We start from the raw sequence: 72089 nt of genomic DNA, 5'->3' as shown, positions 1-72089 counted from the left end.
CTAGGCACAAACACATTACTAGTGGGCCCGAGACCTCATCTCGGGGGCCCAAAACAATAAAAGAGTTCCAGCATTGAATTGCTCCTGCTGCAGGCAAGAGGAGGACAACAAAGGCAGAACTTTTCCCACCACAGGAGCAGAAAGGGAGCTGTTTCTGCCACAGCGGGAGCCAAATGGAAAGTGTGCCTCCTGCGCAGCATGGGAGCTGAAAGCAAAGAGCCAGTTTTGTCACGGGGCCTTGGGGATTGCCCCACGGCTCTCAGTGAATATTGGAGGCTATGGGTGTCCAGGGTGAGACTGGCGCATCCTAAATAAAAGTAAAGAATGTGTTGTGGGGCCTCAAAAAACAGCTCATTCACAGTCCTATTGAGGAGCGCCCCATAATGGCCTGCAAAGGTTTTGAATTGCACATTTCGTTTCTCTTGTGGTACCCCAAGAAGGGGCATGTGGTGTTTCTTCATCATATTTCAGTGCACATGTTTTATATACAAATGTTGGCATGTTACTTTGTGCATGTCAATGTATTCCATGTATTACTTAATCTAGAATGTTTGAATTGAAGATTCCTTGTCTACGTCTACTTTACTGGAAAGAGAACACTTCAGGGCAGTGGCACAGCAACAATTTTAAAAGAGTTTTGAGGGCTATAGGAGGTGCAGCAGCCCCTCCTTTATCTTCTACAAATTAACCATATGCCCCCCAGGTCAGAGGATACATGGCTTGGCCACATGTTGAGACAGGATTTAAGTATTTCTGTTGCTGGTGCTTGATGCTCTATATCTTGGAAGTATTGGGACGCCCAACACTTGGCCCTCTGGATGCATTATATGGCCTGAAGTGGCAAAAACAAGACTCTAACACATTTTGTGTAGTTTTGAATGCAAATGGTCTATTGACAACTTTGTTGATGAACAATGTAATGCTTATTTATAGTAAATATATTTAAACATGAGTACTGAATCCATTGGTTTCAATTGTGAATCCTATTATGTGATTATGGCGTTACATACATATATATATAGGCTTGCCTTACAGTTTAATATGGTGACCCCTAGGCAAAGCCAAAAGGCTTGCTTTAGATATTGAGGTGGTGAACCCATAACAAAGCCAATAACCCTGCTTTATTTAAAAATTCACCCCCCCAATTTATGGGAGTCATGACCAATTAGGGATCAAATGTGATTTCAGAATGTCACAAAAGGTATCGCTATCTCCCTTATGTTTATATTTGAGAATTAATGTGTAGGGTGTGTAATTAAAGTACTACTCCTTTTTTAAAGAAGAAAATCACTGGCTGGATAATGATTTATCAAGTGTTTTTGTTTGTGCCAGAGGATGGAGATTACTAACCCACTCACCTCCCTGAGTAAGCCTTAAACTGCTATGCTTTGCTACCCGGAGAGAGTCAAGTGCCCCAATGGGGTACTTGGTTTCCAGTAAAGACACAATAGTGGACCTTTTACTTCCACAGGACTCACATCCTGCAAAACTAATAATCCAGGGCCTCATTTATGAGGTTTTGCCCTAGGGCAGTGCAGCAGGCCTTCCTGCTGCTCTTTTCTACGACAAAAGAAAAGGGCAGAATGCAGCACACATAAAAAAAGGAAAAACAAGGAAAAATAAAGAAATTTCTCCTCATTGCGCTTCCCTTACGCTTCCCCTAGGAGGCGTTAGCTTTTGGCACTGCCTCAGATTTACGATTTCTCGCAGGCCCCCAATTTCTTACAGTGCCCTTTCAATTTCTACTATATTTCCCCACATCATTTAGAAAGATCTTGATAGTATAACATATTATTATGGTACATTTCTGTAACTGAATGAAGTGTATTTTCTGCAGAGACAAAAGTTGTAATTTCGCATCTGAGCAGTATGGGAAAAGTCAAGAAAAAATGCACATTGATGTTGTCTGGTAATGTGACACTGTACTGTCTGTAACATCACTCCCGGAAAATTATGGGGCATATTTATAAGCCCCTAACACCACCACAACTTCTCCTTTAGTGAAGTTGTGGTGGCGATGGGGGCTTCACCTTATTTACAAGGCAGCAGTAAACCACTTAACGTGGCTTAATGCTGCCTTGTAAATAAGGCACCCTTTCATGCTGTACTTAGCGTGAAAGGGAAGTGCAATGGGTGTTGCGGTGAGCATTCCGCCGCAACTCCCATTGATTTTGATGCTGGCCCCTATTTACAAGGGTGGCCTAAATAGGAGGCAGTCTCAAAATGAAAACCAGGGAAAACCTGATCTTAAACAGGCGAAAGGAGGAGAAATGCTCTATTTCTCCTAATTTTTGCAGTTTCCATATGTGCTGCATTGTGCAGCACACACAGAAACAGCAAATTGCCATTGATTGCTTATGTGCAGGAAGGTGACCCTTCCTGCACATAAACAGTAACAAATAAAAATGACATTTTGCAACTTCTATGTGTGCTGCATTAAGCAGCACACATAAAAGTTACAAAACACCATTTAAAGAATGTTTAAGTGTAGGAAGCCATACCTTCCTGCATTTAAACAATCTTCCCCTCAACACTGACATCCATGCACTATGGTGCATGGGTGCCTGTGCTAGTGCTAGGCCGCTAAGTTTAGCGCCAGCGCAGGGAGAAGCACAGGGCTGCACCCTACTTTTGTAAATATGGTGCAATCCTGCGTTTCTGATGTGGCGGAGCCAAGGAGACTAAAGCCGCGCTCCGCCACTTCTTTGTAAATATGCCCCTACGTCTGATAGTGACGTCACTTTAAGAGACAGACATTGTACTATGAAATCACACCAGAAAGTAGACACAGGGCTGTCTTATTGATAGTGAAAGCAGAAGTTAAAATACAATTTCATCTAGTAACCTGACATCGAACTCCTACTCACTTAAAAAGGTCTGGGCTCTCAGGGTAGTTTACCAGATTCATGCACATGCTGAAATGTATTTTGATCTTTTAAAAAGGTGTTTTCATTATGTACCTAAGGACCTTGGCAGGAGTAGAAACTGAGTTGACTTTAGCTACTATTTAAATCTAGAACCTCAGATTGCACATGGTCCTTGGAGGCAGAGAGCGAGGCTGTTTTTTTACAGGATGTGTGTTAAAGTATAAGGAATTACTGCCATGGTGGTCCTTCAGGAAACACCTGGGACTGATACTAAAATTCCTTCATATGCATTGTACATGCTGCCCCATTCACACCTCTAAACAATCAGGTATTGTTATCTTTGCTGCTGACGTTGTACAGTGCTCCATTCCCTTTGGTTAGGTTTGCGCTATACACACTCCCATAGACGCATAATGTCCAGAAAGCACAATGCTACTGAACACCTCCTGAGTCACCTGTATAGGGAGTTTTCTCTGAGTCTGGTTCTATTATCTAGATTCTGATAGTAAATGCATTCAGTTAAAAAAGACAACTGATCAAGTCAGGCAGTACATTTTAATTGTGAATGCAAATTACAAGTATCCCTCTGTTCTGTAGGCCGCCTCCCACATAGAACTGAACAACAGGAAGATCCTTCCGCTAACAAAAAGCCAAATGTATGTGTACATGCCAGCTGTCCAAAGCTGCCTCCGCATTGTAATGCCAGGAAAGAAACTACAGTGCAGCAGAAATATTTCAATATCTTTGCCAGAAGTGACTAACACTGAGCCTGCTGGTGGAGAGCGAGTGAAAACATAAGTGTAAATGAGGGGGCACGCTAGGGTGCTTCTGAATATTGATTGCAAAATAAAACCTTCCAGAAAGTACATGAGTGCGGGGATGTTATGGTACAATCTCCAGACCCTTTTCATAGGAAGTCTCTCTAAACTCCAGAAAAACCGCAGTGGGTTAAATCTACCAATGATAGCAACCTATGAGTAACCTTATTGTTTAAAGTTCCCAATCCTCATTTGAAGGCTTCAGCCTTTCATTCGTCTTTATTATTATTTGAATTTATTAGGCGCAAACAAATCATCCTCACAGGGATCTCTTGGCGCCACAATATCGGATTGGTGAAGACAAGGCCACTGATTAATGACTGAACAGCCACGTTTTGAGACGTTTTTTGAACAGCCCCACATTAGAACTATCACGGATGTCATCAGGGAGATGCTTTTCACGTGTTGCTCCATGGAGAGTTTACCATCCACCATTATACTTAGATTTTTCGCCCACTTTTTCGGGGTCGGAAGGTCTCCGAGCTCACAAGGCCGCCAGTCTGCAGACCAGAGCTCCTCTGCTTTTCCAAACAACAGAATCTCCGTTTTGGCTGTGTTCAGCTGTATGAAATTAGCAGTCATCCAAGCCGCCGTCATTAGCATGCACCTTTTGAATCCAGCAGGGTCTTCAGTAATGGTAACGATAAACTGAGTATCATCCACATATGAAACAGTGTCAAACCCACAAGATCTAATAGTGGGAGCCAGAGAAGATACAGAAATGTTGAATAGTGTGAGGCTTAGAATGGAGCCCTGTGGTACCCCTTAGTCCACAACCACAGTTGAGAGGTGAACGACTCAAGTTGGACTGCTGTGATCTGTTGGCAAGAAAGCTTTCAAACCATCGAAGTGCCATTCCTCTGACTCCAAATTCTAGTAGTCTATCCCCAGGATTCGATGAGAGATGGTGTTGAATGCGCCAGACTGATCCAAAAGGATCAGCATAGTCAGAATGCCCTTATCCAGGGTTAGCTTGATCGTACCAGTGACTTCTGTTAGTACTGTGCGAGGCCCGAAAGGCTGACTGAGAAGAGTCAAGCAGATTATTCACTTCTAGGGACTGAGCTAGCTGCTTATTTACTGCAGCTTCCATGACTTTTGAAAACAGAGGGAGAAGAGAAATCGGACTGTTATTTTGAAGATCCAATGGATCGGCCACAGAATTTTTAAATATAGGTCTTATTTGTGCCTGCTTCCATTTCTGCGGGAAGGTGGCTGTAATTAAAGAATGATTACACATTTCAGCAATAGGGGCCGCAGGAGCCGAGGCCAGAGTTGTGATAATGAAAGGGGGAGCCACATCAAGCGAGAAACCAGAGTTTTTGATGAGCCAATAACGAGCGGACATTGTCCACCATGATGGCCTCAAATCTTTGGTATGAAGAGCTAAAGGACAGGACTATTTGCTGAAGCTGTCCCAGTCTTCCATTTTTTATGTTCAAACAGTTTCAATTAGCGAAATTTATTTACAGAAGCAAAGAAAAACAAAGGCAAGCATCAACAAATATGATGCTTATGCGGTTTGGTGTAGTCCCAGCAATAAATGTAGGTAGACAAGTGGAGTGTGGTAAAAAAGTAACCTACATCTGCAAATTAACAGCAATCAATCATTTATTCCATGAAATATTAATATCCAAAATATGCACTTGTTTGGTAGTAGTGATGGAGCAGGTTTTCTTTAACTGAATCTTCAGGTGTAATAATTAAATAAACCTCAACACTGGTCATATCGACCTTTGTTCATTGACTAGGAGAAAGAAAAAGGAGCAAACATCTACATAAATCCAATGACATGTTAAATCAGTAATGGATTTTAGTACAGTCAATAAAGTGAATTTGTATGAGTTAAAGGGTTATGTTTTCAATTCTTTTAGTATGTAATCAATTATTCAGTAAGAAATATTCTTTTAAGCATCAACATTAAAAGTGAACATATCCAAAAATTAATATTTCAATGTATGGTAATGTAGAATATTTGTCAAGAGTATAGTAAATATTGTAATAATACAACAATTCCCTAAACTAAATATTTTGGAATAACGTAAAATAAGGTGTCAGTTCGAGAACTTAATAAAGAGTTATAAATGAGAGAGTTAATGCATAAGCATAAATCCTTTGCATGTCAAGCTGGGAAGTATTCTCGGCTATAAATCAGCAGATGTTAAAGAAATAATCTAAGCCACCTTTCATAAAGAGAGATATAAGAAACTCACAGATGAATCCCTAGCCAGAGCGAGTGAGAGAAGCGCAAAGGAAAATCACTCCTGAGAGGAAAGCTCAAAAGAAAGTCCTGCCTTGCTCTTGGAACAAACACTAATATAAACACACAATATTCTAGGTGGCAACATTATTTCCTTTCATCTCCTGCCTCCTCCAGTTGGGTTTCTGTAAACTCCTGGGAAAAAGCAAACTCCCCTTTTCCTCATAGTCGTAAAATGGTCCAAAGATGTTGAAAGATACATTGTTCGCATTCTGCGGTCCAGACTGTTCTTCTTATTAATCATTCCTCCATTTTGCCTCATCTCCAGCTTGTGGGAAACTCACTATCAGTTGTCTAATACAAAACAAATGTCTATTCGCTAACTACCAGAAGGCTTCTGGCCAGTTACAACATCTGCACAAAAGAGAAAAACGTCTTGTGGAAAGTAACATGTTCAACATAGAAAAACATGCCTTTTGAATGTTAATGCCTTATTTTTTGTTAACATGGCATTGACAATTAGCCTAACTTAAATCACTACTTATTTACTTCACTTGAAGCCTCATATCACTAAGTATGATTACTTACTACAACATTTACATTTAGTATATGTGCTATTTAAATATAGGATATTGCAATTTTTTTTATAAACAATTGTTTTTATTTTCAAATGAAATTCGCTCTTCGAGTTCCCGCCTCTAACGTATGAATAACCATCACAATTTCTTCTTCAAAAATGAATTTAATAGTGTACCTTTTTTCTTTGCTGAACTCAACTTGTTATATTCCCTAATCTTTCTCTCTTACATTTCTATTTATTCTCTAATTTGTTTTTCTCCTTCTTTATTCTTCTTCCTTGTTAAATAGCATCTAAATCCCTTATATAAAGCATACAATCTTATCAAACAGATGCCAATGATTAATACAGGTTTTATTATGACTCTAAAAAGTTCTCTTCTTACTGTTGCAAACCAATTGCTCATAACAGAAGCTCCTTTTCTTAAAGTCCCTAATACACTAGTGGCTTCTACATGTTCTAATTCATTTTTCAGGTCAGACATGTTCTTTGTAACAATTTTGTACCCTTGTCTGGAATATAAGAACAGCAATGTTGAGACTTCAACATCTTACAGATTCTGCCTTTCTCTGCTAACATAATGTCTAAAGCTAGTCCGTCTTGCAAAACCATTGATCTAATAGCCACTAATTCTGTGTTAACTGCAAAGCACCAGATCTACTAGCAGCTAGTTTTTCTACTGCTGAAAATAACTTTATAATTTTTTCATTGTTTACAACTATTCCTACTGGTGTTATGATTGCTCCAAAAATTGCTCCCACTAATTGTGTCCTATCATTAGTACTATGGGGTTGTGTCATGGTTAAAGCATCTATGCTTTACATGTGATACATTTTAGGAAACAATACAGCTAAATAGACTTCGGTAATAGCTTCTTCTTCCCCTGCTAAAATTTGAACAAACCCTCCCAAAAGTTCAAATATGTATTCACAACTTTACTTATCCCAATGTGTCTCTTTCTAAACGGATTTCTTCCTTTGTAAACACATAATTTCCTTTTTTGTTGACTAATCTTAATATAGGCAATATCATTTTCTTCTTGTACTCTACTTCCTCTTTCTTGAAAACATTCCTTAAAACATCTACTTCTATAATTGCCTCATGGAAAATGTGAGCTCTTCTTTCCTCTAATGTTAAGATGAAATTCTTTTCTGAGGGTCTCATTATACAGTTTACATTCTTTTCATGTGCCTTGATAGGGTCTAAAACCATAGGGGATATAAAGAAACATCATGCAATGTCCATGTATTTTGCTTGTGGATGGGAATTAATTATTTTTTGAAGGGGAACCTTAGAAAGGAATATCATAAATGGAAAAATATTATTCAAAACATTCCTGTAAAATAAACTAAGTAAAATAGTACATGTTATTGCATATGAAAGTGGGATGTGGTGATACATCACGTCTTCTGCAGGTGAAGAAGGCGAGTGTGAGCAAACATAGCAATTCTTAGTGTCTAAAGCTTGAGTGTATTCCTAAACTAATCTAGAAAAAACCTTAGTCGAGAACTCTTCCTTTGAGACATCTATGAATGAAGCTTTTAATTTAATCTAAACTATTGTTTGTGCAGGCATTGTAGGTGCAGGTGTAGATTTAAGTGTTTCTCTAGAGTTAAACTCATTCCAACTAAAATGAACATAAATGCTAGCACAACAAGTATTCGTGTAGCAATAATCACTATTCTATACTTGGGTCCAGATGTAAGACCATTTCATTTTGCAAGTCTCTAATTGTGATTCTTTGCGACTCACAATTAGAGACTCGCAAAATGAAATTTACTAATGTGTTGCAGACACATTATCAATTCCCAATGGTATCTCAATTGACCTGCCTTATCAATAAGCATGAGGCAGGTTGCAATTTGCAACCCAATGGGAATGGGCAATTACAGAGGGATAGTGGCCTGCTGGGAATACCAGACCACCATGTCTGTGTTTGCTTTTAAAGAAAGCAATATTTTTTTTAATGCAGGCTGTTTTCCTTAAAGGAAAATGGGATGCATTTCAAAAAGGAAAATGAAACATTTCTGTTTCATTTTTTAAAGGTAGGCTTTTTAAAGGTAAGGTTTGTACATAGAAAAATACATTTTACCGGTCGCAAGACTGCTACAATGCGTTGTACATCTGGCCCTTAGCCTTAGTACGGCTACACATGCTTGACTCCTGTCAGACCTTTAGTAGAATATTGCAGCAGGTAGACTCAATATTCTGTGTTGACTTCTACTTGGGCAAATGAAGACAACGTTTGATGATTAACTTGCAGTTATTTCATTCAGCTTACATACAAACATCTTCATGAGACATCCCTAGACATCCTCCATCTTCTTTGAAATGGGTTATCCCTTCACTTCTACCACAACTTTTTTTTTTAACTTCATTTATCATTTTGCATCATATGGCATCAAATGATAAAACATGAACCTCACTGTCACAATTTGTCAGCTTGAAGATATTAGCATATACATTCATCACAACAAAGTATCGAACCCCAACCCAGAGGCTACTTGCAGCCATCTCCACATGTCCCCAATCTATACAACGGTTTGAGGCATATCAAACATGAGACCAGTGCATAGATGTGCAGATCCATTCCTAGAGATTCCAAAAAAATATCCCATCAAGCCCAGCAGTGTTGTTAACCCACCCGAGCAGGGACTCTGCCCTCCTCTATCGGTGTGGAAGGATGGAGTTGCTCCATGGCCCCAAAGTTCTTGAGTGGGCCCCAAATGTCTTTAGGTTGCAAGGAGCGTGGCAAAGTACTGGCATATAAATCGCTATTTGTGTTGCAGTATGCTAAGCTGTTCAGCCAATTCTTAAATGTAGGAGCAGCTCTACACCCCAGTGTATGGCGATTTCCCTTTTCGCCAGCAATAAACTGAGGGCGACAAATTTCCAGACTGTTTTTGGAAAGTCGGCCACATAACCCAATAGCGCCACCTCCGGTGTGGGAGCCACGTCTAGATCTACCATGTCCCAGAGTGCCTTATATACTTCTTCCCAATAAGCCGTATCTTTGTACATGTCCAAGTCAGGTGAACAAAGTGTGCCTGCAAGGCCCAACACTTTAAGCAGGTGTGTGGTCTGGTTGGATCTAATCTGTGAGTTGTTGCTGGGGTCACATATAATCTGCGTAAAAATTTAAAATGGGTTCGCTTACGGCGGCTGTTTAAGGGGATGCATTGCCATTTTTCTATCTGCATCTCCAAATTATAAACCGCTTTTCCGTAATTGTGCCTAAGCATTTGCGCAATGTCTGGATGAATATGAACACCCAAATATTTAGTCGAGTCCGTGCACCAATCCAGCTGGAACTCACAATTCCACTGTACTGTGCTGGATGATAGGGGGAATATTACCGATTTGTGCCAGTTTATACCCAGACCCGAGAATTGACCGAAACGTATAATTTTCCATGTCAATGGATCTAGATTCTCCTGAGGTTTACGCACATAAAGAATGACATTGTCCGCATATAGAGAAACCAGCAATGATCCAGTGTTAAACTGCAGACCCCTGTGTAGATGCTTATCTCGAAAATGGTGGACTAACGGGTCCATTGCAAGTATAAATAAAAGCGGCGACAGGGGGCAGCCCTGTCGGGTGCCGCGTGACAATGGGAAGGGGCGGGACAAAAAACCTTTTAGTCTCAATTTCACTGTGGGGCCACTGTACAGCATCACCGTGTTGGTTACAAATCCCTCGGACATACCCATTCTTCGCATTACGGACACAAAAAAGGGCCACTCCAAGGAATCAAAAGCTTTCTCCGTGTCTAATAGAATGGCCACCGCGGGGAACTCAGGGCTTATTCTATGCAGGACCGCAAACAGGGTACGGAGATTATGCGAAGTAGACCTTTGCGTAAAAAATCCCGATTTTGCTGGGGAAATGATCTTGTCCATCAAAAGGGCGAGGCGGAGGGCAATCATTTTTGCAAGGATCTTATAATCCAAATGTAATAGGGGTAGTGGCCGGTATGAGGCACATTGTAGGGGATCTTTGCCCGGTTTAGGGAGAAGTATAATGACTGCTTCTCTGAGTGTGGGGGGTAGCATGTTCCACTCAAGTGATTCGGCATATACTTCGATCAACTTAGGGGCCAGTATGTCTTATAAAAATTGCCGCTAAAGTCATCCAAGCCAGAAGCTGTAGAGACATTCAAAGCCTCTATTGCGCTAATGACTTCCTCTTTCGAGAAGGGTTCCGCTGGGAAGTTCTGCAAATATTTCCCCAAATACACCAGGGCTATCTCAGACAGATAGGCCTCTTGTGCAGTAGGATCCTGAGCAGGTTTGGACCAGTACAGAGTAGCGTAATAGTCTAAAAATACATTGCGGATCTCAGTAGTGATATTGAGGAGCTGCCCCAAGTTAGACCTCAGGGCAGTAATGTAGGCTTTATTGTATGGGGGCCGGAGCATGTGCACCAGCGTACGGCCAGGTCACACCCCTCCCCCACATCAACTGGAATTCACATATTTACTCAAAAACTGGGATTCTCGCTCTGCAGAGTCCCTGAATTCAATTAATAATGTGACCCATTGTTTTGTCTTCTCTGGGCTATTGTGGGTCAAGCATTCCCTGTCTACTTCTGTCATCTGCTGCTCAATATGGGACAGTGTGGCCGTATTTACCCTAATACTCCGGCATGCTTTGCAATACAGACCCCCTGATGTATGCTTTAAAGGCCTCCCATAGTACGGCCTATGTGTCCACCGAGCCAGTATTAATGGTGAAATAATCTTCTATGGCTTCCCCATCTCGGTGAGAAATAAGTCATCTTGCAAAGCCTGGCTTGGGAATTGCCATTGACGCTCATAACCATCAGGCCTGGGAATCCAAAGCTGGAGCAGCACGGGGGAGTGATCAGAATAGGTCCTGGGAAGTGTGGTCATGGATTTGTACCACTGGCACAAACCTGGTGTAAGCAACCAATAGTCAATCCTGGTCCACGTGTCGTATTGGTGCCGCCATATATCGATTAGAGTCAGGGATTCACAGACTTCGAGTAGCGCCTGTTGTGCGCATGGTTTAGTGACAGTGGAGGCGGAAGAGCAACCCAATGCATGGTTCAAGACCAAATTAAAATCTCCGCCAATTATCAAATTACCTGCGCCTAGTCGGACAAGCTGCGAATGCAGCTCATGAAAAAAGTCAGGGCAGTCTGTGTTGGGTGCGTATATGCACAGTAAAGTGAGATTATGTCACATCAATTTTCCGGTAGCTATAGTGTAGCAGCCTTTCCTGTTACACAGTACGGAGGATAAATGAGAGAGCACCCTTTTATGTATGAGGAGTGCCGTTCCCCTCACGTAGGTACTGAAGTTCGAAAAGTAGTGGTGCTGCCCCCAGCCTACAGCAAATCGTGTGGTCTCTGCCTTTGGTAAGTGCGTTTCTTGGAGAAATGCAATGTCTATATTGTGTCGCTGCATGTAGTGTAGGACATGTTTCCACTTCCTGTTGTCATTGAGCCCCCTGATATTCCATGACATTAGGGTCAGGTCTGAGGGGCCCACAATAGAGCCTAACTTAGCTTAGCCATTTGGTTGGTTTAAGTGTCGAATGACAGTGAGCATAGTAATAACTGAGCAATAACAATTATGTCCCCAACACAGCCCCCCCTCCCGCAACCCAGCCTCGCATCCCCCATCGCGAGGAGCAACACCCATCAAACAACGATACCAAAATCTCCCAGGAACATTCAAATTGATGTAGTAAATGGAAGCAACGGTTCATTAGTTACAAAACTGACATTCCCGTGGGCTACACCATGGGGGTAGGCAACGCCCTGACGATTACCCAGCACATTGAAACTATGCATGTCGTAGGTATAATATTATCCCAATAAACAAATATCCCAAACAAGGGGCAATTTTAGTTGTTGTCTGCCTATGTCCGATCAGTCAGTGGAGGAGAGTTCCAAGCTAGCGCTCGAGCCTCGTCACGGAAGAGAGGACCCCGCCCCGTCAACCTTCTGCTGGCCACCCTTATTTATTGGCTTGCCGTTAATGTCCACTCTCAGGGGCACTGGATAAAGCATGCCATATTTGAGACCTAAGTTCCGTAGGGTGGCTTTGACACTATTGTGATTATGTCTAGCCTCCTGTACCATGACACTTTTCTCATTCCCTTCTCATTGAAATGACCCAAATATAGGACTTCTTTTTGACCAGATTGTAATTTGCTTGGATACACCTGTGTCCGATTCAGAAGAGCAAATGAGTCGTGCTTACAAGCTTCTTGTGTACTTGATGCCACAGGCTAGTCATCAATGTAATGCACAAGAAGTAAATTACATGGCATCTGCAGAGTCTCAAGATTCCCTTTCAAGATCTGATTAAAGATCAAAGAACTCTCTGTATTCCCCTGTGGGACTTGGCATCATGCCAAAACTCACTCTAAATAAAAATGAGAACAACAATTGACTGTCCTCAAGCAATGGGATAGAGAAAAAAGCCTGGCTGAGATCCACCACAGTAAACCATTCTGCAGTGCAAGGAATCTGAAATAGTATTGTTGCTGGATTTGGTTCCACAGGACAACGTGGGACAATTATATTGTTAATTTTTCAAAGATCGAGTAGAATTTGATACTTTTCATTAGGCTTCTGTGAACTTATAATAGGAGAATTGCAAGGACTTCCAACAATTTCTTTCAAAATCCCATATTTTGCATGTTTTCAATGACAGGAGATATTCCAGGGACTGTCTCAGGTATTAAATTATATGGGGATGTTCTCAATGAAACTGCATATGACTTTATTGTGATTCAGACTGGTACTACACCTTTGATTAGTCCAATGTCTTTCCCTGAAAAATCCCATACTTCTGATTTTACAGTATCTAATAAATCAAGAGGTGAATGCTCTACCGTTCTTACAGGATACAATTCTACAGCTGCTTCTTGTTGGGCCATTTTAAATTCAACATCTTTATCATGCATTTAAAATCCAACACCATTCGATATGCAGTAAATGGTGCAATTCAACTTGAGCAAATGATCCCTTTCGAACAGATTAGCAGGACTTGAATCACATATCACTAATTAGTGACCCTCCTCAAAGGAACCTATTTTAGGAGGCACTTTCTTTGAAACAGGATTAGTTATTTATTTATTTATTTGTGACACCTACAACTTGGATTCTCTTTCCCAAGAAGGGTAGGTCTGAGACTTCCGTTGTTCTAACAGTGGAACGAGTAGCACCTATGTCAATGAGAAATTACACTTTGTGGCCATTAACCTTCCTTCTAGAAATGGTCCACTTTGGTCTACCGCTAAGACTGTGCAAAGTACACAATCTTCCTTCCCCCCCAGGCACCATCATTGGGAATTGTCAGAATCAAAGCTCTTGTTCTCCAACATGGGGGTCTGCTGAAATAGCTTCTAAATTTGGAATTGATTTGAATTTGCTTTTAGTACTTGATTCATATTGAATCTGGGATTACCCTAAATCTGAGGGCCATGGGAGCTTGTGGGACCTGCATCATAGGAACTTGTGATTGCGTTGGTATCTGCATTCGTAGGACTGGAACTTGAACTGGAACATTTTGCATTTGAGTTTGATTTACCCCATACATTTGTCCATCACCACTCATTTGATTTGAATTTTTTCTACACTTTCTCTTCCACTGCCCGAGCCTGTTACTGTAGTGACAAGGAGTCCATTTCTTCAGCATTGCAATGTCTACTCGAGAATCTGTATCAACCGGACTATCTCAATCTCGACCCTGTGGAACACCAACTTGTTCAATTTGACCTCCAACCTGAAAACCAACATCTTCATTCCATGCAATTGATTCTGGAATCCCTTTTGAGCCCACTTAGTCTGAGTCAGCATACAATTTTCTGTAAGTCTCTTCTGGTGCACTTCTTGCTCATCCCTGCAGTATTTGCATACTTCAGAATCTCATCTAAAGGTTTAGTCTGCCAACAAATCACATTCTGCTGTATGTGCATGATCTCTGGTCGCAAACTTAGAGCGAACTGTGATACAAAACTCCTCATATCACCCTTTTCAGGTTTTTCTTGTCCTCTGTGTTGTTTAAACACCTGCAACAATTGTTCATAATTACTATTTACTGATTCTTTAGCTTCATTAGAAGTTCTATTGATCTTTAACCAATCAATATCCCTCGCTGGAACTTTCCTTTTAGAAAATTAATCATCTCATCATGCTTCTTCATCACCAAAGGTGAAGTAGCACGAGCACACCATCTCTTGGCGGCTCAGTATGTGGCCACTGCACAGCTATCTTACATTTAGCCCATAGATCACTCAGTACCACAATATCAAAGAAAGTATTCAAGTATGCCAACAAAAACGTTGCAATTTTTTCAAATCTGTCAACTTGAGTATACCACTGAGTGGGATTTTCTCTTAATTTCGGAAAGTTGCTCATGAATGTTGCAAGATCATTTCTACTCCATAGTACAAACACTTGGTATCTCCCTCATAGGGATAGTTAAAGCCTCATCTTCATCTGGGGTACTGGTGGTGGCTTTTCATTGATAAGATATGATATGACCAAACTCTATAAAAACACAGACAAATGTACTTGGGCATCTAGGCACTGGGTAGTTTGCTATACTGCTCAGTAAGAAGCTGATGTGAGATTATCCCAGTGATACTCTAACAGCCTTATTCATCAACGGGCCGTTTTGCGAGCCCCTAATAGCGATTCATAGCGAATCGCTATTAAAGACTCGCAAAACGGTATTCATGTAGGAATTGCTGAATAAATAGCGATTCCTACACATTCCTTATTTGCGAGTAGCAAATTGCTAATCGCAAATAAGGAATAACTCCCCATTCATTCCTATGGGCCAAAAGGATTTTTGCATTCCTTATTTGCGATTAGCAATTAGTTAATCGCAAATAAGATAGCGATTTAAAGGGTGCCAGGGGTGTCCAAAGGACACCCTGTAGCACCCCTTAAATGCAAATTGAAACAGGTGTTGCGCACACACATGTCCAAAGGACATGTGTGTGTGCAACATGCAACTTAGAAAAATGCTTTTAAAAGCATTTTTCTAAGTTTTTGCTATTTACAGAGAGGTCTGACCTCTCTGTAAATAGCGGCCTGAAATTGCGAATTAGCAATTTAAAAATGGTTGATGAATTGCATTTAAGGAATCTCAAATAGAGATTCCTTAAATATAATTCCTCGCAATTTAGCGAATTAGCATTTACCGATTTTTGCATGTGGGATGATGAATCCAAAATGCAAAAATTGCGCTCGCAAAGGGCCAGATTCTCAGATTCTGGCCCTTTGCGAGCACAATTCGGCTTGATGAATAAGGCTGTAACTCCCTATAGAGTAAACACCCAGGTATATAAGGCAGTCTGAGAGGAGAGTGCAGCTTCAGACACGTAAGGTACAGTCGCGCTGCTCCCGTGATCCAGGAGTGGGGGAAGGGGTGGCGGAGGAGGGGAAGGGGGTTTAAAAATAATATTTTAAAACTATCACTTTCCTGCTGGCCTGCTGGCTGGTCACCCCCTCTCTACTATCCTCTCCGTCCTCTTCCTGGCTTCTGTTGGAACAGGAAGTACCCAGGCTCCCCTAAGCCAATCACAACGCTGCAATGCAGCGTTGTGATTGGTCTGAGCACAGTGGTTCGGCACTCAGATGGGGAATGGGAGCCTGGGCATGTTCTCCATCCAGGCTGTAATGCAGCTGTAATGCAGCCTGGGTGGAAAACATGCTATGTGTGCATGAATGTTGGCTATCCCCAGTGGGCCTACAAAACATTCATGCAAACTTAGGAGGGTGCAACCACTCCTCCCCCCTGCTGCACAGCCTAGTCCCGCCCCACAAAACTGCCTCAGCACAGAAAAATAAAATGATAACATTGTGATTTTATCATTTTGTTTGTCCTTTTTTGCCATGCTGAAAGACAATGGGGTAATGCTCCTCTACTGTAGCGGAGGAGCCACCCCTGGTAAGGTGATGGGGTAGAGCATTCTAAAGCCTTGCCGCTGCGACTGATAAAGCTTTGCCTCCCCATCTCTTCTTCCGATTTCTCAGATCCATCAGCCAGTTATGATGTACTGATTGGAGATTCCTTGTAGGAACATAGCACTGGAACATTGCTTTAATTCCAACTGGACCATGTAGAGTAGAGAGCCTTATGTACAATGCAGAGTGCCTTGAACATAATGTGCTTCCTTACCAGAAGCCAGTGCATATTGAGTGGTCTTTTAGACACTGACTGCCACTTAAGAATGCCCATGGTAAACCTTGCAATTGTGTTCTGCAGTAGTTGCAATTTTGCTTGGGTCGTCTTGTTGGTCTCAAGGTAGAGGACATTGCAGTAGTCTATCCTTGAAGAGACCAGTGCAAGAGCTACATATTTACATGCTGGGAGGGCTATGAAGATTTTCCTCCACATTCTAATAATCCAAAAGGAAGTTGTCAATGTACGATTGACTTGACGGTCCCGTGACAACTCACTATCCAGAATGTCAACTAGATTCTTTGCTGTGTCTATTGGAGTAGGTAAAGTTCCCAACATATCTGGCCACCTGTTGCTGTTACAGATAGTGGGTTGACATCTAAAGAACAGCACCTCTGTCTTGCCTCTGTTTAGCTTCAAATAGTTCGTGCCCATCCATACAGCCAATGCCTTCACACAGTGAGTGAAGTTGGCTGTGAGGCCCTTGATATCTGTAGAAATAGACACAATTATCTGAGTGTCATCAGCATATGCCACAGCCTTCAGCTGAAAGGAGTGTATGAGCTTGCCAAGAGGGGAGACATAGACATTAAACATCGTTGAGCTCAAGGATGAACCCTGTGGCGCACCACATAGCCCAGAAATAGGACCTGATTGAAACTGATTAATAGTCACCCTCTGAGATTTGTCCATAAGAAAAGAGGTCACTAGTTTCAGAGCTCTATCTTTAATTCCCAGTTCCTTCCAGCGATCGGTCAGCAAAGGGGAAATAGTGTCAAAGGCCGCAGAAAGATCCAAAAGGATCAAAGCCACGTCATCTAACAAATCTTTAAAAACTGTCTTATAGAAAGACCTCTCCTCCTCCCCATAGATTTTCCTCCAGGTGTGTTTATGATGGCATTAATACACACAAAACCCTGTCTCATTAGGCAGACTAGGCATTTCTGTCCCAAAGCGGAGAATGTCTTGCATCAAATTCTCCCGCTACACAACCCTTTTTATATCTAAACTTGAGGGTTTGAACAATTGTCGCCCTTAATTTAAAACCTCTCTCAATTCTCAACTGGCAGTAAAAGGAAGAAGAATATAAACATATTTCCTAATATCCACGTGTCAAATCACTAGTATATAGAAAAATGTGTGCAAGATGAAATGACACCTCACGGGCGCACCACCAACGGGGTAACTGGTAGGTACTCACCAGGTTAGGCCCCTTTTCTCATCATCGGCTGTCATTTCGTCCCATTCAATGCTGCATGTTACAACATATAACAATGTCCTCCTCGCACTATCTATCCTGTATTTATCCCCTTTACTGTGTCGATCCCTTCTGTTCTATCGTACGATCTTGACACAGAGGGACTGTGCAGTGCCAAACGTGACAAAAAAGAAGAAACCCCCCCGCTCCTCACCCGTTGAGGCCTCACGGAGCGCTCAGTCTCCTTCCGTGTTTGTGGTGTCCCCCAGCCGTGAGTTTATTGCCAGTCGGGTGGTCCTGCTACGTCACGTGATCACCATCACGTGACGTCAGTGTAGGCAAAACAGCAGCCGCCATTTTGAATTGGGACAGAAAGCCTTCGTTATGGTACAACACCTTGCTAAAGACCAACCAAATATAAAAAACTGAATTATTAACAAATGTTCAGTCTGAAAACATTGTTTTTTTCTTTTTTTCTTCCTTCCAAATATAATTTCATGTAAGGCAACCCTGCATAGTTGAGATTACCCTGAAAAAACTCATTCAGCTGGTTATACTTAATCACTGACAGGTCATAACGTTTGCCATTCTTTCCAAACCATCTAAACTAGTGCAGATCCCTGCTAAAAACACTAAAAACCGTCCATCAATGGTGGTAATGAGTGTGTATTCCCGGAACAAAAGCCGAAGGAGATTCTCCTGTGTCTTTTTGTAAAGCTTTATCTTGATACAGCCTTTGTGAGCCACAACCAACCAAATAAAGGACTATCTCGAGCTCACTTCCTGATGGTTCAACGGAAAGAAAACAGACAGGACAGACGTAGCACACACCAAGGAGCATCCGAATGACATGGGAAGGGGAGATCTATTTAACCCTGTTCCATTCGATAACTTCGTTCAATCCCACCTGATCACTTCTCTCCTGATAAATCCATCTAGCTTCCTTAGACAGTAAAATCTGTTCAATATTCTGTGTAGCCAAGACCCTTTCAAGCACTACCCATGTAAAACTGTGTTTTTCATTGAAACAATGTTGTACCAACTTGGTGGTTAACTTCCCCGCTCTGATGGTACTAAGGTGCTCTTGTACCCTGATTTTGATCTTGCGGGATGTTAACCCAATATACTGAAGACCACATTCACAGCATTTTTTCTACATACTAGTGATTTGACACGTGGATATTAGGAAGTATGTTTATATTCTTCTTCCTTTTTATTGCCAGTTGAGAATTGCCGTAGTTTTCCCCCTGGGCTCCTTGCTGAAATATGTGTTTATGATGGCGACAAGCCTGTCTGAGGAGACTTAGTCACTCTGTAGCCAAGAGGCATGTTGTATAGTGTTTTAGGACCCTAGTGTAATTTTCCCGATTCATGCCCTTATATAGGTATAAAGTGCTGCATCCTTATATGCATAGAAATCATTACCATATTAAGACATAGCTCAAGTAGTCCTAATACGGCTTGGCTACTTCCACTAGTTCCGAAAATCTACAATGATTTCTTGGAAAAACCCGCCTTCAGCAGTCAGGGACTTCCCCCTGCATGAATATTAATTTATCCAAGAACTAATGAAGTTTTCAGAGAATTAAGTCTCTAATGACGTTATTATGTCCAATCTTACGTAAAACCTCGGCACCTTCAAGGTATGAATATACCCACACTTGTCCAAACAAACACAGGGTGGTTTGGAGCAGTTTGACTGTCTACTTGCCCGACGCGCCCTACTGCAGCAAGTGCCGAAGGAAGCCGACCCTCCAGCTGACGCACTGAGAGACGCTGTACTTTCTCCAGCCAAGAAATCCGGCTCCGGTGTTTCCAAGCTACTCTTGCGCGTTGCTGAGAAATCGAGTCCTGAGAGAGAGATACCAGACTTCCTACATTCTAAAACCAAGGTACGGAGCTGATTAGACCCTATGAGAATTCTTGGATTAGATTCTTGGCAAAAGAATACTGAAACTAAGCTACACCTCACTTACTTCTTCCCTTTTACTAGACCTAGGTTAGGTACACCCGGGTAGGCGTATTTTAGTCATTATTTATCAATGTATGTATTTTATGGCTTAGAAACCATATCATGGTTTTGCAGTATTATTTTATAAATACTCTTCGTACTGTACGCATTGTACTTTACAACAAGTATTACGATTGTAGCAGCTCATTTCTTATGCTTGATAAAGAAGACTGTTCAATAAATACCTTTTATTGAAAACGCCTGTCTCTCTATTTCTCTGCACCTCTGGTGAAACGAAGCATGCACGATTGACTGAGTGAAATAACTATCTATTGTTTCCGCGCATCTAGAGATATATTTATTATTCTTGGGGAACAAAGTTGTCATTTTTTAAGCAGTTGTCAGAAACTAATCCCTTCTTAGTCATTCGAGAAAGTTTCTAGTGACCTCTGAGCTAGCTGGCACATACACAATTAAGTCTAGTATATTCGGTAGAGACCTAGTCGACCTTAGTCCTACGACTAAACTACAGGATATACTATTCCAATGCGCAGAGCCTATTGGGAATATAGGAACTACACTACAAGCAGTCTGCAATTTTCTCCTAAGTTTTGTTTTCCTATGGGAGCTACCATGTCAGCTGCCGAAGACAGCCAGGCTGAAAGGTCTTCTGCGCTTCTATCTGTATCCTCACGGATGGCAGATTGTCCTTCTTCTGGAAAGGTGGAGGAGTAAGGGAAAAGGGCACTGTCCTGTGATCTGACCAAGTGAGGGGATGCACCTTCTTGTACTGAAGGGAGTATCATTGAAAAAAATCCCATCTAGGTTATATTCTGCGACAAGGGTGGGGTATATGACCAGCTGTAGAAGCCAAGACAGGCCAAAGTCTCCTTAAGTATAATAGAGTCTCTATAGTTGGTGTCCTCCAGATAGAAGTTAAAGTCACTCATCACGGTGATACCATTTTTCACTAGGTAGATGGCCTATAATCTAGCATTTCCGCAGAAGAGATGGTGGCTGTTATTTCTATACTGAAGTATAGTGCCTCACAAAGGCTAATACACTGTATCTTCTCCAAGTGCCATTATTACTCTAACTTGTGTACAATGGCCAGCCCTCCTCCCAGTCTGCCTACCCTGTCTACTCTCAAGATTGCATACCCAGGCAGGATAGCATTTGCTAGGTCTGGGCCAGAGGCTTCATTGGTCCAGGACTCCTTATTAAACACCCAGTCCAGGTCAGATCTGACCTTCTAGGTCGAGGGGTCCGGGCGTCGGGCTCAGTCCCAACGAGGATGATCGCAGACTGGCTTGCTTTGGCATGCCAGTGGCTCATTAGCTGCACGTCTGCGCACTTCTGGCTGTTATATACCCGTCTCCCATATAGAGAATGACTAGACTACTGCTATGAAAATTGTCCCCAATCCTTAACTAGGAAGTGGGCAGCAATCATTCTACCCCCGCAACTATCACTTCAGTAGCATCTGATTGTTTCTTTTTCTTTCCCTGTTTCTTTGCCCATTTGCTTCCTAACCTGTCAACATCACTACACTTGAGCATGCATTATACCAACTCTGCAATGTGTAATCTCTTTCCTGAAGACCATATTGTCACAATAGCTTCATCATCTAACTGTACCCTGAAACTCTTCTGTAAAGGAATACTCATAGAGAGATCCATCTCGAATTTTCCTGCCAACTCAATTAGTGTGGAAGCTGCTCGCCTTCTGATTTCTTTACTTAGATATATTATTTCTTCTCCTGATTTTGATTAAAAGTTGAAATGTCTAGACATCCTCTAATAATTTCTTCCAGTTCCACCTTTGAATAAGCCACACCTAGAGGTCTTAGCCTTTCCTAGCTAGTCTATCTGTTTCTCCAATCCTTTTATTTTCATGGTGGGAAAATCCCGTCATCAAAATGTCCTGTGTCTTCCTTGCAATAGGTGCCATAAAGACAATCCTTCTCCCTTATCCTTTTTTTTTTTTTTTTTTTTTTTTTTTTTAAATATTTTTATTAAAAATTTTCTTGTTCCATTGGCACACAACATACAAGAGAAAAACAAAAAGAAATTGCCATTTGTTTAAACAGAGATCACAATGCAAAACTTAAACAAACTAATTACTATAAAAAAGATTTAAAGAAAAACATATAAAGGTGGAAAAAAGAAAAACAAAAATCTTATTGACTATGGCGTGCACTTAGTCTCTCTTTCCAGCAATATACAGGTTCCCATATTTTCAAACCTAGTCTTCTTGCTCTTTTACCTTTCCTAGCATATATACCTTTTTCGAGGTTAAATATCCCCAATAATAAAGCAATCCATTGTTGTGTTGTGGGAGGGAGAGGGTCCCGCCATACTCTAGCAATTAACAACCTATACACTGCCATTGCTAAGAATACAAATTCAGTATTATCACCCCTAAATCCCCTAACCCCTAGCATAATAACAGTTGGTGTTAGAGTCACATTTAAACCAAGTGTATGTCGAATGAATTCTTCAATACCCTTTCGTAAATTATCTAATTGAGGACAGAGTGCAAAAATATGAATACTATCTGCTGCCGGAGCGTCGCAGCGAGCACAAGTTGTCCCTGTAATCGCACCCCACTGTGCAATGCGGTCCGGTGTATGATAAAGTTGATATAAAGTTTTAAAATGCTGCGATTGAAGAGAAGCAGAGCACAAAGCAGAACAACCTAAATCCAATGAATCCAAAAAGCACTGATTCTGTACCCCTAATTTTCCTGCCCACTTATCCCCGAATTTCCCAGTGTCATCCTTCTTTAATTCTGCTAAACTAGCATAAAAAAATCGTATAGAGCACTCTCCACCCTGATCTATGGATTCCATAAGATTATTTTTCCGAAATCCACATTCTCCTCCTTTTTTCTTCTCCAAAAAGCTCCTAACTTGCAAATATTTAAAAAAGCTATTTCTTGTTATATCAAATTTCGCGATCAAATCTGAAAATTGTAAGATGTTCCCATCCATCCCCATCAGGTCCCCTATTTTCTTTATACCTTTCATATTCCAGTCTGCCATTATAGAGTCAGAGAAGATCAAGGGTGGTAGTGTTCTATTCCTATATATTCTAGTATACCTATTGTATCTTCCCAATCCGCATTTTTTTACTACCGCTATCCAGATATTATATGCAGCTTTAACTGTTTTAAAACGTGTATGTTTATAGTAAAGGAAATCCGCACAATTTAGAAAAGCATTTGAAGCATCTGCCCCCAATACGATAGAGTATACCATTGTCGAAAATGATCTAACATTCAAATCTAAATCGCCTGCACCCAGCAAGCCCTGAGTGAATTGTAGTACAGATGCCCAATAATACAACCTGAAATCCGGGACCCCCCATCCTCCAGTAGCCCTCGGCAAAGTCATAAACTTATAGGCCCTTCTAGTCTTCCCATATGACCATATAAATTTATTTAATATCGATTCCAACTTATTAAACCAGATTGATTCAAAAAAAAGAGGGATGGTGCGAAAGAGATAAAGGAATTTGGGGAGTATAATCATTTTTATAACATTTGTACGCCCGACTAACGTAAGCCTAAGATTATTTATTCTGACCAATTCTGTGCTTACGTTCCTAATTAAAGGGGAGATATTCCGTTCTACCACGGTGTCCAGATTAGGTGAGATCTCGACTCCTAAATACACTGCTGCTGGAACCACCCGTGTATCGATATATTGAACCTTTGTATTTTTAATAATCTGTGTTTTTGCGCTATTTAATTTGTATCCAGATATTCTGCCAAATTTACTAGCCTCCAGCTCAACCTCCCCCATTGCTTTAGATGGATCTGGGGTGATTATAGCAACGTCGTCTGCATACGCTAATACGTTAACCTCTAATCCGTTTGAGACAAGAGGTATGATATTAGGATTCAACTTCAGATAACGCAAATACGGATCCATATATAGTGCAAATAGGAGAGGAGAACTAGGACAGCCCTGTCTAGTACCTCTTTTTATTTGTACAGGTGCGGTTAAATCTCGATTTACTTTAATTCTAGCTGTAGGTGCCTTGTATAGAGCCTGGATTGCCCTAATATATTTGTTGCCAAAGCCATATAATTTCATTATTTCCCACATATAATCCCATGCGACCCTGTCAAAGGCCTTCTCGGCATCGAGGAATAAGGCTGCCACAGGGCCGCCGGCAACTTCCATAGCATCAAAGCAAGTAATCACTGTTCTAACATGTGTTGTGGTGCCTTTCCCGGGGATAAAGCCATGTTGTTCCGGCAAAACTAATTTGTCTATGACAGTGGACAGCCTTGTTGCCAAAATTTTTGAATACAGTTTCACATCTGTATTCATAAGGGCGATTGGTCGATATGACCCTGGGGCTGTGGATGGCTTGCCTTTTTTTAAAATAACTATAATCTCAGTGCCTCCCCAGGAATCTGGGACTGACACTTCCCTCTGTGCTTGTAAAAGGGTATCCAATAACTCCAAACTTATAGATGAAAAAAAAGTTTTATAAAATTCGATTGGGATGAGGTCTGGTCCTGCAGCCTTAGAGGCTGGAAGTTCTAGTAATGCTATCGTAACTTCCTCCAATGTTATGTCAGAATCCAGCTTAATCTGATCTTCCATTTCCAACATATCTAGCTGAATATTTCCCAAATAGTCTCTTATTTCATCCCTTATTTCATTGCTACCCACTCTGGTATCAGAATCATACAAGTCCGTATAATATTTCCAGAATTCATTCCTTATACCATTAGAGTCTAGGATCACATTTCCTGAATTATCTATTATATTTTTAATATCCCCAGCATTAGCTTTCTGCCTAGTTCTCACAGCAAGTATATGTCCCACCCTCTCACTATACTCAAACACCTGTTCCTTTTTTGCAAGGTAATTTGCAGCCGTTTTGCTAGTAACGCTTTCAGCAATATCACACTTTAACATCATTATTTCCAATATTTTATTATCCAATGGGCTCCCACATATAATAAGTCTACTAAGTTCTGCCTCTGCAGCCAGAAGTGAGTTCATTTGAAGTTCTGTTTTCTCTCTTTCACTCTTCTGTCTAAATGTTGTAAAACTAATTGTCTCACCTCTTATCCCTGCTTTAAAAGCATCCCAGATGTTGCCGCTACTTGAACTGCCCTTATTGTGAAGCCAGAACTCAGTTATCCATTTCTCCATATGTTTACAATAGTTCACATCTTTTAACAACCCTCTTTCAAATGTCCATTTATAAATTCTCCTAATAATACCATTGAGATTCAATGTCAGTAACAATGGATTATGATCTGACATCAGACGTGGTAACTTTCTAATAGATACATTCGATAACAAAACATTAGAAATTAAGAAATAATCTAATCTAACAGTAATTCTGTGTGGTGCTGAAAAAAAGGTGTCACCGTCACTCATTGGATGTAAATTCGCCCATACATCTGATAAAGCATTGTGCGCGGCCATATCTATTATAGCCCTATGCACCCTCTTCTTACGCCCAGTATAGCCGTGATCCCTTTGTAGCTCAACACTAGCGGGACGATTAATGTTGAAATCCCCACAGCACACGATAGGTTCCACCCAAGTTGTCAGCTCCTGATCCAAAAATTGAAATATGTCTGGTTCATCACACGTTGACCCATAGACAGAGGCCAAAGTAAATCTAGCTCCCCTAAACACTACTTCCACAATGGCCCATCTTCCCCAAATATCTACCTTATTCCTAATCACCGTACATTCTCTCCCCTGCCCAAAATTGCCACCCCCCGTGTTTTTGAGGCTTGTTTAGTATACGCCAATACTTCAAAACCCAACTGCCTTAACAAAAAACCCTTGCCCCCCTCCACGTGGGTCTCCTGGAGACATATCACATCTGGACTTAATGCCTTACAGAAAGCAGAGACCCGTAATCTCTTCTGAAGGTCATTAAGACCACACACGTTCATTGAGATAATTCGACAAGCCATTAAAAGACATCAAAGATCAGATCCAGCTTCCTTTCCCAGTTTCCCTTTCTCTTCTTTCTTTCGTTGTTCCGCCTTATACTAAAAACCTGTTCCTGACTCTCGCTAGATCTCTGTGCATATGTTGCGTGTGATGTGTGCCATTTCCCCCCCCCCTGCCCCTACCCCTCCCCTGTCCCCTCCCCTGTCCCCCCCCGAGCAGCCCCACCCCCACCCTCCCCTACAGGCAAATAGGTCACTCATGACCTATGTGTGATCGCTAGGGAAACAGCAGTCGCCACCACTCCCCACTGCCACTAAATAACAACAAAACCCCACTTATTTATTTCTCCTTATACCCCAACACTTCCATCATGTAAGCCTTAACTTTGATCTCAGAAAAGAAAAATTTAAACTGTCCTTTAGTTACTATTTTCAACTTGGCGGGGTATAGCAGATAAGCTTCTGAGCCCAGAGCCTGTATAAGCGGTATCATCTGCCTCAACCTCCATCTACGTTCAACTGTGGCATGACAGAAGTCAGGCCTTGCAAAGAACGTGACATTATTAAATGTCCGTCTAGTCTCAGGTTTAGCCTTGTCCAGTATTAACTGCCGCAGGAGAAAATTCCCAACAAAGATTAACAATGCCCTTGGTTTCCCCCCCTGGGCTCCAGTCTGGCCCCTTTTGTAAAATGGGAAGCGGTGAGCTCTTTGGATTTCATGCTCCCAGTGCCATGTTGATAGTTCCGGGAAGGCCCCTTTCAACAAATTTACAGTAAACATTCTAGGGTCCTCCCCTTCAAGACCTTCTTCTACTCCTAGCAGTCTGATATTATTACGACGCTGTCTATTCTCAAAGTCCTCCAGCTTCCAATTTACATCTTCAGCCACCTTCTGATGTTCTTCTTTGTACGTTTTTAACTCTCTCAAGTCATCCTCTACCTTCCCAGCTCTTTCCTCCACGTGGGCGACCCTTTCAACCATTTCATCTTGTCTTTGACTTATTTTCCTGAGTTTATTCTGTACCTTCCTTGATTCCTGCCTTGCCCTCCTACTTTCCCCTCTAGCCTCAGACTGCATTAGCTTCAGAGTATTAAACAGTAAATCCAATGTAACTGGGGGTTGGAAGGGCTGCGATGATCCTTGATCCCCAATCATTGTAGCAGGACTGTCCTGCTCCTGCTCCAAAAAAGAAAAAGTAGTGGTAGAGTAGTCCCAGGCCAGCTTTTTAGTAGGATCTGTAGTACTACTTGTTGAGGAGGGCTTCCTTTTAGATAAACGTTTTTTCTGTGTTATTTTCTGAGCAGGAGAGCTGCTGGCAGAATCTATTCCAGTTGACACATCAGAGCTAGGCTCACCTGAAGGTAACGACTGTGACTGGGAGTCTTCATCAACTGAATAAAACCTTTCAGCAGAGGCGGCCTCATTAGTAATGGCCAAGTCCACAGAGTTAGAGGCAGAGGCAGAGGATTCCCCCCCTGATTTAATCTCCCCACTTTTAATATTTAGCTCCATAACCTCTGCCCAAGTTACAGAGTCAAGTCTTTTTCCTTCTGAGGCTTCCTCCCCTGCATTATATTTTGCTTGTGTATATGAACTCAGTTTTAACTCCAATCCTGGAGCTGGAGCCAACAAGTCCTCTTCATCCGGCAGTTGGGTGCACAGAGCACGGCTGTCTATTGCAGGGCCATTGCTCACTTTTGGTTGCTGCACCTCACGAGCCTCCCGCCTGTGTGCAGGCGACCCCTCTGGCCCAGCACAGTCTCCCCTTCCAGGCTTCCCCGCAGCAGCGAGAACAGCAGGCAATCCCCCAGCCGGCTTCTCTGTGTCGGGCCCTGCAGGTTGCCTAGCAACCCCAACGCGAACACCAGCACTGTCTCCCGCTCCCAGTTCGGCGCTGAGTACGCCGACAACAACCTCTGCTCCCCCGGCAGTGTCCAGAGCATCGGAGGTCGAGAGGCCAGTGTCGCTCGAAGGCTTACTGCCACCAGCATTGCCAGGTACGTTTGCGAAGCTCTCCGTTACTGAGGGCTGGCGCAGCGAGTTTTCCTTTACTTTCAATTTAGCAGCCAGTTCCTTCACAGCCACCACGTTGTCCGGGCCCGTTTTTTTTATGCTTAATACTTTCTTAGCGCTCGATGCACTCTTTTGAGCTGGCGCAGTTGATTTCATAGCAGCCTTGCTTTTGTCTTTACTTGCTGGACCTCTTGTGACATCTATTTCTGAGGCTTTACTGCTTTTGCCGTCCTTCGCCTCGTTAACCCGCTGCAATCGAGGTGGAGGCGGCATCCTGAACCAGGTTCTTAAAATCAACCTGGCGGTCTCCGTTAGACTCCTCCAAAAAAGCCAAGCTGCTCGTTTTGCTGAGCTACTCTGCTCCTTAAAGCCGTCCTTAAAGCCGTTCTTAACACTATGACAGTGCGCAGAATATCCAAAGGCAGCAAACTTTAGTCGGGGCTCCACCATTGAGGCATCAGGTATCGGCGGCAGGGAGTAGTGATGGGTGCGACTTACTCACTGCATCCCACAGCGGCCATCTTGCCCCTCAGCCCTTCTCCCTTATCCTAATGATTGAAAATTTTGTGGGGGGTTCATGCAATAATCTGTGAGTTTTGCTACATCGGAATAAACCCTGTACTTCTACTCCTCCAACAGTACCTGGAACAGTAGGGTTCGGAACAATATATATTGGTACAGATGCAGGAGGCACTGCCAATGCATAAGCTGATACAATCTGTGACACTGGTTCAGTAACAGTCACAATAGAAGCAGAAACAACTGGCGCTATCACTGTAGGGGATGCTTCAACAGGTGCAGTTGTAATCAAAACAACAGGGGCTGTAGCAACTGTAACATTAGTGGTTGCAACACCCTCTGTACTTGTTATGGAAACCACACATGACAGTGGACATGAGGATAACAAAGCATCTAAAATGTAAAATGTCATCCCCTAAATCACTATCAGTGTCAGTTTTTCATGGAGTCTCCTCATCATCATTTCCTTGGTTTCAGTTCTTTTTAGTTTCTTCTATTGCAATTGCTGGTTACATTTTCGCTCCCTCAACTATGCATTTTGCCTTCTCTGATGTCCTTCTTCCCATTGGGCATCTGCATAATTTCAAACTTCTCTCTTTGCTCTATTCTGTTACCTTTCTTTCTCTTTGGTATGTGCTGCTTGCTTCCAAGCATGTAATGTTTCATACTGTGCAGGTCTAGGAGGTGGCTTCATTTCATATAATGTTTCCCATCAATGTTCAATAATCTTTAAATTAAAATACCATATTGTGGAAATCTGAATGACCCTTCATTTTCAGTGATCTTGTACCACTGGCAAATCCATAAATATGTATGAAGTCCTACATGTGTGACCATATAATGACCTAGCGTACTTTCTGGTGGTGACTGTTCACCCTGCCTAACTGGTACTTGTACATCGCCTCTCAAATCTTTAAGAGCTTTAAACTTTTGATGGCAAAGATGAAAAAATAATCACACAGTGATCAAGTTCACAAAATATCAATGTTTTGTTCAGTTTACATTTCTGTATAAATCAAAACCTTCCTCCAATTTTGCCACAATTTTCTTTTTATAAACCTTTCCTAGCTTAATCCTTGATGACTTGTAAACCAATCCCAGAGGGGCATTTCACACCAACTGACAAATCCCAGCGAAGCACACTTTGAGGTAATTCTTCACCCCATGCAACAGTTCACCCCCTTTACAATTTTCTGGTACAGAAAATTCTACAACTTTAGGTAAGCACATTAAACAAATAACTTTTGTCTGTTCCACTAAAAAGTTCAAAGTGGTTCATTCACACAAGGAACCAATCGGAATTAAAATAGTAGTGGCAGATTTTTGCAACATAATGAGTGACAGAAGTTCATTAAACAAGAGTGGCTTAATTTGAGATCAGAGTGTTCTAGTAGATAGTATAAAAGGAAATGGTTATGAAGGAAGAGAGGGAGATCTGAGGAAAAGAAACTGCTAGATTAGAGTTTGGGTATGTCACCTAGTGTGAAATCGCTGATTGGAAATGGGCCATTATAGAGTGAGTTGTATTAATTATATCTGTGGCGATGTTTAGAGTTAAGTGACATTACGGTGGGGCAATCTTTTGTAGGTAAGCGATGCCCACCGTTTATGGATGGAGATACGTTTGCAGGATTTCCATTCTGACAGGATGCGTTTGGTAGCTAATCGGTAGATAAATACTTCCACAAATGATTAAATAATCAAATGTATTCTTTATTGCAAGCACCAGAGAAACATTGATGTTCCCTCTTCAGCTGGCAACCAACTACTATAAAGAACACTCATAAAGAACTCAGCTATGTCATAGGACATAGCAAAAATAGAATATACACAAGATAACATATTTAAAGTGCCAAGCATGTACTTTACCTGGAATACAACATATCCTCTTCTTTTTTATACATTTCACAATAATGAATAGACATAGTAAAAGAAAATCGTTAGGAATTGATCTGAAAAAATACTTAGTAAACTAATACAAATAAACCATTACACAGAACAAAATTCAGAAATCGCCACATACATAGTCTTGTAAATATCTGGGAGGACTCTTTGAAGTGAAACTCTATTAGTTGAGCTATCACCATCAGAATTTGTCTGCAGTGTGGTATTATTATTGGTACCATCCACACCACCTGATGGTAAATTCACAAATGGTCTTGAACAAACTTCATTATCATTCATAAGAAGAAAAGGATTAAGTGGGTCATTACCACACTTAAGCTCATGGCCCTTATACCTCTTATAAAGCAGCCACCCTTCTCAAATTCCAATTCTCTCCATTGTGCAAAGTTACAAATCTATTGTGAACTGATTTGACTCTGAAAGGACCACGAAACTTAGTAAACCCAGTACCAATATGACCCGGTTTAACCTTAACCAGACCATTGGGTTTTATATTTCCTTTAATTAATTGAACATTCTTGGTCATTGAATTATTACCACTAAAATGTGCCAAGCCTATACAATCCTTCATCCAAGCAGGAATGAGTTTTTTACCTGCAGGACGCCCTCTCATGACGGTAAAAGATATTTTCCCTGAAACAGAGTTTTCAGTGGTACGGTACGCCCAAATCAAATCATTTACCATACTCTTAACATTACCACCAGTTGTTACTGCCATTTGAATAGTACCCTTCACCATGCGATTCGATTTCTCATGAACACCGTTTCCTTGTGGATTATATAATGATGTTCTACTATGTATAATCCCACAAGAATTTAAACATTTCACCATTTCATCTGAAGTCAATTGCGTGCCATTCAGATGTGACATCTATCATAACTAGACCAAATCTCAAATCCAAGCTTAGACCATTGAATGGAAATATAAAATCCAAACACATTGTGTGCCATGGTAAGTCTGGATCCTCAATTTGCCCAAACTCTAATTGGTTGCCTACTTTAAATCTTTTTTCACTCTCCACACACTCAACACATCTCTCAACCCACTCAGAGATATGCTGATCCATAGCAGGCCACCAAAAATATTCTCCTATTCTTTTCTTAGTGATAGTTTGGCCCCAGCAACGCCGGGGATGCCTGGCTTCACCTTGGAGTGCCCTCTCACAGGGAAAGCCAGGATGGGATCCCCAGCGGTATACAGCACCAGGACACCACGTAACGAGGTAACAGTGCGCTTTACAAGTATACATACATTACATTACATTAGATGTCCCTCATGAGCTAACTTAAACAATGTAAACCTAAGATCTTGTGGTGGAATTAATTTATCCTCTTTCATTATGATATTTCCATCCTTATCAATTATGCATAACTCCTCTAAAATTTTAACATAAGGTCTTACTGCAACAGGTAAGGTGCTTTCACGTCTGTTACCCTTGGCAATCAAATCTTTCACTCTACATAACACCTCATCTTTAACCATACTCTGATTCCATTGACATTTGCTGATAGCACCTCCAGACAATTCTACCAACTCATCAACTGTAGCTACAGTGCCTTCACATTGGAAAGACTCCACATTGAATTTATCAACTTCTTGCCAAGGTAAAGGAAGTCTGGACAATCCATCCGCTTGACAATTTTTCCACCCAGCAATATAGTCAATTTTATACAAGTATTCCTGTAGAGGAGCTGCTAATCTAGCTAAGCTTGCTGATCCTTTTCCTGCGCCACCTGGAGATACGATTTTAATAAGAGGTTTGTGATCTGTTAGTAATTTGAATTGAAAACCCCATAAATACACACAAAAGTATTCACAACCCCAAGCCACTGCCAATGCCTCTTTCTCTATTGTCGAGTAAATCCTTTCAGAACAAGTAAGAGATCTTGAAGCAAATGCCACAGTCTTTATACCTGAAACATGTCCTTGAGCTAGAACAGCACCGATTCCCACCGCACTGGCATCCACTATCAAAATAGATTTTAATTTAGTGTCAAAAGGGGTCAAAATATTTGTCTTACAAATTTAATTCTTGATATTAATAAAAGCTCCTTCTTGCTCTTCACCCCACACACATTTGCAACCCTTCCTAAGAAGCAATCTGATTTTTTTCTGATTTATCTGCAAAATTATGTACACATTTGGCATAGTACTCTATAAGACCAAGAAAAGATCTTAATTGATCCTTATCACTGGGTGCAGGTGCTTTCCTTATTGCTTCCAAAAGATCCCTCTTTGGCCTAACACCTTCAGCAGATAAGGTATATCCTAAATATTCCACCTCTTTAACAGCAAATTTGCATTTTTCTTTTTTCAAAGGTAAACCAGCACTGTCCATTTTATTCGAACCCTCTTTCAAAACCCTATCATGCTGTTCTTTAGTATCACCAAACAGTAGTTCATCGTCTTGAAAATATACCACATTTTTTATGCCCTTCAAAACCGAACCCATCATCCTCTGGAAAACCCCAGCAGCAGATGCCAAACCAAATGGCATCCTAGTGAATTGGAAGATACCTTCCGTAGTAATGAATGCCGTAAGAGGTTTGGAATCTGCATGCAATTTAATCTGTTGGTACGCACTGCGTAGATCTAATTTAGAAAAAAATCTCCCACCCTTTAAAGATAATATCAATTCATTGACATTTAGCAGGGGAAAATTGTCAACAAAAATATTCTGATTCAAAGTGCGCAAATCAACACAGTATCTGTAACTGCCGTCAGTTTTGGCCATAATAACTACTGGTGAAATCCAACTAGATATTTCGATCTGTTCAATAATTCCTTGTTCCACCATTTCACGCAACATACGTTTGACTTCTTGTCTGGCAATAATGGGAACTCTACGTACTTTATGCTGCATAGGAGTAGCATTCGGATTGAGCATAATTTTATGAACATAACCCTTAAGTTCACCAATTTCCTCAGAGAACAAGTTATTCATTCCATCTACTATTGACTCAGTTGTAATTTCATCAAATACCATCACTTGATGCGTAGCTCTTGGATTTATAATTATATGGAGATCATATTGATGTGCGCATCCCAAAATTGGTGGTCCACTATGTGCTACATATACTTTCCCTTTCAAGCTTCTGTCCTGAAATTTAATATCAGTGAACATATATCCTATGATGTCAATCTTCTCCCCTTGATATCCGCTCGGATTGATATCCCCTGGAAGTAATTTAACATCTTTCCAATTTTGTTCAAAAATGCCCTGGGGATGATAGTCTAAAATTAACCTGAGTCCACCATTAATTCTATTTCTTTACCTTGTATCAAGAATAATGCTTTAGATCTCATCCTTCCTCCCGGTGTCATTGTTGCTTCCTCATCATCTATGCACAATATTTTATTGGCACCTACAACGTCACACACTGATGCAACATTTCCCATATTATTTTGTACTACAGCCACCGTATTCCTATTAACAGTTTTACACATTTTATAGAAATGACCTTTACGCCCACATTTCTTGCATTATTTATCTAAGGCATAACATCTTTTATAGCCTGCCGTGTGATATGTGCTTCCACACCTGGTGCACAATTTTGTCTTGTGTTTTATTATGTTCATAAGAAGAAGTGCTATTGTGTTTTTTGTAGATGAACCTTTTTGATTCAACTCATTACCCTTCTTAGAGTTAATAGAAGCCATCTCATCCTGTTCTACACAAGATGCACCTGTTGTACATGTACTCATACCCTCCTTCTTTTCCATTTCCTTCAAACATGCATCTGATTCTTCCACCACTTTAGCTATCAATGGCATTTTGTAAGGTGGGGTTCTTTGCCACCCACAACCTCTCATGCATCTTTTTGTTACGGCATTGTACGATAAGTTGATCTTTAATCATTTCATCTCTTATCTCCCCAAAATTACATTTGATGGATAACTCACATAAACGTGTAACAAACTGATCAATGGTTTCATCATGTCTTTGAGGTTGTGTGTAAAACTTGTACCTACACATGACAATGTTAACCTCTTTAGAATACTGTTTCTTCAACCTAGACTTAGCTTCTAAATACACATTAGAAATTGCCCTTCCATCAGCGTCTGTAAGAACAGGTAAATATTTGAAAGCATGTTGGCCCTCTTTCCCTAATGTGCTTAACAACAGAGCCTTCTTCCTTGCAGTGCTAAAGTCTTTCCCATCTAACGCCTCAATATAATTCTCAAAACTTTCAATCCATTCATCCCACTCAATTGGGGGTCCCCAGTTTGCTGTAAGAATAAAGGAGGTGGTATTACTGTGGGATTTTCCATAATATGAGTACAAAACACAGTATAGCTAAGCTCAACACCAAATAACACAGTAAATTCAAAATATATACTGCCCTTGTACCAATATAAATTATATCTTCTTACAATTGGGTGGTCATTGGGAGTTATTAAAAAAAACGTTTTGATTAATGAGTAGTAATGTAAAATTCTGATATGATATAATTATCTCACTTGTAGTTTGAATGAGTACTTGTTAAATATTAGTTTCTTTGTATATCTTCTTCCGATAGTTTTACTCTTTGACAGTCTATATTAAATCGTAAACTTGCCGTTTGCAGTTTCTCAGTATAATTTCCGAAAATGTTTGGCTCCACGTCACCTCACAACACGCCGTGCAAGTCTTCTTCCTCTCCGTAATGATTGTGTCTGTAACTTAGCAACCGATGAGATGCAAAAACAAACTGGCCGCTACGTTTTTGACGCTAGTACGTCACGACGTCTCCACGTAGTTCAGAATCCGAAGATACGAAGAGGACAACATGTCATGTCGATCGCCTCGAGACAAGAACGGTGAGAAATGCGCCTTTCAAAATTTTCAAACGGTGGCATTAACAACGCACAATGAATTATTATAAAGTTAAACCAGCCGTTTTTTGATGAAATCTATGAAAGTGCTGTCCTCGACGATATTTCAAAATAAATAGCACTGTCTTCAACAGCTTTCCAATGACAGATATAAGATTCAAAATGTATCTGTACATGCGCATTAACTTCAGCGTGACAGTTGTTGTCGCATATATTCTTTTCCAGGCACAAGTCAAATCTTCAGTTATTCTTAATCCAAAGGCATTCCTGATGAGCGTTAGATGAAAATCAGTCACACACTGTTTCAGTGTTATTTCTACATGCACATAACAATTAACTTTTCTCTATATCAATCGCTCCAGTATGTTGATAGTCCGAGATATAGTTAAAATTAAAGCGCAATTTTCAATTCTTTTGCCTTAAGGTCGATTCCTTACTCATATTTCGATGAAATTCCCAAACACATATGGGTCCACCTTCACCAACGGAGTTGATAACTCACTTTGGGCTTCTTTGCTGTCACCAGACGATCGTCGCCATCTGTAATAATTGGTAGATAAATACTTACACAAATGATTAAATAATCAAATGTATTCTTTATTGCAAGCACCAGAGAAATGTTGGTGTTCCCTCTTCAGCTGGCAACCAACTACAATAAAGAACACTCTTAAATTTAATTTGATTTAATTGCGGGTTTCTAAAGCGCTAGAATCGACTCCCGAAGGAGTATCTCTGCGCTGTAGACCGCTGGGGAACCCGTCCTGGCTTTCCCTGTGAGATGGTCCCTACTGGGTATCTCCAAGGTGAAACCAGGCATCCCCGGCGTATGTGGGGGGCTGTTGTGGAGATGTGGTAAGCTAATGCCCAGAGTTGCCGAGTGTGATCCCTGGTTAGAGTAGGCATCAAGGCCAGAATTATCGAGTCCGCTGACCCTGGTCCATGACCCTGCCGCGTCGGGAATTGAACCCTGGTCCCGGGATGTCCTCTGCTTTCAGGTCTGCCGCCTCTAACCAGTGAGCCACACCACTCCACTTAAAGAACTCAGCTATGCTATAGGACATAGCAAAAATAGAATATACACAAGATAACATATTTAAAGTGCCAGGCATGTACTTTACCTGGAATACAACAGTAGCAATAGTGAGCCTAAGATCTATAAGTCTTGATAATAGCTGTTGTTAATGTGGCTTTAGGTAGGGTTTCTAGAATGCGTTGTGACACTGTTAGGAAGTCCTCTTCTATTTGTACCTCAAAGACATCTTTAAAGTGAAAAATGATGGCATCTTAGATTGGTAGAGCTTACTTACAGCTTAGGAACATGTGGTTGAGATTGCCCATTTTCTCACCACAGTAGAAATTACAGAATTCTATGTTGGGGAGTGAGTGGGTGACTTGTAGGATAGCGTAGGAGACTGTCTTGTTCACTTTTTTAAAGTCTTTGGCCAGGTTTATACATTTCTCTGCCCTAAGATGCTAATGGGTGTTTTTATTGGTGATTTTATTGTGCCATAGTGGTAAGAGATTAGAATTAGAAATATGATTTTTAACTTTTTTACCAGCCGCAGCCAGTGCAGGTAAGAGTGGTGGGGTCGAGTTGGGGGAGGATTCAACAGATGACCATGAAGGGAAATTGAATGAAGAATTAATTTTCCATTGTCATCGCCCATCGAAATCCTCCCTCAACCATTCCCACTACTCTTACTTGCAAGGGCTGCAGCTGTTTTTTTCTGTAGTTGGAGTATGTAGTGATAATAGGAATGATATATTGAGCTCTGGCTCCATTTGGCATAATTGACTTCATTTTCTGTGCTCACTCCATCTTGTGTAACAGACTCCATTTTCTGTGCTCGCACGTAGGTGCAAAGTGGAGAGGGGATGTTTTCGCTCTTCACTTGTTTTCGCTCCTCACCGATCAGAGTGAACTGGAACATGTTGTGTGGGATGCGTGCTTGTACCTTTCAGGGCAGAGATTGCTACTGCCAGCGAAATGAGTGGAATGTAGAGCTCTGTCTCGGAGTCAAAACACAGGGGCCTGGCCCGTCTCTGTCTTGACCTTGACACAGACCAGTACGGTCAGCTTGGTTTTTCGTAACAGAAGAAAAGGGGCGAGGTTTCTAGAACCTTCGCCTCACGTTGAGTAAAAGATATTAAAAGGCGGAGAGTCTTCGCGGTCAGCTGGGAGCTCATTTGTGGAGTAGACGTACTGCCACAAAAAGAATCTGGATTTGAGTCCCTAACAAACTCCTTCCTAGGCTGTCGAAGGGCTCTTCTAGCTTGAGTTGGCAAGGAGGTTGCATGATCGATCGGTGAGGTCTTACTTACTTTTTGCATATAATTTCTAAGTTTGTTTGCTCTTTGCTATAGGTATATATGCTACATGTTTTTTGTGCCTAAGTTACCTGATATTTGTGAGTCTGTATTAACCAATATATTTTGACTTCCTTTCCAAAATATTGAATTAATAAAAATGTGGGTGCCACTTTAAATGCACCTGAATTTATTTTCTTGTCTCGTCTTAAGAGAGTGCTGGGTCTTGTTTTATTTCCTCGTCTTTTGGGAATGCTGTTTTATGTGTGTTATTTAAAGGTGCAGGAGTGCAGGGTTTAGGTGTGTCCCAGTGTGTCAAATTATAAGCACGACAGCGTAAGGCATTGGCAGTATCAATCAGAATACACTTGGAGTGACATGCCATGATGGTGTTCATTGAAAGACTCATGAAGAAAAGGGGAGGTAGGACTAAGTCCCATTCAATGTGGTGGCAGGCTAAATGCTTGGGCAAAGAGTCAATAAACCAAAATGAGACCGCTATGCGACGAAGTTCAACTGGTAGTTGTACCAAATGGGAAATCTACATCCTCCATCCTGCTAGTCCAATCTGAGTTTTTTTCATGAGACTCTGGCTTTTTTTGTTTCAAAGTGGTTAGAACTTATTTTGTCTAGAGGAGAGAACAAGTTAGATTAGAGTCTGATTTGTATCATACTTGATGGAAAGTTGACTATTGGTGCAGCCAACATAATTTTTTTATTTTAGTCTGCAATTCACAATATATGTTTTTGATGATCAGATAACCAGTGGTGAGAGAGGGCATCCCTGTCAAGTGCCTTAAACCAGGTGGAAAGAGATATATTTCATTTTTTCTGATCCTAACTAAGTACCATAAATTTAAGGCCATCACAATTTTTATAACATGACTGCCTAGCATTGCAGGCCTGCCGCAGATAAGAATAGGAGATCTTATAGAAGGCCTTTTCCACATCACGTCTAATCTAATTGCTGCTGTGGGTGAGTTCTTTGTCTGAGCCCTTTCTATCACATGACAGATGATGTGATTATTGTCACTGGCCAGTCTGCCTTTTACAAACCCATGGGTATATTTATTAGGAAATGGTGCAGCATGTCGCTGCAAGCAATTTTGCAATGCCAATCTGCCTCATTTAAAAAAAATGTAAGGATGTGTGATATTCACAAGAATATAGTGCACCCTTTGTTTTTCCTTGTGCCGGCGCTAAAAGTAGCTGCCTAGCGCCAGCGCAGACACCCTTACACCATTGTACAAGCATGTCTGCATTGCAGGGAGGATTGTTTGTGCGCAGGAAGGTGTCCCTTCGTGTACAGAAACAATCAATAATGTAGATTTGCTACTTCTATGTGTGCTGCAAAATGTAGCACATCGCCATTAATTCATGATTTTTGTTGTGCAGAAAGGAGACACCTTCCTGCCCATAAACAATCATCATTTTAACACAGGCACGTTTGAACAATGGTAAAGAGCAAACACTCTAATGCTTGTTTTTCATTGGCGTTAGTTTTTGACACTGCCCCAAATTTACAGATTCTTGAAAATCTGGGCAGCGTCAAAATGCAATGGGTATTTCATGGAAACGCCCACAACACGCAAAGTGATGCGTGAACAGGGGCCGTATTTACAAGGCAGCATTAAGCCACTAAAAGTGCCTTAGTTCTGCTTTGTAAATATGGAGAAGGACGTAGCGTTACTGGAGCGTTGGTAAAAGTGATGCTCTGGTGGTGCTATGCCCTTGAAAATATGCCTCCCTGTTTAGTATAGTGTATTAATTTGGTAAATAGTTTTTCTAGCGATCCTGCCGTCAGTTTCCATGTAAATGTTTTTTACAGCTTGCATCAGCCTTCCATTTTGTATTTATTTTTGTAAAAGTTGACCCCAATACATTTTCACTTTGTAGTTTCCGACCCTAAATACCTCCACAATGCCTGCTCTAGTGGGATAAGTGTCACTACGTGCAGTTCTAAATTAGGCCAGAATTAAGGGCCTCAAAAACATTCCTATTTTCATCTCCCTGGAGTAACCTCCTTGGTCGAGCACACAGATTTTCTTAGCGAACCACCACCAGTGTGCTGAATTTCCAGTCGATTTGCCAAATACCAAGCTTCCTTCTTGTCACAAGCTTCCTGTCTTTAATCCACTCTTGCACGGTCATCTTCATTCCTGCTTCTCAATTTTTCAATGTTTTCATATATTTATCTTCTCAAATGAGGTGTATGTGTCTGTGTGTGATGTCCTGACTGGACATAGGGACAAAACCCAGTGACCCTAAGAGTGCAGCACACCCAAAGAACAGTATACCTAGGAATAACTAAGAGGAAGATAGAGATTAGTGCTAACCCTAAGCATAAACCCCATGGAGGGACGTTAATGATAATGACTGCCATTAAATTGGAGGGATAATTATCGCCAAGGAGTGACATGATTAAGTATAGTCCAGGCCCTACACCCAATACTGACAGTGTCATAAGTTCAGCTTTACCAGCATTCAGGCATGGGATGGCCCCAGATGAAGAAAACCAAAGGGGAGAATTTAAGGCTGAGGAGAACAAGAGTGCCACTTGGGGCACATACAGGCTGTAACAGGGTATGCAGACAAAGACATTAGAGTTAACTAAAAGAGGCATTACGGACATATTTTGCAGCGCTAATGTTTAGCTATCCACCATGGCATCTGTCAAATAGGCTAACTAACATGTTATGATAGCTGGCGTTCTTTTTTGCAAATCCTGAAAGACCATCAATCGATTTGAGTAACCGCTATTTGATAATGTCTACTGTTCGGTTATGTGTGGTTAATAGTGAGTTTGCAGTAAGTGATTTTCGGAGTCAGTGGAAAATCAAAATGAGTTCCATCTTGCTAGATCCATGTGGAAGAGGTGTGGTGCAGCGGCCAGGGCGGCTGTCTCCGGAACACGGGGCTCAAGGTTCGATCGCCGGTGGCAGGTTAGCCAAGCACCTTGTGACTCTGGGCAATAGCTATGTAGAGAAAAAGGGTGTAGCAAACTCTGAGGGTATATATAGACCCTAGACCAACGTACTCACAATACAATAGCGCCCTTAATCTTCCCAACGTCCCCCAGCGCTGGTACACCTCTCCTGAGGTAGCTGTGCGCTTTCTAAATGCTGCTATTTCTTTATCCATGTGTGCTATTTTATGCCGGTGAGGGGGTGTGCCAAAGTACTTTTCATATTAATCTCATTTGGAGGGAGCAATAGTCCACATGTTTTAATGTCTGTCAATGTTCGTTCTGTAAAAACATAATTTCCAGGGCCCTCGTCAGGAGGCTATTACCCCTTGCACCCCCAATGCCACTGTTAGTGCTGCTAATTACAGCAACAACACAAATACTAACCATCACGGTCCTACAAGTGTGACCGTTCTGAGTATTCCGGACCACCAAAGCTATAGGAACCGCTTTGGCGGCAGGTATTAGTCATTTTCAATGTATATTGTTTAATAAACAAGTATTGTTGTGCTTGTCTACAAATTGGACAAACAGCGCCACCATGTGGTAGACGGTCATAAGATCCAGTGTTGCCAATTAAGTTTCTGGTGCCAAGCACCAGAAACCACCAGCTCAAATTAAGCACTGAGTCGGTATCATATCCTAGACAATTGTGCGGGACAGGCCTCAGGTAAGAGGGACCGCAGGCTGAACTCTCTCACACACTATCATACACCGATTTACCCTAGCCCTTGTTCTAAGTGAGCAGACACTGACTCAGTAAAGACAAACACCATGTTGGGGTTCCAATCTGGTGGCAACTGGATCTATATTACTTATTTAATTTAAAGACTAAATATTGTCATTTTTTTAAGATAATGCAGAGGTCCGACACCTATAAGAAGCATAAGTTAAACCACCTATTACTCATCGATAAATGGAGCTGTTGGAAATGTACCCATCCAACAGGATCACCCCAAATTTTTGCCTCCACCGCCCTAGTTTTGCTTATCCAGTTTTTCTTGGATTTAGGACTCTGTGCAATTTACTCCTGCTAACTAAGATTAAAGTGCCTGTGCTCTCCTGTTCAAACATGGTCTAATTGGTATACACCTGATGGACACATTTAATTTGCCTGTAAGTTCCTAGTATATGGTACTGCACGTATTGTGGGGTTGTAAATTAAATGACAATAGTAGGTTGAAGTACTCATTGTGCCACCCACTAAAGTAGCACTGTAAAGCATGGCTCATGCCTGCCATTGCAGCCCTTGTGTACAGCTTTAAAACAGTATTTCGACCAGGGTAAATAAAACTTTTGTGGTATTTTTTGATCACTGATATACACAATATTTATATGTATATCTTTCTGTTTATTTTGCAGTGACCCCTGAAGAAGGGACACGGGGTCCCGAAATGCATTGGGCTTCTTATAACTGTTTGTGAATCAGAAACATTGCTATATAGAACATTGGACAATTCACTATAATTTGATATTTGTATAGACCAAAAAGAAAGGAAAACAATTCAGCTTTCTTATGTTTTCTGTTCAACATTGTGATTTTCATACAATGAGATACATTATTGTATAAAAAACTTTGTTTCATTTTCAGTTTCTTGCTCAACAAGTGCTTGATTGTCATTTACTGATGTTGCTGACATTTGATCAGGCTTTTTTAGAACATACACACGTAGTGCACGCAGTTTTTCCAGTGAGGTTTCGCTTACTACAGTTGTGCAAATAAAGCTTTTACCAGGCCTAAAGCTTCCTTTTTTAATACTTGCACGTCACTCCTAAGGTAAGTCCAAAAGCCTCATAGGGTGGGGTGCGTGGTATTTAAAAAGTAGAACATGAGTACTTACGTTTTACATGCCCTGGCAGTGAAAACTCCCAAAAACATTTTTTATTGTAGTATGGCTCATCTTTTTATTGTGGCATGGCTCATCTCTCATAGGCTGACACTGATATACCTTATTACATTTAATGAGTGATACATTCAGTATGGGATCAGCTAGGAAAATACTTCTTCCACTTCTTTTAATTGTAATTTAAAGACTCTTTAAAGGTGAAGCCAGATTTTTGATTATTATTTTGAAAATGCCACTGGTAGAAAGTTGGCATGTTCCTGTCTAAGCCAAATGTGCCTTTCAGCCAGTGTCCAGGGTCACATAAAAGTTGATGGCTCTCCTGTGGTGTGATGTATGTTCCTCCCAGACAGTTGGCAGAAGAGGCCTACCATAACATTGGAAAATGTAACTCAAACATGAGGCTGCTGTCCTTTTTTACTAGACAAACGGGAGCTAAACTAGAGGGAAGTGGAAGAACTGACCAGATGCAGTTTTAGGGTTTGACAAAGGGGTACCCTCCATCACCCACTGGCTGGCACTAAGTATAATAATGGCACCCACAGAACCTGAAATTGGACCTTAGAAGATTCAGAAGAAGGACTCACCTACTGTCTGAAGAAAGAAGACTGCACCCTACTTGCCATGAACACAGGACCTCAGAAGTGAATCCCCCTATTTGCCCCTGTATTTGAGCTACAGAAACACAAGAAGCTTCCAGAGGCCTTTTCTGCTTGCCATATGACCAACGGGATCTGACATGGTCTCCTCTGCTGGCCTCTGTGGGGATGAGTCCTGACTATCCAAGTGCTGTCCCCAAGTTTGTGGACACTTGAATGAATTCAGACTGTACTCCTCCCTATTCAACTGAAGGTTTCCCCTTATCCAACGCAGTCCCATCACAGCCCCTCACAGCTCCTGATCAGCAACTTCACTTATTCCAACATAGCACCATGCAAAATGACACAGGGCCTCGTATCATGACAGCTCTGAGCTCCTGATTGGCAGCTTCACTGGATTCAACACAGAAAGGTGCAGGACAATGTAGGGCCTCACATCACAACAGCATGCATGATCTGACCAGCGGCTTCACAAGAGCCAAAGCAGAGTACAGCACAGCCTTGCATCGCAGCAACACACAGACCCACCACAAGGACATAAAGGTACAACTTCCAGCAGTCACACCTGGTCCCGTACCCGACCGATGCACCATCACAGTTGGCCTACACATTTGACTTTGTCCCAGTCCGGTGAGACTAGATACCCACCGTTGGTATTTAGTGCCTTTTTACACTGTTTTTACATTAAACTTTAAGAACTCATAACTCTAGGTCTCTTGTCTGGATTTGTGTCGTTTTGGTATCATCTTAGTTATTAAAATGCCCTCTATTTTTCCAAATTTGTTTGGGATTGCCGGACCTTCCCGGAAGGTTACTGACGACCGTGGAAGGATTCACATACCTTGGAGTGTATGTTATCTTGGACCGTAAACAGTTCTACCAACGGAATGTGGAACGCATCATATTGAACTTCACGGAGGACGCAAACCGATGGAGGCAGCTCCCTCTTACCACACTGGGCCGGACGGCCATGTTCAAAATGATTACACTGCCCAAATTTTTATATGCCCTGCAGAATGAGTACTATCCTCTTCCGAATACAATGTTCAGGAGAATACACGCGGAGCTTAGGTCCTTCCTATGGCTGGGCAAACAACCCAGAGTAGCACTGACCACCCTCCAACGACATCAATATAGCGGAGGAATCTCACTCCCGAATCTGGAGGCATACTATTGGGCGGAACATCTTGCCCCGATCAACGATTGGCTGCATGCACCGGCGGACCACCATACCTATGCCCTCGAGAGGCATAAACTCTCAGCCAGGCCGCTGCTGTACTATCTATATGGGGGGGGGGTGCGACGAGGAATGCTTCCCCCGCTACGGTTAATACTTTGCAACTGTGGAACAAGGCGATGAGTCGCACGGGCTGGGGAAAGAAACCCACCCGACAGACTCCGATCTGGCACTGCGTGTGGCTCACAGAACTGAATAAGTTAAAATGCTTCCAGAGGTGGGATATATATTGGTATCTCCACCCTGGGCGATGTAGTGGCAAGGGGAGACCTGAAGTCATTTGCGGCCCTAAGGTGGGAATTCGGACTGCACCGCACACAGTTTCTCAAATATGCCCAGTTACGACATGCGTGGAGAGCAGAGCAGATACAACTGGACGGGCTCCCGGAATATGCACTCCTAGAGGGTAGGCTGCTACAGGAACAGATACAGGAAAAGGCGGTATCACTCACATATAGAACCCTGACAAACAACATGCTAGGCGATTTGGAGAAACTCAGGAGAACATGGGAGAGTGAGGTGGGAGACATGGAAGATATAGATTGGGAACTGGTTCTGATGCACCCTAGAGAGGTCGCCATAAATCCCGACTTCGACTTATTCAGTTTAATGTGATGCATAGAACGTACTACGACAGAGTTAGGCTACATAAAATGGGACGGGCGGAAGACACTGGGTGCCTTAGATGCAGGGACCCGGGAGGAGACTTTTACCACATCATCTGGACCTGCCCAACAATCCACGAATATTGGGGAAACATATTTACAGAGTTAAGCGAGGTGCTGGAGATCCCTATCGACCCGGAGCCCAAACTGGCCCTTCTGGGCATGACGAATGACGTAGACCTAGCACGTCCCTTGCTGACCTTCCTGGTCCTGGCGTTGGTAATGGCCAAGAGGGATATAGCTAAGTATTGGGGCGCCCCAGAACCACCAGTACTGGAGGAATGGAGGAGAGGGCTCGACCTATATATGGCCGCTGAAAGAGTTACTTATAAGGCGAGGGGATGCCCGAAGAAGTTCCGTAGGGTCTGGGGCAAATGGAGAAAATATCATGGGCTGGATGGTGGGTTGTGAAGACTGATTGCCTAGAGGGGAACTAGGAATCTGTCTACGTCATCTAGAGAGACATCAACGGCTGACTATGAAAGACTATCGCACTATTGTACTCTGGACTATGGCCCACATTGATATGGAACCGGATAGAGAGGTTTGGGCGGGGGAGCGGGAACTGGGAGACCGAGAAATGTGTGATGAAAATGACATGATTGTATTGTTGAATTACCTTGAAATGCAAATAAAAATGTTAAAAAAAAATAATAATCTGTTTGTGATTGTACTTGTGTTGTGTTTACTGCTTGGCTGCATTTTGTTCACAAAGAAAAAGTGTCACGGAGTGAAGGAGCGAGAGAGAGAGCGAGAGGGAGGGGGAGGGAGAGGGAAAGGGAGAGAGAGCTAGAGAGACAGAGAGAGAGAGAGAGGGAGAGAGAGAGACAGAGGACAGAGGAGAGGGAGACAGAGAGAGAGAGAGACAGAGAGAGAAAGAGAGAGAGACAGAGACAAATAGAGGAGAGAAAGAGGGAGAGAGAGAGAGACGTTGAAATAAGATAGAGAGCAATGTAATCTGTGTGTGTCTGTGTGTGTGCGCGCGTGTGTGTGTGCGTGCGCACGCGTACCTGTGTGTATGCCATCCTGTCCGGCTGGTGCCTAGAAATAGTCAGTCTATGAAAGAGATATTATGTCGGAGAGACTAGGGGAGTAAGAGGCAATACACCATCACTCTCGGGCCATGCTTGCATTTAGACCACGGCTAGCTGTCTTTCTGATTATACATTTACCTACTGAAGAGGGAGATAGTGGGATTTTTGGCCGTGGGTTAATGGTACAGTCCAACTGATTTGCTTCGATTCAGGGTAGCAGTGTCAAAGTCCGAAGGTGAGTGCTCCTCAGGGTACTGAAGGCCTTGCCTCAGCACTCACCTCACTTCAGTTGGCTGGGGCTGGGTTGACAAAGTGTCGGGCTTCACAAGAGGCTGCTTGGACGGCTGATCCAATGTAGAAAGGTGAGGGCTTGGGCGCAAGTTTGAGTATGTTTGGAGCACATAGGAAACCCGGGAGGGTGCAGACTCAACTTGTTTAGTGCTAGATTTCCAGGATCTTGGACTGCTGGGTAAGAGCGATTGAGAAAAAAAGTGAGGGAGTGGGTGCAGTGCAGACCTGTGCAGGGCACTGTTAAGTATATGTACAAAATATTTGTTGTGCAAGGAACTATTTGGTTTCACGTTTCACGTGTCTCCTTCTGTTAGGGGAGAGTGACTGAGCACCTGAGTGAGTTTGGGGTCCAGGTCCAGTTTCTATCCTTTGCAGATTTCTGTCTTATGCGGATGGCGTAGTGAAATGAAGAGACACAAGGGCTTTTCCCAACAGTAGCATGACTGGGCCTACTGCTAAGAAAATCCGGCTCTTAGCCACCCAAATGATCTGTCCTTCCTTCCTCCCAGATAAGGCAAATTCCATAAATGTTGTCCTCTCGAAGGAACTATGACTGGTCCCTGCCACCCGAGCTGAGCTTGGCATGGCAGAGATAATGCATGGCTCCCTGCAGGCAGCACCCAGGAGCTCGCGCTTCTTGCTTGCTTGTTGTAAAAGCAACGTAAAACTATTCCGGAAAGTTTCATTCCAGAATCACTCGTGTCCCTGTGAAGTGACCAATCAGCATTCAGCCTTTTTGTCAAACATGATGTAAACAGAGCCACTTCCATCATCCTGCCACTCTGAAGGGCACGAGCTGTGTGGCATAGTCCCACACTCCAAACACCTGACTGTTCTGAGGCCTGCTCAACCTTGCTCCTGCCACAACTCAGCAGCACTTCACACTCACACAGGCATGAAGAGAAGGTGAGTCTGTATATTCTTATGCCCATTTTCTTGTATCTTGTCTTCCATCCTCCCCTCCAACAAGCACTGGTACTTCATCCCAAGCAGCATCCATCTCATTCCCCACTCCTCCCTTGTATGGCAAACATCAAAGAAAATAACTGCATGAAAAATAAACAAGATAGCGCCCCCTTTGTGACACAGCCTCCCTCCCTCTATTTCTCTTCTCTCCTGGATAACAAAATTAAAATTAGAACAACTTGCCAGGTTTTAAGAAAAATAGACAAGACGCCGCTAAATCCCATTTTCTCTTTGTCAGTGTGAGATGCCTATCACTCAATAGTTACATTTGGAAGTTCTCGGAGGCTTAGATGATCACCAAATGGTCACTATTCGCCTCGAGCACGTGCAGGGATGGATGTTTGCTAAAGATCCAAGCCTGGCGTATCCCTGGAAGGAGTGCGCATCCATCTCATATCCTTTCCAATGGCCGCTCTCCATGCGCTAGTCCCTTGCCTAGGAATCCCTACACTCAGAGGGTTGCCTTCCATACCGATGTGTTCGTCATGCCACAAGTGAACGAGGTTGCACATTTGGGGGCAGATTTACAAGCCCCTTGCGCCACTTTTGCGTCACTTTTAACATGGGAAAAGTGACGCAAAAGTGGCGCAAGGGGCTTGTAAAACTACCCCTTGATCTTTAATCTCATTGGGCACCTTCTTTTTTGCACATAGCCAAAAGGATTGCTTTAGTCTTTGTAGTCATCGTGCGCATGCATCATGATTATTGCACTGAAATCTACACTGGGCTGCTTGCCAGAACCCCAAACGACCTACAGTAGCCCCAAATATGAGCTGCCTGCCCGATCATTTTTCTAAAGGCCCTTCCTTCTCCCAGTCCCTGAAATCATGAGTGTCCAACCAAACAATGCACCAAAGGTATGATGCTGACCTGGCCAATTAATCACTCCTTGGTCGAACGCTTCATTACCAGACTAGAGGTCTGCTGATCTACCAGTTGATCAGACCGGTCAAAGTCTACCTGTCATCAGCTAAAAAAGGACACACATGTTGGGTCCTGCCTCTACTCTTTCCTCCGTACCTCCATCCACCTAAACAAAAATCGCCATGTTAATCTCAGAAGACAGCTTAACCCACATGTTCTGCCAGGCATAAAGCGGCCAGAGACCTGCCCCACTCCTCTTACCTCTTCTCCCTAACCCTCTGCTCCACTAACAATTAACACTCGGAAGTGGTAGACAATGGTTCAAGTGCTACAGAATAAACACAAATAAAATAAAACAATTGAATTAATGTTCCAAGGAGGTCTCTGCTACTGCTCATTATTGATAAGATAATTAAGCTGGTTCTCTGCACGCTCTTGGCTGCATAAAGCGCTGTGCATCTCCTGCAATATTACTTGTAATTAGGCCACCTCATGTTCCACCCGGTTCAGGCCCAATGGTGCAAGTAAGCACGGTTTCTTATATTACACTGGACTGCTGGCTCCCAGGAGGCATCCTGCCAGAACAAGGCTACCTAGCCCACGCCAGAGAGCAGCATACAAGGCAGCATACACAGAGTGAAGCTCTGCTGGCCATGTCAACAATAACACCTCCATTTTGATGCAAGATTCCTCCTCTGTCCTTTTCGTTGATGCTTATCTGGCAAGTAAAGGAAGTCAAATGCCCCAGTTACTTACTGGTAATCTTTATTACTCCGAGCATTGTCTTCCTCGCCACATGAGTTACACAGTGAGCTTCAGCTCCTCACCAAAACCCTCCAAAGCGATTTTACATACCATTCCTCCCATCCCTCCCCAACATGGCCAACCACCATCACCCATGACCCAATACAAGAGGAGGCATGACCCACCCCACTTTCTCTATAACTACCAAGCCGTGAAAGCAACCACATGAAGCCAATAGTCAAAAGGGGAGGGAGGGATGGGAAGTAGGGAACTCATGTGGCGAGGAAATAAAGAAGATTACCGGTAAGTAACTGGGGTATTAACTCCTTGTAACTCTTCCTCATCACCAGAGTTTCACAGTGAGCATATACCCAAGCCAAGCGGCTTCATGTTCACCCACAAGAAACCACAGACCAAAGGATGAAATGAAATGAAAAATTATATTTATATAGCGCGTAACTACCCAGAGGCCTCGCAGCGCTTTAACTGATTGCCAAGGCGAAGTACTGAGTAGGTTAACACGCTTTTCCAAACAAGTGGGTTTTTAAAACTTTCCTGAATGCCATCCGGTTGTTGTTCTCTCTAAGATCGAGAGGAAGGGAGTTCCAAGTTCTCGCAGCCATGTGCGAAAATGAGCGGCCGCCTCAGCGGGCTTTATTTATTTTGGTAGTAGTGGCTAAATTCAATGAACTAGAGTGCAGGGCTCTAGAAGGAAGATAGGGCACAATTAAGGGAAACATAATGGCAGGGCCTGTACGATGAAGGGATTTATGCACATAGCCTTAAATTGTACCCTTGCAGCCACAGGGAGCCAATGTAGTTCTTTTAAGGCCTTCTTGGCCGACTGCCAGCGAGGAATATTAAATAGTAGTCGAGCCGCGCAATTTTGAGTGACCTGGAGTCTATTAAACACTGCCACCGGGGCTCCTAGATATAGGGCATTTCCGTAATCCAGACGAGAGAGTATCAGGGCCTGAACCATGATTCTCCTCGCCTGGAACGGAAGCAAAGGGAGCACCTTCCGGAGCATTCTCATTAGCCCTACACACGTAGATGCCGTTCTGGTGGCCTGGTCTAGCGATTTATGAAGCCAGACTCCAAGGCTCTTTACCTGAGGTTTGGGGGGGGGGGGGGGGGAGAACCTAGACATGTGGGCCAGATGGAAGCCAGAGTGGTCGGCGCAGGGTTGCCCAATAACATAATCTCCGTCTACTCCCCGTTTAGTCTGAGACAGGAGGATTCCATCCACTTGGCTACTGCCTCTAAACAGGGGCCCAGTGTACTGGACGACCCCTCAGTGTGGTCCAAAGAGACCACCAACTGAGTGTCGTCCGCGTAGGTGACAATACGCACACCAAAGGGATGGACTATCTCTGCCAAAGGTCTCATATAAACATTAAAAAGTGTGGGGCTCAGGGCAGAGCCCTGGGGAACCCCACAACTGAGCGGTTGCTTGGAGGAGACTACCTCACCCTCAAACACCTGGAAGAAGCGCTCATCCAGGAAGGAAGTCAGCCATGCCAGGGCCGCGCCCGACACACCCATGCCCTTCAGACGATGTAATAGAGTGGCATGGTTAACTGTGTCGAACGTGGCGCTGAGATCTAGTAATATGATGGCTGCTTTCCCTCCCCGGTCCAGCACAGATCTTGTTTCTTCCGTCACTGCCAGCAAAGCTGTTTCAGTTCCGTGTTGAGGGCGAAATCTCGTCTGGGAGACACATAGCAGATTGTTAGATTCTAAATAATCTACTAAGATCTTATTAATGTGCCTTTCCAGCAACTTGCTCATCCAGGGAAGTAGGGAAATTGGACGAAAGTTAGCCAGATTGTTTTGATCTAAGGTAGGTTTTTTCAAAAGGGCTTTGACCATTGCACATTTCCATGGGGCTGGAACAGTGCTCGAGGTGATAGAGGAGTTAACGACATCTAGGATGACCGGGCGAATGGCATCAATGACCTTGGTAAGGACCTGCGGAGGTGCTGGATCATTGGGAGATCCCGAGGTGACTTTAGGGATCATTCTATCTAAGGAGATGGAATCTAAGGGAGGACATTCATCCAACACAAAAGGAGCTACAAGGTCAGGACTTGTTCCGGTGGCAATCTCAGAGTCACTTCTACCTTTGATGAAAGAGGAATAAATGGTCTGGATCTTCTGGGAGAAAAAGGTGGCCAGATTGTTGCATCGGGCTAGCGCACCGTCAGATGTCAAATTCTCAGGGGAAGGGGAAATCAAAGACTTGACAATCTTAAAAATCTCTTTAGGAGAATTTGCAGCTAAGTTAATTTTAGATTCATAAAATTGGGCTTGTGCAGACTTCATTTCTTCTTTATATAGCTTGATTGCAGCTCTGTACTCTGCTTTCCTAGACTGTGAATAGTCCTGCCTCCAGGCTCTTTCCAGTTGACTGGGGGTGAGTGTTTGATTTGCTCAAACGCTCCGTCCATCATCCCCTTTTGTATATCTCCAGTTTACGACAGGATTATTTCATAGATCTCAAGGCGGGGGAATACCAAGGGGCTACTTTAGATCTTTTTATCGAATGCAGAGATTCCTTCGGGAGAACTAGATCAAGGGAATTAAGAATCCAGTTATCAAAATTGGTAGTAGCTATACTGGGGTTAGTAACCTTCGGAGGTTTAAGTTCGGCAAGAGCTAATTCCCACTTAGAAGAGGGAAGCGAGACCCATTTCCTCCCCCAGTGTTTCTTATGATCTTGTGTAGTGGGGGGAGTACTCGTGGACCATATAAAGGGTACTAAATAGTGGTCTGTCCAAGGCAGTGGAATAGGTGACTCGACATTTAGGCTATCACGATTACTGTAGATATGATCTAAAAGATGCCCCTTCGTGTGTGTCGGGAGAAAACCTTTTTGGATCAGATCGATAGCTTGAAGATTCAGTCGAAGACTGTTAGCTGCTGAATCAAGCGGATCGTCCAAATGCAAATTTAGGTCGCCTAACATAGTGAAATTTGCCGAGGTGAGTACTAAATTTGCAGCTGCATCCGTCATATTCGTGACAAATTGGCCGGGAGTTCCAGGCGGTCGATAGACTAAAATGCCTGTAAAGGTGGTAGTGGGGGAAAGTTCTAAAACAAAATGTAAGCTCTCACAAACTGACGTAGTAGAGGGAGTGACACAGCATCTATAGTGATCTCTATAAATGATGGCTAGCCCTCCTCCTCTTCCCGTCTTGCGATCCAACCACTTTAAGGTGTAACCTTGAGGGGTGGCCCATACTGTAGCAGGGTCGGCTTCCAGCTGGAGCCACGTCTCAGTTAGAAAAAGGACGTCGGGATTAAACTCTTCTATCAGCAGGGCCAGTTCTGCACAATGTTTCGACATCAATCGACAATTAAGAAGAAACATCCTCCAATTGTGATCAATGGGAAGTTTCCCTGAGGTTGGAGGGGATAATACCCAGTTACATGTTTTGCAGCGGGCCCTACTATTAGTAGAGAGCACCGAATGCAAACATGAAGGCATATTGGTGGATTTTAACGCATGCAGGGAAGGGGAGTTATAGGTGATTTGATTTCCTACCATAATACCGGGGAGGGTCTGGGAGCGTCTGGGCGCAGACTGGCTTCTCTTAGGCAAACACCAAATTTTAATCCAAACAACAAGACAGAGGAAAAAAAACAAGCAGATGCCCAACAGAAGGAGCGCCATTCAAGTGCAGGAAGAGCCAGCCTGGGGAACAGCCTCAGCAAAACCCCCTGCATCGGGACCACCCAACACCACACAATAGTGGTCCATGAACATGTGAGGGGAGGCCCATGTAGCAGCCCTACAGATATCCTCAATCAAGACACCTTTGAAAGAGGCTCAGGATACAGAAATACCCTGGGTAGACCGACCTTGGTTCTGGTCCGACTCCTCCAACACCTGGGAACCATAGGCCAGAAGGATCGTCTGCTTAATCCACCTACTCAGGGTGGATAGAGAAGGATTATGACCCAATCTCACCGGGTCACAAGTGACAAACAGACTATCACTATTGCAAAAAGGCAAAGTCCACTCCAAAAAGACCAACACCGCCCACCGGCATCCACCCAAGACTCAGGCACCTGGGCGAAAGTCGGCACAATGACCTCCCTGGAACAGTTGGCAACTGAAGAAACCTTGGGCAAGAATTTAGGATTGGGCGAAGGACAACACGATCTGGGAAAACACATAAGAAAATTCGAGACCACAAAAACGACCGCAGCTCCCCAAGCTGACCAGCAGCCACAATGGCCACAAGAAAAAACACCTTCATGGTCAAGAATTTAACATCCACAGACATCAAGGGCTCAAAGGGAGCCACCTGAACAGCCTACAACACCAACGGGAGATCCCAGGAAGGGGCAGGACAAATCACTCTAGGACATTGAAGATAACAACTCTGAATCAACCGGTCCACCAAAGGATCCAGTCCGTCCAACTGAGCCCAAAACGTAGAAGGCGACAGGCCCAAGGCAAAACCATCCAACAGAAAATCCAGCACCCTCATCGGGTCCACAGAACCAGAGTCCAGGCTCTTAGAAGCACACCACTTGGAGAAGGACCCCCCCCAATGTCGGGATTAAGATTGAAGAGTCTCCGGACAGCGGTAACCCTGAAGCAAGACCACCACCTCCTTGCAGCAGCCACAGGACAAGAGACTCACCCTCTCAAGAGCCAGGCCAGAAGATGGAGCCGATGCAGAACCCCCGCAGGAAGAGGGAACCCCCTCAATGGGTACAGAAGATCTGAAATCATCCTCCAATCCTGGATGGGCATCTCCCTCAGAAGAGGATACCATGGACGGAAGCTCAACCTGGCACAATCAATAGAACAAATGCCTTGTTAAGGGGAATTTTGCACAGAACCCAGGCAATCAAAGGGATCTGAGAAAAAGCACAGAGCAGGAAGTCTGGCCACAGGAACGACATTGCATCCACCCGCCAAACCTCCTGACAGGTAAGAATCGTGCATAAGTGGGGCAGCTGAGCATTGACCTTGGCTGCAAATAAGTCCACCGTCAGGCACCCAAACTTCGCCTGAAATACCCAATTACTTCCCCTGACGGGGAAATTGAAGACATGGGGGGACTCTGCTCATGTGATCCGCCGCACAACCAGGAGATACGCAACCCGGAGAGACAACACAGTGCCCTCCACCCAGGTCAGAATCTCCTGAGCCAGAAGCCACAGGGGTCAAACCCTGCAGCACCCCTGGTTATTGAGGTACCCCATCACCACCTGACTGTCCGCCCGGATCAGAACATGATGCCCCCAAAGAGCCGAAGCAAACTCCAGACAAGCCATCTAAACGGCCTTCAGTTCCGGACGTTGGATGAGCAAACAGCCTGCAGGCGATCCGAAAGACCCTGCACAGACCAGGAATCCAACATCACCCCATCCCAACTGGCTGGCATCCGTCATCACCACCCGGGAGGGCACACCTGAAAGGGAAGACCCCTGGACAGATTTGACTCCACCATCCACCAACCTAGGTTGATCCGAATCTGAGGGAACAATACCACTGGCATATCATAAGCCCCAGAATAAAGGGACCAATGGGACAACTGATGGCTCACCAACGGGTACAGATGCTGATGAGCCTAAGGTAGAACATTTATCGCGACCAACATCAAACCCTTCCCCCTCAACCACTGATGCACTGGGGCATAATCCAAGGCCAGAAAACAACCCAGGCCCCTCCTCAAGGTTGCCCTCCTCCCGGTCGGCAAAAATACCTGCCCCTTGACCATGTCCAGGTGACCCCTGATAAACAGCAAGTCCTGGGTGGGAACCTGACGCACATTTTTGTGGTTGATCAGGAATCCCTGTCTCTCTAGGTCCTTGCAGACCCTCTGGAACTGAAGAGGCCCCTTGGGAAAAAAGAGGCAGAAATCAGCCGGTCATCAAGGTACAGGGATTCCTGAATCCTCTCCCAATATATGAGCCAAAACAAGGGAGCCAGAACCTTACCGAAGACCCTCGGGTCAGAAGACAAACCAAATGGTAGTACCTGGAATTGGGAATGCTCGGGCACCACACAAAACCACTGAGACGCAGGGTGAATGGGCATGTGGGGGTAGTCATTGAGCAGATCCAAGGTAGCCACCAAGTTCCCCCAGAACCAGTAAGGGAAGGATCTCCTGCAAAGACAGCATCTAAATTTAACATGAGGGACAAACGAGTTCACCCATTTCAAATCCAGCACCGGACGGAAGTCCCCAGAAATCTTTCTCACCAGAAAATGAATGAAGTAGACCCCGAGACACCTTTAATAGGCCGGAACAGGACGAATGGCTCCTTTTTCCGAGAAGATCCCAAACACTCGCCAAAAGCACCTCTTGCTTTGGCGCAGCAGACAGCAAGGGAGTATGAATGAAAAATTCTGGGGGTGGGGAGCTGAAGACAATTGAGTAACCCTTTCTAATAATTCATAGAACCCACTGGTCAGAGACGGACTCTTCCAAAGTCTTCACAAAAGTCAACAATCAACCCCCCACAAGAGGCTGATCCGCAGAGACCCAGGGATAGTCAGGACTTGGATGAGGGGGCGGAACCACCATCCAACTGCTGATACCGGGCCTTGTGGGAGAACAGGGTACTCTGGCTGTTGCCCCTTCCCCAAAAGGGCAAGCTCCCCCTAGGAGCAGCAGAAGGATCGAAGACCCTCTTGATGCCAAAGAACCTCTTGTTAGAAGAACGGATGGCCGCATGCAGCATTTTATCCTCAGCCAATTTCTTCACCATCTCCTCCACGGGGGGAGCCAAACAGCTAAGCCCCAGAAAAAGGGATCTTCATAAGAAGGGAATTCTGTGCAGCTTCAGCCTTCCAATGGCGCAGCCAGACCCGGTACTCTGGCTGTTGCCCCTTCCCCAAAAGGGCAAGCTCCCCCTAGGAGCAGCAGAAGGATCGAAGACCCTCTTGATGCCAAAGAACCTCTTGTTAGAAGAACGGAAGGCCGCATGCAGCATTTTATCCTCAGCCAATTTCTTCACCATCTCCTCCACGGGGGGAGCCAAACAGCTTAGCCCCAGAAAAAGGGATCTTCATAAGAAGGGAATTCTGTGCAGCTTCAGCCTTCCAATGGCGCCGCCAGACCCGGCGCCAAGCCTAAATACCAGCGCCCCTTGATGCAGCCGCAGTCCCCAAGGTATCAAAGGAGATGTCAGACAACAGTCATGCCTGCTGCTCCATGACCGCCAGGGTAGGCAAGACATCAACCCCCTGCTACATAAGCTTGTTGAGAAATTGAAAGTCCTTCAAAAGCGACTGAACGGTGCAGGAAAGGTAGGCAGATTCCCAGATGGAGAAGTTGGCCGTGCATTAAGACCTCTTCACCGTCACCTCCACTCTTTTGTTGACCAGGTCCGAAGAGGAGGCATCCTCCGAAACGATGGACCCATGAGAGGATAACCCAGCCATCAGAGAGTGGAGCTTCACAGCAGAGGGAAAGTCTTTAGCAAAATCCTATACGCCAAGCGCTTTGAGAGATAGCGCGGAAAAGACTGCTTGTCAACCTCCTGCCACTCATTGTCAATCACCCTTTTTATAGAAGGGTGCAAGGGTAGAGACTGAGGTTCCCACTGCTGGTACTGCATGAAAACATCATCTGCATCCTCCTCCACCGAAGGGAGAGAAAAAGCCAGGTTATCCTTAATATGCTGGAGGACCTCTTTCAGTTCCTGACCCTGCACATATCTGCCATTGAGATCATCTACCTCCCCATCCATCTCAGCGCTGGTGGAAGGCGCAATATGCTGCTTCTTAGAGGAAAGGGGACCCTCACGCTCCTTAAACGCTGCAGCTGCAACCGCAGCAGCTTGAATCATTTGCTGGATGGCTTACAAGGATGGCATCTCAGCAGGAGCCTGATTGCTAGGACCTGCCTCCCCGTGGGGAATCTCACAGAGAGGAAGACAATATCCCCAGTGACCGGAAGCCACTAAACAGCTTATTAGTTTTGTGAAAACGCAACACAACAGAAAACCCAGCCGATTGCCAAGCAACTCAACACCTGCAGCAGGAAGCCAGCTGGCCTGAGCGCCACCTCTGGTCAGGCAGGGGAGTGTGACGTGTCACAAAACACATGACTGCCCTACTGCTGCCCAGAGAAACAAAAGACACCAGAGAAGGTGCACCCCAGCTGGAAGCAACTTCCGACCCGAAGGCGTTTCCCACACCAGGAGCCCCTCATGGGAGAAGGCCCTGGAAAGTAACAAAAGAACGGGTGGATGAAGAGGCAGAGAATCTTGTCCCACTCCAAAAATGAGCATGTGGAAGCAGGACCTCTAACCCTAACAGTGAGCCCCCTCAGTCGAGCCTCGCCGAAAAGGTAACAGTATAAAGGGGCGGGGGGGGGGGAGGGGGTTTTACAATCAGAGCCCACTTTGCAGGGCCTCAAAACCGGGCATACGCACGACCTCGCCCACTTACCTGGAAACCGTACTCTGGAGAGTCTGCAGTGCAGAACAAAAAAAACAGGAAGTGGGGTGGGGCGTGCCTCCTTTTGTACTGGGTCAAGGGTGATGGTTGTCGGCCATGTTGGGGAGGGATGGGAGGAATGGAACGTAAAATTGATTTGGAGGGTTCTGGTGTGGGGCTGAAGCTCACTGTGTTAACTCTGGTGGTGAGGAAGACTTACGAAGAGGTTATGTGTATAAAAAAAACCTCACCATGTTACTTCAGCACCAGACATACAATGTCAGTGAGAGAGCGAATGAGTGAAAGAGAGAGACGCATTTCCGTAACTGTTCAAATTATTGCTTAAGAGACCAGGATTGCTTTCCCTTGACGTACCCCAATATAAACGTGATATACAAAGCTGATAACTACTTGGTAGCAATTCACTTCGAAGAAACACTTCCATAAATAAATATGGAAGCTGGTTCTTTGGCCCCCGCGTAAATATCACACTGAGGAGCAGGCTGTAATCAAAACATGAAATCCTGGGTTGAAATAAAATAGCGAGCACTTATGAATCTCCCATTTGCTGTGCTCGGTCTGTGGAGAGAACGAAGCTTTTTAACGTCGCACACAGGGTTATTGAGTTATATGAAACTGAACTCTTCTAGCTTGAGCCTGAATTAGGTATCTGCCAGCTGCTGTCGCCTTTTAAAAATAACAGGTGTTGATTGCACATGTTCAGTTCGCTGGCGGATACATTTTTCCATAAACACTGCTATATATACAGTTATAGCAAAAAGGTTAACTTTCAAGAGTGGGAACATCTTTGAAAGGTATTATGGGCCAGAATCACAAGGAAAGGAGTAAATCTGCACATGGAGGTTTACGATCTCAGAGGAATGTAGATGCGGCTCATATTTGGAATGCATACTTGTTTTCAGGCACTCATGACATCCTGTAATGATTGCATGTTTACGGGCTACTGCTCGAAAGCTTTTGCAAATTTCATTTTTCTCATACAACTGTATATTTTCGCATGCGAAAATCTGCGGTACATGTGCAAAGGCACCTGTTACATTTATTTTCTCTTTCTGTTTTTCCTCCTTGGCATAGACTGTCCTCTTGTGAATCCGTATGGCAATGCACATGGCTCATTTCATGACCTTTCAACCTGGAGATTTCGGTTCTAACCCTTGTTATGGCACGTTCAGCAATACTAGTTCTGGATGTGAGTGGAGCCTATAGAGGAAGTGGGTGGGGCCAGTGGAGTGAGTGGGTGGGTGGAGCCAGGGGGCATGGCCTCCTTAAAAATTTTGAGCACCTGCACTTAATATTTTACAAATTAAGCACTGCTTGGCAACATTCTTTTTCTTTGTCCCCCACCTGTTTTAATGAGTGTTCCTTTCGACTTCTCATCTGGATGAATATTGTCAGTAGTACATGTCCAATATTTTCCAGAAGGCAAAGGGTCAGAGATTACCTACAAAGCCGTTAATACAAACTCGCGTGCAATTTGCCATTTTTAATGCCTGCTACACTCCTGTAGCTGTAAAGTAATTTATAGACAGGGCCACAGAAATTATGCGGCAGGGCTGCCGGATTATGTGGCAGGAATGAGCAAATTATGAAGCAAGAAAAGGAAAACTATGCTGCATAACAGGGCACATTTTGCGATGGTACTTCTTCATTATTTTGACATTTTTACACTTCTTAACACTGTCTGGGCGATTGGTTGTACCTAACTAGTACCAGTTTAAATCCCAAATGTACCAATAAGCAACCGAAAGGTTGTCAGTCAACTTCTGGAAATCACACAATCTAGAGAAACTCCCTAGTGACCTATATTTCTTTCAACGATCTGAAGTTAAATTCAGCATGGGCTAACCAACTATATCATGACAATAACAACATGTAAAAGAGTGGCTTTTAAATTTGAACATTATTTATTTAGCTTCTTTGTTGTGTATCAAAATCGTTTTACTTATTTTTCTTTTTTTTAATGTAAAAGCATTATTGTAAACATGTACATACAGATTAGCAAAGTTATTACATAAAATTTAATTACAAAACATTTTTGATTTAGTGTCCCCTGAATGACACATTTGACCAATGCTGTTCAGATCCTGCTACACGCAGTCATTCTAATTGGTCGTGGAGACTTTGCAATCTTTTGTCTCCCACTGTCCAGATATATGTATTTATGAATATTGCATGAGTGTATATGAGGTATGCGTGACTTTTTGATTTTTGTTTTCTCATTCAAGGACACTAATCCAAAAATGTGGTCCGCAGCCTCCTTGAAATGGACCAATAGCCCGTCAAGAACAGCTAATGTGATCCTCTCTCAGTGTTGCTGTGCATCTGCAAGTTTGGTTTCCAGTAATTAGTTCAGTTCAGCCTCAGAGACTTGATGACCCCGGACTGTTTGGAAATAGCATTCCCTGGAATATAAACCCTAAATGTTTCCCAAATCGTAAAGAGGGAGGGGTCCGATCCAATGTTAATTTGGTCAGGAGCGTTTATTGTGAGGACCACTGGGGGGTGGTCAGAGAGGGTCGGTAATAGGTACATATTGTATCAGAGGAGAGAAGCCAGAAGTCTATGCTGGAGTACAAGTTGTGGGCAGGTGAGTAGAAGAAACTTGTTGTGACGTCACCCTGACCGCCCACCATCTGTCAGCATCCAGTAAATGTTTGAGGGTGTGCACCGGACTGGGGCTGTCAGCTCTGTGTGGGTTGGTGAAATCTAGAAGGGGGTCTAATACAAGATTCAAATCACCCCCCTAGATAACATTAGTGTCTCCTCGAGTATGGTAATGCTAAGCAACACTCCTGGAGAATTCAGGAGAATTCACATTAAATAGCGATTTCTTAGAATTCCTTAATTGCGACTCGCAAATTGCGAGTCGCAATTAAGGAATACCTCCACATTCATTCCTATGGGCCTAGAGGCCCATAGGAATGAATGGGAAGACAATCTCAATTTGCGAATTGCAATTAGCGAATCGCAAATTGAGATTGCGATTTGAAGGGTGCAGGGGTGTCCAAAGGACACCCTGTTGCACCCCTGAAATTGATCTGTGCACATATGTTGTGCACACACATGCCCTTAGGGCATGTGTGTGCGCAACATGAATTACCATGAAGTTGTACTTCATGGTAATTTGCGTGCCCTATTAGCGAATTCTCTATTTTTAAAACTTTCATGCATTGCATTTAAGGAATCTCAATTTGAGATTCCTTAAATGCAAATAATCGCAATTTAGCGAATTCTCAATTTGCGATTTACCGGTCGCAAAGGGGCAGATTCTGAGAATCTGCCCCTTTGCGAGCGGATTTTTGTTTGATGCATCTGGGCCTATGAGTGTGAGGGGGTGAATCATGGAGTAGACTAGCGAGGTAGATATAGCTACGACAGAATTTAAAGAACAAACTCAATAGTGAAGGAAATGGAACTTCTAGTTAGTATCACAACATCAGATGCATATGAACCGTAAGCGGTAAAATAATTACTAGGCCCCCACTTATCTACTAATAGGTGGGTCTCCCCGAGGCCCACATGAGTGTCTTGAATAAGAGTCAACTTAATTCTATGTCTCTCCGAACACGGCAAGATTATCGAACATTTGTTGGGGCTCTGCAGACATTCCGGGTGATTAGTTTAATGTTGTGTGGTATGTGCATGAGAGAGAAAAATGGGGTAGAAAATATATAATTATGTTGCTCAGCCCAATAAATATCAAAACGGTGCCAAGCTATTTCGGTCAAAAATAGAAAACGAATAACAAACAAACTGCAATTTCATGGGCAAAACATTTCCACCCGCCACACTTCACACTCCAACCGTCAGTGAATGAACCCTGACAATAAAGCTTACCCCAATTAGTGCTATGTTCAGAGGAGGCGTAGTCCAGGGCCGGCTACCAATTTCGACTTTTAAATAATGATCCACCCGAGTGACGATCTGTCGGGGGCATGTATATCAAGCAAATGACTGGACCTGGACTGGATTTGTTAAATGGGGTGATCCCAAGATCAGATGCAGGATATGAAGACAATCTACTTACGGGTCATGTAGAAATAGATAATCGTAACGGTCAGCAAGTGAGCCATAACATATATTGCATTTTCAAATATCAAAACAAACGTAGGCATTGTCCTACCTGCAAGAAATGCAGTACTGCCATTCAACCTCATCAAAAAGGTTTCTTGAGGTGGTGCCAGTATCTTGTGGCTGATCTTAGGTATTTCATTGTTTTTGATTTTGCGATTTAAAGTGGGCTTTTACAAACCTCAAGGCATCCGTAGGTGAAATAAAAATACAGTAAGACCATCCAACCCGAAGCACAATTTAGCTGGAAACATCGTATCATGTGTAAATATCATCAGCCATGAGCTGGTTCTTAACGCCGATAAAGGAACATATGGTCCTATGAATTTGTTATATCCATCCCTTGGTGGGTCATACGGCCGCTCTCTCTAGCAAGGCATAGTACAGTGTCTCTCTCCCAATATTTTAGGAGTCGTGTAAGATCAGGGCATGCAGGGGCACCAGGTGAGGATGTGACACTCAACAATCTGTCAGCTCTTTCCACAAGGAAGCATCCTCTGCCCTGGACTTCCATCAACTATGGTCTCCAACCTAACAGTGTTGGTGGATTCCCCAAGGCTAAAGATGCAAAGGTCATTATTAAACCTGGAATGTGATTCAAAATTTTAATTTTTGGTGGTTACTTTTGACATATAGAAGTTAGTGTTGCAACTTTACACTTGGGTTCTACAGTGTTGTCTTCAGTAATGGAAGTTCTGCTTCCGCCTCCTTGATATGGTCATCCTGCTTGTCAGTTCGGGCATCAATATGATCAAGGCACATCGTGAGAGTGTCGAGCCATTTGCTAATCTGCTGAAGGCTAGCGCATTTGAAGAAGCAGATTGTGCATGTCTATCTCACACATTTCTGCCAGGAGCCCTACATCCACTTCAGATCCATCTGGCCCAGGGTCCACCTGTGCCTTAACCCCTTTTGGGTTTCAAATGTCAGCCTTGGTGGTTTAGCATTGTTCTTTCGCATGACGTAGGGATTTGTGAGGGTGAAGCACACAGGTTGCCAATGCAGTACATAAGTAAGCGGGATGCAATAATCTCTCCAAGGGGGCAGTGGTCACAGCCCCATCTCCCTCCCCATGTGTGTCCAGCCGGCAATTAATTTGAGGGGGTGGTTGCAGGTTAGGGCCATCAGCACTCAGTCTTGTGGTCCAGCACTTAATTTTCCTCATAAGATATTGACCATGATCAAGCAAGAAAAGAATGCACAATGGGAAAGTAGGAGGAAGAGAGACAGGAAACCCAGAGCAGAGGGAGAAAGAAGGATCCAGCAAGAGTGAGATAAAGTGAGATCAGTGTCTGGTAGTGGATTGAAGACAGGGCTGGCGCTAGGTATGGGCAGCACGGGTAGCTGCCCAGGGCCTCACGCTCAGCCCACCAACATGGGGCCTGTGAAGTGGTAACAGAAAATTGCCCACTGAACTTTGCCATCATAGAAATGACTCTGCACAACGGCCGTGAGGCCCAGGGAAAGGGACTCTTCTCCCCTGCACCATGCTGTAACAGACCATGGATGTGAGGCCCAGGGCAATGGGGTCACCTCCCATCCATCTTGCAACACTAGACCTTACATGTGAGGCTATTGGAACAGGGCAACGCTCCCAAGAGCCTCACAGCTGTGTATCATGCTGGGGTGGTACATGAGAAGGAACTCTTGCAGTGCTAAATCACTGTTGCAAGGCCCATGGTAAAGTGTTCCCCTATTCTGGGTCCCCTCTCTTGGGCCTCGCAGCACTAGTCCATGGTTGCAAGGCCTAGGGGAGTGAGGCCCCTACCCTACGCCTCATAGCCATGTGGTAACATTGGATCAGGGTCAAGACTGATTTGCATATAGCTTGGTCCAAACTGATGTGGCATGGTGTGTATAATAATGATGGACTGAGATGAAGTCATGAATAATTACTAGTTGCTAGGATTAACTCAAGCATTCCATGCCCTCTCCCCTGGGCCTTGCAGCCATGCTTATGTATTACGAGGCTCCTGGGTCAGTAGACTCCCTCTCTAATCCTCTCAGAGATACACCATGTCAGAGAGGCCCAGGGTGCCTCATGTGGACCCTCCCCTGGGCCCAATTGAAACTGCCTCACAGTTCTGTACCATGGCTCTGTGCATGGTTCTATGTCAGAGTCAAAGCAATCAATGAAGCAGCAGGTGCACTGGCACTGTGTCCAGGGGTATTTAGTGCCCAATGTTTGCAAATGATAGCTTTATTTTACAGAGCACCCAGCTGACAAGGTTGAAGGAACACTTTTACTTTCTACCAGGGCACCATTGCTGTGCTACTTACCTCTCTTCCTTGGGCCTCACAGCCATGTTCGGGAGCTGTGTGGCCTGGGAGAGGTGCTCCTTTCCTTGGGCCTCACAGCTGGCAGTGGTTGGACACTCAGGGGAGGAGGCACCACCTCATGAGCTTTGCAGTGCAGGAGTATGGCTGTGAGTCTCGTGGGTGGTCTCTGTCAGGGGTGTAGCTATCAGTAGTACAGCAGGTGTAGTGGCACCAGGGCTTATTGATGGTAGGGATCCAATGCACCCATATTATGACTGTGTTTTACTGTCTGGCATCATTTTCAAGCATCTGGCCCATGGCTACATTATTAAGCCACGTGTCCCTTCTCCCATGTCCTGCACATCCATGATCTAGATTTGTAAAACCCAGGAAAGGTCCATCATACCCTAGGCCTACAAGCCATGGCCCAGTGCTGAAAGGCCCAATGGAGGAAGCCTGGTGTGCTGGGCCTTAAAGCACTGATCCATGTTTTCAATACCCAGAGCAAGAGGCCCAGCTGCGGGGTGTAGCTATCAATAATACAGCAACTGCAATGGGGCTGTGGCCTTGTGCGTGGGTTTATTGTTCTAATGCTCCCAAATTATGGCGGTGTTGTACTTTCACAAACAAATTATACAAAAATTGACGCATGGAATGCTTGAGTTAATATTAGTAACTAGTAGTTATTCATGACTGCATCTCAGTCCATCATTATTATGCACACCATGCCACATCAGTTTGGACCAAGCTATATGCAAATCAGTCTTGACCCTGATCCAATGGAAACGGTCCAGACAGAACTTCCAGACCCGGTCCTGCCTGAGCTGCAACACAAGCAACCCAGGACTGTTTTTGCCCTAGTTAGGGCTCATTAGCGTGGTATAGCTTAGATATAATGTGCACAGGACCCAATGCTGGGCATACCCACCCCTCTTAGGGCAACACCTAAAGTATACAAAATAGTGATGGATGGAATGCTTGTATTAATCTCTGCCACAGCTATCAGAACATATAAAGGATTCAGAGGACGTTGATAGAAATGTTGCAGCCAAGGCTCACAGCACATTACATTAAACCTTTTTATTCTACATATGATTGTGTTCTGGAGTGTTTCTAGTATTTTGAAGTGACTTGGGTAATGCCTTTAATAGAAGTCAAGCTGTTTTCAACAATTGTATTTGCTTTCATATCTTTCTTGCTTGTACCTTGTCCTGCACTGGGTATCTTGGAAACAATCGTTGAATTGTAATCTACTCTGGCTCCCCTTAAGGGCATTCTACATGCTACAGCACACCTAACTAGGGCGTGAAAAAATATGACCACATCATTCCACTGTGATGGAACTACACAGTTTCCCCTTGTCAGTCCGCACAATCTTCTAACCCAACTGCATCATCTGCAAAAAACACCACAGTGCATTACCAGTCAACAACCCAGCTATCTTCCCTATCACTCCGTGACTTTATGTTTGTCATTGATCCTGTACAGTGCTCTGCTGACTTTTGGCTAGGGTTGCACTATATGACTGACACCCATGCCTTCTTGGATGACAAGCTTGCCATCCCCACTGGATCTCCCACATCAAGGACACCTTCAGAATGGAAGAAAATGCTACAAATATGTTAAAAGGAAACAAAAACAAGCAAAAGTCCTTTCCCAAATATGCACCAAGAATCTGGAATGATATTCCCATATCTACATGGACAGTCTGAACGCAGCTCCAATTTAGAAAACAGCTGAATACTCAACTTAAAAAAAAAAAAAAAACATTACACCATGATGTATTCACAGGCCACAAACCATGTATTCCTTTTTTAACATGTTGACTGCGTCTTTGCTTTGACTGCGTACAGCGCTTAGACACATCTCAGCTATGTTTGCACTCTATAAAGACAGCATACAAACATACTTATTTAACGTCATTTGTTAATATTTGATTAAACATATATATTTTGGAGAGACCTAGGCCAGGCCTTTCCATTCAGTGTGAATAAAATAATGTATTTCCAGTTAATTGAAATGTTAAATATAGGTACCTATTTTATTAGTGCTAACATTTATGTTTTTATTGTTTTACTGATATCCACACCAAGATATTTGCTTCTTGCAAAGTCACTCTACAATAGTAAATTGATGGCATTTCCTGTGATGTCCTTTATTGAGATTTCACTTTATATGCATAATCGAGGGGCCTCAAATTTTCCCTTCTGCCCCATCCCAAAAACCCTAGAACTGGCCCTGATTAAGGAGGCCTGGGGTGGATTTAACTCTACACAGACTTTATAGTTGGTGCACCAAAATGTAATAGCGCCATTTATTTACAAATCCAACACTGGTGCAGCATGCTTCAAAAATGCAGTGCAGTGCGGTTGGCATTTGTTTCCGCAAACAGGTAGACGTGGCGCAGTGAAGACAAGAAGCAGATGTTAATTGTGTTCGTGTTCGTTGCTGCATGCAGGGCACAAGTCCTAAAAAAAGAAGTGGGGGGACGCTGTCACCGGAAGTGACGTCACAACAGGAAGTGACGTCAAGAAAGGTGGCTTGCACCATCGGGATCATTGCCTCCTCTCGCTCACCCCTTAGATGCGATTGCATCTGAGAAGTCAGTGTGTGAGCAGCGTGCTGTGAGCTCCGATCTCCTCGACCCAGAGAGGCCAAAGAGTGAAGTCCAGCTGTTTGGCAGAGGGGACTTCGTCCCCCCGGTAAAATAAGTGGGGGGACGCCGTCCACCCGCATGGTACCCCGACTCGAGACCTGGCTGCATGTAATCATTTATAGTCGCATGCCCCGCATCAGCAAAGGGGATCAAGCAGCAGGGCAAACAAATCAACGTTGATGTCCGTTCCCCGAACGTCTTGAGCAAAGTGATAGGAGTTGTTGGCAACATGAGGGCCACGCTGTGCTATCAGCAAATATATACCCAAGGCCGCCCCGGTCGCGGGCTCCCCTCCAACACTCTACCTTCTTCGGAGAACCGGTCTGCTCTCGGCAGACGAGGTATGAGTGGATCCAGTGCATGCTACCTTGCACGGGCGGTGGGCCGCCGGATCTTCCCCAGGCCCGGTTCTTGAGGATGGGCCGGGTGGGCCAGGCCCACCCAAGGAAGATCCTTGCCCATCCAAGGCCATCCAGAATTGGAAAAGCAGGTCCACATACCTGGGCCAACTTTCCTGCTGCAGCCACAGAGTCAGGGCGGTCCATTGAAATGGGCAGAATGACAAAGGCCCGGCAGAGGAGGCACAGCATGGTGAATCCCTTCCCATCCCAGGCCTCAGAAGATGACTTTGAGTCCTTGGGGAGCTGCTGATGCTTTCGAGCAGCACAATTAAGTCTTAAGCAGGGGACATTGGCTTGCAGCAGGCCGCAATGATCGGATAGTAAACTGTAAAGCTGCAGGGGGCAGCTTTCTTGGTTTAAAAACTGTGTAGTGACATACCAGATGTAGATTGGAAGTTTCATTCTGTACACAGGGAGGTGCAATGGAACTTCAGAAATAAAACAATAAGGATTAAAATAAAGTTACCTATGACCTGAAATGGGCAAAAGGAAAATTCGATTTTGAAAAAGTTGCAAAAGTTACAAAGATTCAGTGATAAGATTAATGCACCCTCTATGTTGGGGCAAAAGGAGAAGTGAGAACAGTGCAGAGATAAAGAGAGAGACAACATAACATAAGAGATGGAGTGGAGAGTTGAGACAAACAGAGGTGGAGAGAAAAGAGGGAGAAACGATTTAGGAGAGAAAAGAGGAAAGAGGCTAGAAGAGAGGGAAATAATTATAGATAAACACATTGAGGGAGTGAGACAGAGAGAAAGGAGAGAGGGAAACAGGCATTAAAAGGATGAAGTGAGGACATACTAGGTGGAGAGAAGGGCAGAACAAGAGATTGGTAGAAAGGGGGAAGGGTAGAACCAAACATGGAGAGAAGGGTGATGCAAAGAGATAAAAAGAACAGTGAATGACAGAATGAAGGCTGGATGTTGAAGAGGATGTTAGAAGTTTCCTGGCCAGTAATCATAAGGAAAGGATTGACAAAGCCTCACACACACTTCTTAGTTATGACGTTCCAGCAGTCCACAGCTTGATTTAGAAGTTGTTGATACCTAGAGGAAGTGCCATAAACGGAATAAACCCCAAGAAAGGCGTAGTATGGTCAAAGAAATGCAACCTGTGGATTCTCCACTTTTTCTAAGAATTCCTCCAGAAATAGGTGGATTTTCCCTTACCACTCAACAATAAAACATACTTGTGGTCAGCCGCGGTCCGTGCAAGTAACAGCGGTGGGGTAGGGGGGCCATGTAAGGGGGGATTCCGTGGGACGATGCAGAGGTAAAAATTAAATAAATAATTAATTTTCTATCTGCATCGTTCCTCGGAGTCCCCCCTTACATGGCCCCACCGCTCTTACATGCACAGGCTGCGGCTGCTTATGGTCTGATCTTTACTAAAGGTAGAACAAGCCCTCCACTTTCCTGAATAACATTTGGGACCTGCAGAACTGAAAGCACTTACAAGGACAGGAATCTATGTAATGTCTACATAGAATGGTCTTCTGCAAATGTCATGGTTCCTTGAACTCATTGGAAAATAGAGTGATGTAGAATGTGTCTAAAATAGATTCAATTGTAATGGTTTCTATACCAGCCTAGTTTGTCAGGTCAGCACAGCCTCAAACACAAACAAAGAATTCCCTAAAGTGTTCCAATAATGCTTTCTTTATATGGTCTCATGATAAGAAATGAACATGCATTGTATATTTAGATGTCATTTTCGTTCACCTTAATCTGGCGTTTTCTTAAGCAATAAAGGTCTTCCTTGTTTCACTAACTTCAAAGAGGGACAGCTGTGTTATTGATCAAGCACGGTAAAAACAACTTCCTCTCCCTCTAATTTTTTCTTATTTTCAGTTAAAATGATCAAAGCTGTTTACACAAATATCATTTTTTTCTTTAACCACCTTGCAAAGAGCATTTCCACCTCTTTCTTTACCACTTAAATGTATCAGATCACCCCTATTGGAAATGTAGTTTAGTCCTATAAGTTTCATCCTGGACAGGACCTGCAGTGTAAATACATTACTAGAACATTACAAGTTAGGAAAACACCCAATCATGGCCGGACCAATTGGCTTTGCCAACGCTTGGTGAATATTGGGATCTTTTCCATCAATGATTGGGCAAGGGATGAAACAAATAAACACATGGGCTTCACAAGTCTCCTCACTGTGCCCACACTGTGGTGAAAAAGCACATCCACTCCGGGACGAGGGTCTTGGTGCTGGACCTACATCGCAGACTGAGCATCAGAGTCTAATTAGTCAGAACATGCCAATAAGATCCAAATAAATGTCGATAGACCAACACTATTTCTTCAGTAAATTGGAGATTCTAAACTAGAGGACGTCAGTCTACCAAGAGCTTAGTCTTGGCAAAATTGGACCAATCATTTCACAGTCTACCTATAGTACATGTAATTTTGGCTTCCTAATATATATTTCAAATCCAGCTCAAAGAAACTACTCTTGATATACACGAGCACAGAATTCTCATGGCTACAGAGCAATAGTGCAAATACAAGGAGATGATGGAAGGAGCGCTGACACTTTCCAGACTCTAAACCCCAGTCACAGATCTGGGTTAAATCCATCAATCAATCAATCAATCCACAATCAATCAATCAATCAGGTGTTTGTTAAGCGGGACAACTCACCCGTAAGGGTCTCAAGGCGCTGGGGGGGAAGTGGGTGTCCAGTAATCAAGGAGGGGGTCCGTCGAAGAGCCAGGTTTTGAGGTTTCTTGCGAAGATGGGTAGCGATGTATCTGTCTGAGTTGGAGCGGAAGGTCATTCCAGGATCTGGTCGCGAAGAAGGAGAAGGGGTGGTCTCCCGATCTAGTCTTTCTGGAGCGGGGGACCACGCGTAGAAGAGCTGAACTGATCGTAGCATCCTTTAAGGTGCGTGGAATTTGAGACTGCTGTTTAGGTATGCTGGTCCGGTGTAGTGGAGGGCCTTGTGAGCATGGATTAGCATCTTGAAGGTGACTCTAGTTTCTATGGGGAGCCAGAAGAGTGTGCGCTGGTGCTGGGAGATGTGGCAGTGTCTTGGCAGGTTGAGGACCAGTCTTGCGGTGGTGTTTTGGATGTTCTGTAGCTTGCGGATGAGGTTTTTGTTTATTCCGGTGCAGAGTGCATTGCCGTAGTCGAGTCTGCTGGTGACCAGGGCGTGAGTGACGATCTTTCTTTGTTCGAGGGGGATCCATTTGAAGGTCTTACGTAGAAGGCGGAGGGTGTAGAAACAGGAGGATGAGACAGAGTTCATCTGGTAGTCCATTTCGATCTCTGAGTCCAGGATGATTGCCAGGTTGCGTGCGTGGTCCATATGGGTCATTCTATGCATCGGGGTTTGGGCCCATGATGAGTACTTCCGTTTTGTTGGTGTTTAGTTGTAGGCAGTTGTTTTTCATCCATTTGGCGACAGCTTGCATGCCTTCTCGAAAGTTGTGTCTGGTGGCGTTGGGTTCGTTGGATAGGGAGAGGATGAGTTGGGTGTCATCTGCGTATGACACAATGTTGAGTCCGCAGGTTCTGACAATGAGGGCGAGTGGAGCTATATAGACATTGAAGAGAGTAGGGCCCATAGGGGGCTCTGCAGGTGGCAGATGTAGGGTCTGAGAGGAAAGGGGAAAGTCTGACCCACTGCGTTCTGCCAGAGAGGAAGGAGCGGATCCCGTCAAGGGCCTTGTCTTGGATCCCTGCGTCTGCATATTAGGGTGCAGTGAGAGACTGTGTCGAATGCCACAGAGAGGTCGAGGAGGATGAGGGCTGCTGTTTCTCCCTTGTCCAGTAGGGTGCGGATGTCATCGGTTGCGGCGAGAAGGGCAGTTTCCGTATTGTTGTTTGTTCTGAAGCCGGATTGGGAGGAGTGGAAGAGGTTGTGCTGTACAATGAATGTGGCGAGTTGGCTGTTGATGGCCTTCTCAATGACTTTGGCTGGGAACGGGAGCAGGGAGATGGGTCTCTAGTCTTGAGGTTGGTGGGGTCCGCCTACGGTTCCTTCAGGAGGGGGTTGATTTCGGCATTTTTCGATTCATCAGGGGAACGAGGCGGTTGCCAAGGAGCAGTTGATGGTGTGGCAGAGCATGGGTGTGATGGTGTCGGCGACTCTGTTGAAAATGTGGTGGGGGCAGGGGTCAGTGGGGGCCCCGAAGTGGATTGACTTCATTGTCTTCAGAGTGTTTTCAGTGGTGAGGGCTGTCCAGTTGTCAATCGTTGCTTTCAGGGTGTCGGGGGTGGTTGGTGAGGGTTCAGTGTGTTGGTTGTCTTCGTCAAAATTGTCGTAGATGCTCTTGATTTTGTGGTGTAAAAAGGAGTTTGTCGCAAAGGTCTTGTGAGGAGGGATGTCGGTGGACTCGCTGGTGGGTTGGGTGAACTCCTTGATGATGTTGAAGAGTTCTTTGCTGTTGTGTGCATGAGTGGAGATTCTGTCTTCAATTGCTTTTGTTCACGTTTCTCTGATGAGTTGGTGGTTCGCGTTGGTGGCGACTCTGAAGTTGTCGTGGGCTTCTGTAGATTTGGTGGTCCTCCTGGCCTTTTTGAGGCTTCAGCAAGTGCGTCCAGAATCTCGAAGTTCGGTGGTAAACCATCTAGCTTTCTTGGCGAGGGTGTTGTTGTTTTTCTTGAGGGGGCTATGGTGTTGATGCTGTTGAAGATCCATCTGTGCAGGGTATGGACTGTGGTGTTGGGGCCATCTTTTTATGTGATGTTTGGTGTGGAGTTGCTGAGTGATGAGGTTAGCTGGTCGTCGGTGAATCTGGTCCAGTTTCTTAGTGGGAGCAGGTGCTGGTGTCTGTGGATGGGTGTTCTGAAGGTGAAGTGGACACATCAATGGTCAGTCCATGGGAGTTCGGTGGTGTGGCTGAAGGTGATGGATTTTCCTGTTGTGAAGAAGGGGTCGAGGGTATGTCCTGTTGAGTGCGTGGGTTCAGTCACGATCTCGCAGCGTCCAATGTTGTGGAGGTTGTCCAGGAGGGATGCAGTGCTGGGGTCCAGTTAGTAGTCGAGGTGGAAGTTGAGATCTCCCAGTAGAGTGTAGTTGGTGGACGCGATGGCATGAGAGGAGATGATGTATGTGATGGAGTTGGCAAAAGGTGAACCGGGTCCAAGGGGTCGGTAGATGAGGGTTCCTTCCTCGGAGGGTGGAGGTAGGGCTGGCCAGTATCATGAAGTGAAGGTGTTCCATCGGGTCTGTGGGCTATTCGGGGAGTGTGCTCAGGCGGAGGGTGGATTTGTGGACGAAGGCGATTCCTCCTCCCGGGCGGGTGGGGCGGTCCTTCCTGGAGATTTTGTATCCTTGGGGAATGGCAATGGCGAACTCCGTTCTGAGGTGGTGTTGGTCCAGGTTTCGGTAAAGAATGCTATGTCCGGGGGTGGTGATGTCGAGGAGGTCCCAGATTTTGGAGGCATGTTTGTGGAGGGATCCGACGTTGAGGAGGATGCATTGTAGGGTCTTCAGTTTGGTTGTGTTCTTGCGGGTGGGTTGTGCTTGGTCCATGGTCTTGGCGGTGCTGAAGGTGTGCCGGCAGGTGTGCCGGCAGAGCTGACAACTGAAGGGTCCGTGGGTGTCGACTGGTGATGCTAGCTTGCAGTTGTTGTTGTGGCCTGGGTTGAGAGCGTGGAGTGCTGCTGGGTCGTAGCATTGGTGGTGCAGAGATCCAGGGTTCCTGGCGCTGGACGCGGTCAGGTTGCGGATGGGCGCAGACGGGCCTGCCTTCGGCGCGCCCGCACAGTGGCCGCCATTAAGTAGGCGTTGGGGAGGGCTGGACAGCTGGGAGGTGGAAGAGGG

This window comes from Lissotriton helveticus, chromosome 7 (genome assembly GCF_964261635.1).
Source record: "Lissotriton helveticus chromosome 7, aLisHel1.1, whole genome shotgun sequence".
NCBI classification, from domain to species: Eukaryota; Metazoa; Chordata; class Amphibia; order Caudata; family Salamandridae; genus Lissotriton; species Lissotriton helveticus.
Note: the sequence above shows the minus strand (reverse complement) of the source record.